This window comes from Aphelocoma coerulescens, chromosome 24 (genome assembly GCF_041296385.1).
Source record: "Aphelocoma coerulescens isolate FSJ_1873_10779 chromosome 24, UR_Acoe_1.0, whole genome shotgun sequence".
Classification (NCBI taxonomy): Eukaryota; Metazoa; Chordata; class Aves; order Passeriformes; family Corvidae; genus Aphelocoma; species Aphelocoma coerulescens.
The window spans coordinates 189,369-250,316 of record NC_091037.1 but is presented as its reverse complement, the minus strand read 5'-3'; the positions used below and the strand labels follow the sequence as shown (position 1 = coordinate 250,316).

Here is a 60,948-nt window from a genome sequence, read left to right as displayed (position 1 = left end):
CAAATAACACACAAATAACGAGTCATATCCTGCTGAGCTCACAGCAGATGTGCAGATTTCATTAGTTCTTATCCACATTTAAATGCCAAACCTCTTTGCATGTACTATTAAAGCCTTATGGGAGAGAGGCAAATTAAAAAGATTATGAATTCATTACTGTAATGCAGGAATGTTACTGTAAAATGACTCATTTACGGTTGTTGACACCGTTCTGAGTTTTAAATCCCTAGCAGGCTCTGGGATATCTTTTCAATACGTATGTTCAAAATTCAATCCTTAAAGTCAAATTTCTTGGCCTTGCGGCTGCCCCGCCGCGTGACCCGAGGGGCGGAGACTCAGGTCACGTGAGGGGCGGGCGCGCGGGGCCGGCCCCAGTATGGCTGCCTACCTGCAGTGGCGCCGGTTCGTCTTCTTTGACAGAGAGACGGTGAAGGAGCCGTCGGGGCCGGATGGGGCCGCTTCGAAGCCCTTCGCGCTGCCCCCGGGCATCGCAGTCTGCGACTCGGGTCGGGGAAGCCTCGTGTTCGGAGATATCCTGTGCGGGGCCAGGCGCTGTGGCCTGCGCGGGGTTCGGCCGAGCCGAGGCCGCGTTCGCAGGCGAGTCGTGGGCGCTGTCTGGCGCGGGCTGGAGGGTACTCCGGCCTTGGGAATGCGACAGCTTTCCGTTCTCGGCTGTGCTTTGTTTAAAAAAAAAACAAAAACCCAGACCGCCGCTGGATGCGTTGGTGCTCCGGGGTTGCTCTGCCAGGAGTCAGCAAAAAGCATGCAGATTCTTGTATGATCAGAGGTGTGGGTCTTTTTTTTTTTTTTTTTCCCCTTATGTGCCTTAACTGTGATCTAAATATGGAAGGTCAGATTTGGTTTTTGCCTCGCTCCCTTCAACTCAGCAGTTTCCAAGCTTACAAGCTAAGGGTCACACATCTGTACCAGCTGAAGCAGCACAGTATCCTGGTTTCTGTTGGTGAGGATGAAGAGGGTATCAATCCTTTGGTAAGTTAAATGACAAAGAGAGGAAAATGCATTTGTAATACGGGTCATGAAGACTATTGTGATGATCTCAGTTGCCCTTTCTTACCTTAGGTAGCTTGTTCATTCTGGGTGCTATAACATTTTGATGCCAGGTTGTGGCCTTCTAATACCCCATGTTTTACTTATGCCAGATCATCATTATTTGTAGGTGAAAGTCTGGAACCTGGAGAAACGAGATGGTGGTAATCCTCTTTGCACACGAATTTTTCCAGCAATACCAGGTAACAAGCCCACGGTTGTATCCTGCCTAACTGTCCACGAGAATCTTAATTTCATGGCTATCGGTAAGTAAAACTGAACTGTAATAGCTTAAGAAAAATATTGCAGTCCTTACTGAGAGGTAAGGAACATGAATAGTTAACACAAGAATCAGCATAGAGCGTTCTGATGATCTTTCTTCTCACTCAGTTGTTACATTATTCTCACAGAGATGTTGTGTATCTCATGCTATGGGAGAGCTCGAGAAGATAAATGCGTAAATTTAGCCTGAGTATATATTTTGCACTAATAACTCTGACATTTGGAAGCACATATTTTTAGTTGATGTCCTCTTTCCCTGCCAGTCGGTAAGGCTGCGTCTTTATTGAACTTAGTACTAAATTTAGCTTCTGTTGGTACAGGAAAAAACATGAGTTTTGTGATACCTAATGTTACAGAGATATTTTTTCAAGCATGTTATAGAAACCTTTTTTCAAAGAAAAAAAGCAAATTTCCCTTTTTGGATTTAACCGTTCCTTTGTAATGGTTCTTGCTTAACTTCTGACAGAATAACAGCAGTAATGTTGTGAGACTACAAGTGCTCTCAGCTGAGTTGGTCCCTGCACTGAAATCAAAAAGCTTTCCCTGTGTGTAGGGTGGCCTCCAACACTGGAACAACTTACAGGACTGGGGCTGTTGGCAAGCTGTGAAAACTGCATATTTTACTCTCTCTTAAAAAATCTCCCTCTGGTCTTTTTTACAGTGTGTAGTGCGTTTTGAATAAGCAAGGGACTTGAAGTTATAGTTACAGTTGCAGTACAGGAAGGCCATTCGTAAAACAGAATACAGACAGAGTCAAACAAAATTAATCTGCATGTGAAGTTTGTGTGTGGAAAGCAAGTTGACCCTTGCTGAACAGTGCTATCCTATGTGCATTTGTGTGACAGCTCTGAACTGTAACAAGTGTGGTGGGGGGTGATTTGGCGAAGATTGACTTGATATGAGAACCTGTGGCAATTCCCACTGCTTTATTCCATGCTGCTGAGCATGGTGTTGTTGCTGACTGGAGCTTCCCTAAATTATGCTGGATAAAATTTCAGGTGTGTTGTATAAGTAATAGTTTAGTCCATCTGCTTCACCAGGTTTTGCAGATGGAAGCGTTGTACTCACTAAAGGAGACATCACTCGAGATCGGCATAGTAAGACCCAGATCCTACATGAAGGCAGTTATCCGGTTACTGGCCTTGCTTTTCGACAGTCTGGAAAAACAACACATCTGTTTGTGGTGACCACTGAGAACATCCAGGTGAGAAGCTAGTCGAAAAAAATGCGACTCTGACTTGCAAATTCGGTTGGCTTCAGAGGCTAGTTCAGAGCGATCCCCAAACCCTTGAGTTTCCTCTGTAGTCTTATATGCTTTCAGTGAAAGACTATCCTCACCTGGAGCTGGACACTCACGGTTGTGGATTGCGCTGTTCATCTCTCAGTGACCCCTCCCAGGATCTCCAGTTCATTGTGGCAGGAAACGAATGTGTGTACCTTTATCAACCAGATGAACGTGGCCCCTGCTTTGCCTTCGAGGGACAAAAGCTGATTGTTCACTGGTATCGGGGGTACCTCATCATTGTCTCCAAGGAGCGAAAGACTTCCCCAAAGTAGGGCTCCTCAAAACAAATGAGTTCTTTTTGCTCGTGCAGCTTCATGCTTTTTCTCTTTGTCCTTCTTCCCGGTGAATCTTTGCTCTTGGGGGTGGATTGCAACTTCGTCAGACGCTGTTGAGTTCATCCAGACCCCTATATTGATTAACTTCCACTGCTAGAGTAGCACAGTTAAGCGTGCTGAATGAGTGGGACTTTTTTCCAGTCCTATGAATTTCTCAGTGTAACAGGATGATGGAGTTTGTGTATAAATACATGGTGGTTTCCCTCTGGGTCCACTTAGTTTAATTGCCTAAATGAACTCTGTTTGTCTGGCTTTCTATACATCCCTAGTTTGAACAGGTATCAAGATTTCAAGTTATGTTCTTTTTGTTTTCTAAAACTTCTGCTCTCCAGGTCAGAATTTGCTGGGAATGAGGCACAGAATTCAGACAAACAAGTCCTGAATATCTATGACTTGTGCAACAAATTCATTGCATACAGCTCAATCTTTGATGATATAGTGGATGTCTTGGCAGAGTGGGGTTCTTTGTATGTACTGACCAGAGATGGGAAGATCCATGTACTGCAGGAGAAGGATACACAAACCAAACTCGAGGCATGTAACTATGTTTTCTTATTAGTCTCTGCCTTATGTTTGTAAGTTTTTACTGGCTCTGCAGACTGAAAAATTGAACCATTCAGGTAAGTGAGTTACATAATGAGTGACCTAATAGCTTTTCAGCATAACCAGTGTTGTAAGAAAATTGGTGTGTAAAAGCCCAAGCACATGTGTGCACTATGAAGAAGAAACAGCTTGTTTCTCAGGTGCATTTTGAACTTGTTTTGTGGGGTAGTATTTCTCTCATACTGCTCTTACCATGTATTTAACAGATGCTGTTCAGAAAGAACTTATTTGAAATGGCCATTAACCTGGCCAAGAGCCACCACTTGGACAGCGATGGTTTGTCAGAGATTTTCCGGCACTATGGCGATCATCTCTATAACAAGGGAAACCACGATGGAGCCATCCAGCAGTATATCCGGTAGGTGGGGGGTCCTGTGGAGCTGTGATGTTGTAGTACAGATAGGAGCAACATAGGCCTTGATTTCTGTTTCAGCCCAGGAGTAAAAGCAGTCCAAAACAAAAAAACGTATGACTCGAGGTGAAAATTGTACCTGTACAGAGAAAGATGTCAGTGAGACTAAAAGTCTTTGAACAAGTTGCTTGAAAATCGCTCTTTAAGCCTTAGGATAAAGTTCTTCTCTTTGATCACATTTTAACATGAAAAATGTAGGCTCATCGGGATGGAGTGGGGCCTTGACATCATTATAAAGAAGGGATCACTCTGTGCAAGATAGATGATGCAATTTGACTATGTATGGCGGTCTTCTTGGAAAGTACTCAAACAGTTCAATGTCAGTTTTAAAACATCTTGGGTTTTTTAAAACTAGAGCTCAGAGCAGCCTTGTTTTGGGGCTTACTGAAAACTTCATGTTCGATTTTTAAAATGCCACCAAGTGTTACATTATTGTGGAGCTGAGGCTTCAGAGTCCCTGGCATCTAGTGAGAGTCAGCACATCTTTTTACCTTTGACTTGCTTTAACTGTCACAGTAACTGTGGCTAAACTGCGCCATGTGGGCATAAGCATTTAAAACTGAGTTATGTGACTGAAATGAAGGAAAATGTAGCTTTTGTTCCTCTTTCCCAGTTAGTTGTGCTCAGAGCCTAGTCTGTCTTCTCACTGCCACCTTAAAGGAAGATTAAGTCCTCGTATGCTATCATGGTCGTGCCAGTTGAGGCCTTTGTATCAGTGTATGTGCAGATGGGTGGGTGGTCTTACACTGTAACTAGTTGTTGCTTCTGATGCATAGCTGAGCGATGGTCCCAAGAGGGTTAGTGCCTGCTAAAGTTAAGGCTTCTCTCTGTTTTGTTGTTAAGTTCTCCATTTATTTTGACTTCATGAGTATACAATATCTTGTAACATGACTCTTCCCCTCACAGAACTATAGGGAAGCTAGAACCATCTTACGTTATTCGGAAATTCCTGGATGCTCAGCGTATCCACAACCTCACTGCTTATCTACAGATGCTCCATCTGCAGTCCCTGGCCAATGCAGATCATACTACACTTCTGCTGAATTGCTATACCAAACTCAAAGACAGCTCCAAACTGGAAGAGTTCATTAAGGTATTGGGGGCAGGTGGAATCATGCTACATTGTTATGTTATCATAATAATTTAAAAGGGGTAGTGGTGACATTTTAAGTTCCCTCCTGTAGGACTCTTAAGAGAGCAAATAATGAATTTACCACTCAGTACTGTGGTTTTTGCTCCTTTATTTCCAAGCTCTTGCTTACATTCTCAGTTTGGTTGGTTTGTCATCTGGGTCTGGTGTGTGCTTGCTTCTGCCAGTGCAACTGGCAAGCAAATGAGAAGTGGTTCGACTCCTTCCTTTCTCCATGGGTGATTTTTCCCTTGCGTGAGAGGTACCAAGTTGTGCCTGCTCATGTTTTCCTCCTCTTGTGTAAATGATTACTGCTTCTGGACTGTTGGAATTTTTCTGAGGGACCATCTTTCTGCTTTTGTTCTCGAAGACAAGTGAGAGTGAGGTCCACTTTGATGTGGAAACGGCTATCAAGGTGCTTCGCCAAGCCGGTTACTACTCCCACGCCGTGTACCTGGCAGAGAAGCATGAGCATCATGAATGGTACCTCAAAATCCAGTTAGAGGACATCAAGGTGAGGAGACATAATTGCACATGTTCTTATTTGGGACAATACCAATTCTCTAGCCTCCTCTTTAGTGAGAATACCATTTCACTGATTTCTTTGCTGAGGATAGCGTGCTGATGAGAGCAGCAGCAACAATATTTGTTGCTGTTGGTGTGTTGCCGTTCTGCTTTTGGCTTGTGTGTTAGACTAGGTGTGGAAATCACAAGGTCTTGTTTTCTTTCAGATGTGGCTTTTTTCAGTGCCATTTAAGAGGAGGGAGGGTGGTTAGTTGGGGATTTATCTAAACGTTTCCCCCAGGCTACATCCAGTCTTTTTCTCTGAGGAGGAAAATGAGCAGGAATAGTGAACTAGGTGATAACTCAAAGTAAACAGTATTTACTGCATACTCACAGCATGTCTTCAATGCTGTCTGGCCTAACATCAAGTTGAGAGCAGAAGCGAATGTCCTGTGATTATTTTGCTGTCTGTCTCCACAGAACTACCAAGAGGCTTTGCACTACATTGGAAAACTGCCCTTTGAACAGGCAGAGAGTAACATGAAGCGGTATGGTAAAATCCTGATGCACCATGTCCCTAATGAGACCACTGAATTGCTGAAGATCCTTTGCACTGATTACCGGCCCTCGGGAGGTAATGAAGGCCCTGGGATGCTGGAAGGAAAAAAGGTATGGTTTGTGTTGACTGAGAGTTGTTGCTCTCCAGTAGTAACTTTGCAATGAGTGCTTCTGCATGCCTTGTGTTGCCAGCCTGATGTTTTAGTTACAATGAAAGTTATACCTAAATATACTCTGCTCAGGTGAGACCCCACCTGTAGTAGTGTATCTAGCTCTGGAACCCTTAGTAAAGAAAAGACATGGACCTTTTGGAATGGGTCCAGAGGAGGACTACAAAAATAATCAGAGGGATGGAATACACCTGCTCTGAAGAAGGGCTGAGTGAGCTGGGGTTGGCCAGTGTGGAGAAGGGAAGGCTTCAGGGAGACCTCATTGCAGCCTTTCAGTACTCAAAAAAGTTTTATAAGAAAGATGACGGCAAACATTTTTATTGGGCCTGTTGTGATGATGCAAGAGGTAGTGGTTTTTAAGTAAAAGAGGGCAGATTTGGACTAGATAGAAGGAAGGAACTTTTCATAATGAAGGTGGTTGCCCAGAGAAGTGGTAGATGGCCCCATCCGTGGAAACAAATACTCAAGTCAGGTTGGATGAGGACCTGAGCAACCTGATAGAGTTGAAGATGTCCCAGCTCATTGCAGGGGTGTTGGACTAGAGGACCTTTAAAGTTCCCTTCCAACCCAAATTATTCAATGATTCTATGAGAAGCTCCATCCTGGTGTACTGGTAGTCCTAGACACAGGGAACCTATTAAAGCTATTGTTCCGGATTGATCCTTGATGTAGTCGGCATCCTGTATTGTGCTGTATCTATCCTGTCTGAGACTCTGGAAGTGAACATTCCTCATGGCAAGGAGGAAGCACCAGTATGGCTTAGACTGATGTGGGTGCTTGTCTTTTTCTGACTTTTTACAGGCTAATTCAGAGGAGTTCATCCCAGTCTTTGCAAACAACTCCCGAGAACTGAAAGCTTTTCTGGAGCACATGACTGAGGTGCAGGCTGACTCTCCACAGGGTGTCTATGACACTTTACTGGAACTTCGATTGCAGAACTGGGCACATGAACAAGATGAGCAGGTTTGAGCTTCTCCAGCATTGTGTTTTGAGGGAGAGATTTGTTGTTTATGAGTAATATTTGTGTTCCTGCAATGCCCTTTCCAGCTGGGCATTGACAACATGAGGCAATACATCTGCTGTGCTGGACAAATAGCACAGAAATGGGAAAGCAGTTTAGTAGCTGGGGGATTACTCTTTTCAGAATGGCTGAGCTTGTTTAGTTTGAATCTCATTTAAAAACAGATTCCAGACAATACAGCCTCTGTGAGCAGATGCCTTGCCCACGAAGCTATATCTACTTGTTTGCCTAGATCTGTAAGGATGTTGACTGTTTGGGCAAAGAAAATCATGTCCTGTTTGCTTAAAAGGGTTAAAGAACAAGTACCAAAACTGACCTCTGTGAAAGAGCTGCAAATTGTCAGGTCTTAGTGCAAAATAGTGTGTATGTGGGTGTGCCTGTGTTCCCCTTCTTGACCTCTCCCCTTTCTTTGTAGGTCAAGGAGAAGTTGCACAATGAAGCCCTCACCCTCCTGAAGAGCGGAAGGTTCAAAACAGTCTTTGATAAGGCCTTGGTCTTATGTCAGATGCACAGTTTCAAGGATGGTGTTCTGTACCTCTATGAGCAGGGCAAACTGTGAGTGTTACTCTTGTCTTTAGAGTCCTGTCCTTCCCCTCTTGCCCCCACTGGAGCGATTTCTGAGCCATAAATGTCTGTACCATCAACAGTAGTGACCTCTTTAGTGTCTCAAGATGGGAACGGTAGATGATTGCTCTGCAGAAATACCTCTGTTAAAGCAAGGCAGTTAGATAGAGTGAAAAAAAGACTTGTCTTTGACTTCTCTGTGAGTCTGGGGATTGCATGGCTGGGTGAAAACCCTGAGGTCCCTGTAACAATTCAAAGGGCGAGATGGATCGTTGCAGCTGATGAGTCTTTCTCTCAAAGTTTCCAACAGATCATGCACTACCACATGCAGAATGAGCAGTACAAGAAGGTGATCGAGGTGTGTGAGCTGTATGGAGACCAAGAGGCTTGTCTCTGGGAACAGGCTCTTGGCTACTTTGCGCGGAAGGAGGAGAACTGCAAAGAGTTTATTGCTGCAGTGCTGAAACACATTGAGAACAAGAATCTTATGCCTCCACTCCTTGGTAATGATATGTGACACCCAACCCCCAGCCTCCCCTGCAATAAAACCCCAACCCAAGCAAAAACCAGAAAAACAAACCGCAGAAGACTCCAACCCAGACTAGTTTGTAGTGCTTTCTGTAGATCAGACATTAGAGAGAAGAATCAATGAAATTGGAGCCTGCCATTTGAATAACCTGCTCTATAGGGAAAAGCGATGTCAGTCACAGCTCCCTAGTTAGGAAACAAGATCTGCGGTATCAGTGAGATGTCTCATACATGATGTTTGTTCTGTCAGTGTGGGGCAGTGCAGGGCTTGCTGAAACTCCTGTTGTGCCTTGGTGGAGAGCTAGAATCCAATCCACTACTAGATCCTTCCTTTGTCCCTTTTGGTCTGAGCTATCCAGACGTGCTCCCAGTTGCCCATTTCTGGAGGATGTCAAACTGAAAGAGAATCTTTTAAGTGAGCTCTTCCAGCTCCATGGGAATGCCAACTGTCTTTGCCTGTAAGTGGCCTTTCCCAGGAAAGCAGTCTGTCCTGGCAGTACAAACATAGCTGCAGTTTTTTTGCTTGTGTTAGTAAACTAACATCTCAGTTGTTCTCAGTTGTGCAGACGCTGGCTCATAACTCCACAGCCACCCTGTCTGTGATTAAGGATTATCTTGTCAACAAGCTGCAGAAGCAAAGCCGCCAGATAGAGCAGGATGAGCAGAGAATTCAGAAATATCGAGAAGAAACTATGAGGATCCGCCTGGAAATTGAAGAGCTAAAAGCAAGGTGCAGGACTGTGTGCTGTCTTGTCTAGTCCTATACAAGGACAGAACTGTTTTCTTTTAGTAAAGTGTTGTTTGTCTTTCTCATGCTTCTCCATCTCATCACTCTCTCAGTCCCAAGATTTTTCAGAAGACCAAGTGTAGCATTTGCACCAGTGCATTGGAGCTGCCTTCAGTCCACTTCCTGTGCGGTCATTCCTTTCACCAGCACTGCTTTGAAAGCTACTCTGAGAGTGATTCGGAATGTCCTACTTGCATGCCAGAAAATCGCAAGGTGATGGACATGATCCGAGCCCAGGAGCAGAAGAGAGATCTGCACGACCAGTTTCAGCATCAGGTAAGTTAACATTGCCTATCTTACCAAGCTGAAATTAATAGAGTTTAGATTAATTTACAGACCTGTGGAGGCTGGTAAAGATAGGCAAGGCTTGAAAGTATTTTGTAAACAAGGTTATGTTAACTGAATAATGAGGCATTAGACTCTAGGGTGACTGCGTTGTGTAAAGGGCAGGAAGAGTCATTGTTGCTCTGCAAAGATGAAAGAGAATCTATTCTCACCTGACCCTCAGATGGGTCGAGACCTACTGGTCAGTGTGACAGCTGGTCAACAATTGCATAGAACAAATTAGGAAGAAAGGGAAAAGAAGAGCGTGAATCAGAATGGGGACAGCACCAAAATGTTGCATCTACCTTGTGTTCCCCAAGGATGAAGTGATGAGTGTGAGAATGGGACATCAGCTGGAAAACGTTAACATATGCGGAAACTAGAGCAGTTGAAGCACTCACCTTCCTGCTTAATTCAGTTGCTCCTTACCTCCTTGGTGCATGGCTCAAATGTGGGGTTGAAACAGGAACTGGAATGGCCAGTGTCAGAAAATCTAGCAGGTTCTTCTGCTACACCCAGCCCTTGCATGGAATCAGCAAGGAGCCAGGGACTGACATGGGCTGCCTTGTCCTCTAAGCCAGAAGCTTGTAAGTGCAGGGGGAGAAAGGAAGGGGGCTAGAGGCAAGAGGCTCTGGAGGCTTTTGCTGATGCTGCCGCTTTGTGTCTGGCAGCTCAAGTGTTCAAACGATGGCTTCTCAGTCGTTGCTGACTACTTTGGTCGCGGCGTCTTCAATAAGCTCACCCTAATCACGGACTTGCCCTCGGGAAAGACAGCTACGACCATCGAGGCTGGCCTGCAGCGGGAGCTGCTCATCCACACCAAGCGCAGTACCTGACCCCAGGCCCTGTCTACACGTCCTCTCGTGTTGTACGGGGTCCCCCGCTGTGTCCTCGGCCACCTGTATTAGGCTTCACCCCTTGGCCCCCAATAAACCAGACTGGCCGGGCAGTGCCGCACCGCAGCCCTCATTGACCGACCCGGCCGGGCAGTGCTCCGGGAGCGTGGGGGGACGGCGGCGGGGCGGGGGCGGCGGGGGCGGCGGGGCGGGGGCGCGGGGGCGGCGGGGCGGGGGCGGCGGGGCGGGGGCGGGGGCGCGGGGGCGGCGGGGCGGGGGCGGCGGGGCGGGGGCGCGGGGGCGGCGGGGCGGGGCGGCGGGGGGCGGGGGCGGCGGGGGCGGCGGGGGCGGCGGGGCGGGGCGGCGGGGGCGGCGGGGGCGGAGCTTTTCCAGCGCCGCGGCTGCTGCGGGCGCGCCGGTCACGTGGTTGGGGCGGCGGGGGCGAGGCCGCCGGTCACGTGGTGGGTGCGGGGCTGCGCGGCGCTGAGGGCCGGTGGTCATGGCGGAGCCGGGGGCGGCAGCCGTGGGCCGGGGGCGAGCGGAGTCCGACGGGGCGGCCGACGGGGCGGGCGCTGACCCGCTGCTGCCGCGGGGAGAGAACGGCGTGGATGGCAGAGCGGTCCGCGTGGGCACCCGCCGGAGCCAGGTAGGCAGCGGCGGGGCTGGGGCGCGGGGAGTGCTCCCGCCCAGGCACCCGGTTCGTCCCGGCCAGCGCAGGGTCTGCTTGCTTCTCGGGGCTGAGCAAGGGGCTGAGCTTCCTGAGTTAGCGCGTTTCGACTCCTGCCTTGGAACTCCGGGAAGAAGTTTGGAAAGCGCTTCCTTCGGAACCTAGGGGACGATCAGTGCAGGGGCCGGGGGCGACGGCGCGGGTCTCTCCCGGGGCTGGCTGAGACTGTGCGACTTGCAAGGTCTGTGCAGCTCTTGGAGGGAAAACCCGCCAACGACTGACGGTTGCAGCCCGCTCAAAGGCCAGGGGAGAGACATATCCAGAGATAGAGGAGGTATCTCTTGCCAGCGGGCTACAGCAGGGAGGAAGGAGCAGCCTCGCAAAGAGAGATAAGCGACCCTCAGGCCTTTGCGCTGAGATAATCTCGTTCCTTTCGGTAGCACGTTTTAGGAAGAATTCCGTGCTGTCCCAAAGGCATTTTATATAGACATCAGGACAAGGGAGATAGCCGTGCATGTGTGCTACCTCATGTAGTAACCTGAGGCTTTTGGGGCACTTTACAAAGGGAGGCAGCTACTTACATTCATTATATTTGTAGGGAACCGCAGTACTGAGAACTACGTTAATTATCAAAGGGTCCTGAGTCCTTCGCAGGGAGACAAGCTGAAACTCATCTGTAGTTGCTCGAGTCTGCCGCTGCTTGCATGTGTGGAAAGATGATACACTAGGGATTGTATTTTACTTGCTTCTGGTTTTCTTATGCAATAGAATGTTCTTCATGCAGTTTACTGCTTTGAGATTTGGTTTTTGCTGTACACGATGATGTAAGCTGTTACTTGTGTGAGTGTGCGTTTGTAGAACCTCTAACTAGGTCTTTGTTCTTACAGAGGATAAGTAAGTTGTGTCCACACTAACTGTGGACTTTTCCACCAGTTCAGTGAAATCCTACTGGCTTCTCCCAAAGCTTGCAGTATTGGTAAAATTCATACTCTTAGAGAAAGCGGGAAGCTTTAGCCCTAACCTTAAGCCTAGCCCAGTGTGCAATATGACTTGTTCTTTCATCACTGAGCAACAGAATAATGGTTTTGTGTACTTTTCTGCCTACTTGCTGATGAGCGGTCCTTATTCAGCAGTCGTGTTCCACATACGTGAAACCAAGTGGAAGCATGTGAATCATGATCTGTAGGCTTCTGTTGTAGTCACTCTCCCTAACTGATAAATTCATTGCAGTGTTTCATCAGTGGTTGCATCACAGCAGCGCTGAACATGGGGAAAATGTTGTGGCACTTCAGGCAATTAAAGAAGTTCTTCAGTGAAGCGCTCTGGTCATTATAGGATTTCACACAGTTCAAGGAGTTTGTACCTATGAGTGATTTTACTTGAGGCAACCTGCTTCTAATGCTTTTGATTTAGAGAGAATGTATTGGTCATGCGTGCCTGGCTGTCAAAGAATGGCAAAGCCTCCTTAGCTACTGTACGGACAATGTGCTCTTTCTTTAGGACTTTGTTTTCTGCTTCCTTGTAGCTGGCCCGGATTCAGACTGATAGTGTAGTTATGATGCTCCGTGAGCTATACCCCGACCTCTGCTTTGAGATTGGTAAGTTTTTTTTTGGATGTTGCCCTGGGGTAGATGGCAGCAGGAGCCAGTGGGTTATCTTTGTGTGCAAGAGGTGTGTGTACCGTCAGGAGGAGGAGGTCTGTCTAAGTTTATCTAAGAGTGCCATCTGAATTCAGTTCAGCTGTGTGGCTGAGCAACTGCGGCTGCTGGTTTCTTCTAGGGGAGAAAGATGGATTTCATAAGCTCTTAAAGATTTAGGTGCTGAGTATGCAATGGAGTTGGTGTTGTGTTTGCTCCATTTGCAAACCTGGTATTTTGGCTGCACCGCACTGAGCATTAGGGGCATTTTCTGGTCGGGGGCTCAAGGCTTTCAACAGGAATAATGGAAGCTCAGCCTTGCACTGAAGAGAACTCCTTTATATGTGTTCACTGGCACTCCAGAGACAGACTGTGGCAGGTTCCATTGGGCCAGCTCTTCCCCAAACCTGCCCTCTTTCCCCTTGCTTTGTTTTTAAGGACAGTGAAAGAAGTCTCAATTTCACTTGTTTTCAGTGCAGTGAATTTCTAGAAGTGAGCTGCTCTTGTACTGAGCTTGAGTCAGTGTTCACGGAGTAGTGTGTGACTGCTCATGGCATTTTGCATAGCTATTTTCAGCCTAAGCCCAGTGCTTTTGTCAAGCCTCATGTTTTACCTGTACTGTCTCTGAGCAGTGGCCATGTCAACAACTGGGGACAAGATCTTGGATACAGCGCTTTCCAAGGTAAAGGATCTGTTCTTCCTTTATTCAAGAACTAATTGTATTTATGTTATATTGGCAGATGCTTCTTTTGTGATTCATGTTCTTCCATTTATGTGTAGATTGGAGAGAAGAGTCTCTTCACCAAAGAGTTGGAAAATGCACTTGAAAGAAATGAGTAAGAGCTTATTGTTTTGTCTTTCTGCTTGGCATTTGGTGCTTTTTGGATGTATGTAGCTTGCTGCATAGGTTATCTACTTTCCTTCAGTCCTGGTACCTCTCAGGCTAAAAAAATCCTTTGATTACTGTCTTTTTTTCCACATTTTTCTCTCTACCCTGGGCTTAGGCCATGTATTTTGAAGTGGAGTTGTTGCATCACTTGGTCTGCCCCAGTTGGGTTTTCTTCTGTGATTTGTGTATTACATGCTGTGATACACAGGGAGGATGTAATCTCATATGATTCCTGCTTATGAATATATATTTTTTTAAATACTTTGCTGGTTGGTGGTAATGTATTGCAAAACAGATTTATTGGCATCATGTTAACATTTAGAAACATATGCAAGCTAAATGTGCAGGAGAATTTGGCGTGGGCAAATTGTGCTGTGTTCTGTGCAACTTCTCCCTAAAAAAACCTTGGTTCAGGTGCCTGAGCAGAGAGAGATTAGTGCTGGTTTTGTGGGTTTGAGGTGTTGGGGAATCTTTGTTGTTACTTAATCTCTCTCTCTTTTCAATATTCTGAGGAGGGTTTCAGTGGTGCCTTAGTTAAAGTATGTTTAAAAACAAAGGTATTCTTCTGCATCTCTGCCACATAGCTAAATCATACAGCATTTTCAGTGAAGTTGGTGAAAAAATATTGGCGACTCAAGTGTTTACAGTTATGCTTGATTCCTGTGTGACAAAGCAAGGTAGCCTGTAGTTTGGCTCGCTGTTAGTTTAAGTTTGAAGCATAATACCAACCCACATACCAATGCATTTTGGTATGGTGAGTCTCTCTGTGTGAATATCTCCAGCATCTTCCCCTCATTCAAATTGATTGTTAAGTGCCTTTCGTCACTGGGTAGAGGGAAAAGAGAGATAGAGAAAGGTGAAGTAGCTTTTTTTGGAGTAACACGAAAACTCTATAGTAATCCTGTCTAAGAAATCCTGAAATTCTTCTCTCTTCTCCAAATGAATTCCCAGAATGGGTTCAAACTTTTCTGTAGGTGACCTGCAGGTCTCTGGTAGATCGCCACAGGAGCTCAACCACCTGTTCTCTCATTGCTGTCATCTAATTTTTAGAGTTGACCTTGTGGTTCACTCCTTGAAGGACCTGCCAACTTCTCTTCCTCCTGGTTTTACCATCGGCGCTGTCTGCAAGTAAGTGTGGACATGAGGCTTGGCTCTCTGAGGGTCTTGCATTTTATAGTGTTGATGAAGGAGAGCAAAGCCAGCATAGGTCCTTTTAGGTGTTCAAAGTTTCCTGTGATTAATCTCCAAAACAGCGAAGCTCTAGTGGAATACTAGAGCTGCCCTGGTGTTCCATAGCTAGCAGGTGTGCTGGAAATTCTTGCTCTTACAGTGATGATGGAGTGTTTTGGAGCCAGAGGCAGTTCTTCCGGGAAATAGTAGCAGAACTGTTGAGCTTAACAGCCTCGCTTTAAATGATGTGTCAGGCATTCTGCACTTGCATTGTTTTGCAGAAGGGAAAACCCACTTGACGCTGTTGTCTTTCATCCCAAAAACTGTGGAAAAACACTGAGCCTCCTTCCTGAAAAGAGGTGAGTGGGAGAAGAAGGGGAAGACAGGTGTAAAAACAGAAGGGGTCAGTTGGTTGATACTTTCAAGTCAGTCAGTTCCTTGCTTTATCCTGTAGTGGTTTTTACACTGCCTTTTGTGAGCATTTCACAGACATTAACATGGACCCACTTTCTGGAAAGAGTAACACTGTCTCAGGGGAGTGCTGCATGCTGAGTGAGGTTCATTTCTCAAGCCACCCTTGAGTGGCAGTGCTTTCTCAAGTTAGAACCTTTCTTGCCACGATCTCTTGAGTGAATTCCTTCTCCTTTGTATTGTGCCTACTGCTGGGGAATGCATACAATGCAGACAGGGTGTCTGGTGCAGGATTTTGGCTTTTGTGGACCTGAACTGTGCTTTTGTTCTCACTCAGCCAGTTCTGATTTCTTCCTTGTTGTTTGGCATTACTTTCTTGTGGTTTCTCTGTTTTTAATTACCTGTCTTTTCATAGAGGTTATTGGAATCTTTTGTCTGAGGCAGATGAGTGAAATTACTGAGATTAAGGTAGCTATTAGAAATTTTTTTTTTATATGTTAAAGAAATAAACTAGCTGTGACACAAAGACTTGCGCTTCTGTGCATCTGGATAGCAGGAAAATCACGTCTGGTGTAGGTTTCAGGTTATCAAAAGGAGGAAGCAGAAGGACACATACTGATTTTATCAGTCTCATGACCAGTGACAGGACTCAAGGAAACTGCATGAAGCTGCATCAGGGGAGGTTTAGGTTGGATATCAGGAAAAGGTTCATCACCCAGAGAGAGGTTCAGCACTGGAACAGGCTCCCAAGGGAAGTGGTCACGGCACCAAGCCTGACAGAGCTCAAGGAATGCTTGGAAAATGCTCTCAGGCACATGGTAGGATTCTTGGGTTGTCCTGCACAGGGCCAGGAGTTGGAACTCAATGATCCTGATGGGTCCCTTCCAAATCAGCGTACAATATAATTCTATGACGAGAAGTGAACAGCATATATCTCAAGAAAGGAAATGCTCACTGCCCAGACTCGCAGTTTTCTGTGGTTCCCAGTGATATACTCCAAGGTCTTCTGTTTACTGTATTTCTGTCTTTGATGAAGTTCCTCCATTTTAGTCACTTCATCACTTAGTTGTCTGGCTTTGTGTCTTGGGGTGATTTTATGGTGATGCTTTATTCCGTCTGCTTTATGCCCAGAAAACAGTTGCTGTAGCTTTAAGATGGACCTGGAGAGTGGGGCAGGGAGCCTTGGGCTCCTGCTCGGGCTCTGTTCAGTCTCTCTTTGGGTGCTCGGGACAGCATGGATCGGGACACTACATTGTTCCTTTTGTTGGATTGGTTTTTTTGGCTAGCGTGAAGCAAAAAGTTTTTTTCCCCCTCCCTTTCCCTAGCCTCGAGGCTGTACTGGTACTGGGACTCCTCTTGGCGGTTTGGTTTTTTTTTTTTTTGTTTTGTTTTTTTTTTTTTCCTTGAATTCTTTCGGCTTGGCTTGGTTTTTTTCTTTTCGGCCTGTTCGGGGAGCCGGTGGGACTGCCCCGAACCCGAGACCTTGGAGGAGGTCAACCAACATGAGAAAAGGACATTAAAATCCACCAACTTCGGCTGCTGCAAGGAGAAGACCCACACCAGAAATCCGGCAGGTTCCCAGCTGCTGTGAACTCTTTTCTCCTCCCGCCTCCAGAGCCAAAAGAAGGGCACTTGCCATCTTTGCCTCTTGGCCACGTGGCGAGGGGGCAGGGGTGTAAGGTTCAAATTTTTTTTGTTTTTTGTTTTTTTTTTTCTTTCGCTTTTAGAGGAAGCGCTTATTCCAGGGTGTTTTCTCCTGAAATTTGTCTCCAAAACCGAGACACTTTGTCCGGTTCATTTTGGTGCAGCTGAGTCTTTTTTTCTGTGATAAATACTGTCTTTCAATGAGGTTTCATCAATCCCTGACAGTGGCGAGGGACTGCTCTCCAGAAGCATATCCTCCTGTAAATTGGCTCCTTGGGGGTTGCTTCAGACACGCTTTATGCTAAACTGCACAGAGTGGTTTTCTTTCTGCTAAGGAGATACAAATCACTGATGGGTTTTTAGATCTTCATGTCAATTAAAAAAAAAAAGTTACCATTTGTTTCCTTGAGATTTCTGTCATGTACCTGGCTGGAGGTAATTGTTAGGAGCGTGCTGGATTTCAGTGATCATATTTTTCCCTGCAGTGTGATTGGAACCAGTTCACTTCGGAGAGCGGCTCAGCTCAAGAAGAAATTCCCTCATTTAGAGTTCAGGGATATTGTATCCTTTCCTAGCAAGCTGTAGGAGCTGGGTAAAGCTGCGAACAGGAAAGTATAACTTTGTGGAAAATCTAGATTCAAGGCTGTTTGTACCACCTGACTTACAAGAACAAACTGCTTCCTCAAAGGCTGCTCTCCTCTACCCTGTTCTGAGGGGTATGTACCACTGTAACCATCCTGTCCTCTGCTTCCTCTGAGGCTGTGAAGAAGCGGAGGGCCTCGGTCTAGCTAAGGTTCAGCATACTGATGAGTTATATGTTATGCAGTGTTTGAAAAACTGCATGACGGTGCTTCCCATGTGTTTGTCAAGGGCATGACCAAATGTTGTTGGGTTTCCAGTAACCCTGGGTGCGGTTTGGACCACTGCTTCCGATCTGGGTGGCTGAACTACTGAGAAAAGGCATTGTTACTTCAGTTGTAGGAGCAGAGTTCTTTGCAGTGCAGGAGGAGTTGGGTGCTAATAGTGTACTTAGATGGCGCACATATCTTTGTAGACTCAGTGCTTGAAGTAATATTCCATAATACTTGGCAAAATTCTGTCTTAGGGAGCAATTGTCCATATTTAACACTTCTTTCAGGATGGTACTGACATTCTCATTTGGAGACTGTTGGATTCTGTACAGTCTGTAAAGACTCAAGTGGTTGTAGGACTGTTTGCCTGCTGTTTCTATGCTTCCTTAATCATTTCTACAGAGAGGAAACTTAAATACCCGTTTAAAGAAGCTAGATGAGAAGGAAGACTTCAGTGCCATTGTCCTCGCTGCTGCTGGGCTGAAGAGGATGGGCTGGGAAAATCGCATTGGCCAGGTGAGGCGCAGCAAAGCCAAAAATACTGTTCTCTGCTGAGCTATCAACTGTTTGCCTTTCAGACCTTGTGGCTGTGTCCAAGATAAGCGTGCAGTCTGCTGACTCCATTGCCATGTTAGCTTTTATTTGAGGCACTTCAGGAAGGAGTGGTTGGGTTTTTTGGTTGCTTGCTTTTTTTCTTCATACAGAAATTTTTCATGTTCAGCTTTCCATGGTTCAGTAACAGTTTGTAATCTGACCAACACAGCACTTGTGTCTAGCAACGCAGCAGTGTTCAAGACTGAGATTTTAGCGATTAGCTAATTCACAAAGTGTTATACTCCAGTTGATGAAAAGTGCATTATCTCACTTTAGTGGTGGAAACACTGAGGCATGGGAAGGGAGAGGTGACATTTCTTTGGTCTGACAAGAAATCAGTTGGTATTAGAGATGGGAATCTGGCTCTTGTTTCCTATATTCTGGACAGTGCAACTTGAGTTAACTCTTGATTTTACTTTCTTCCAGCTCCTAGACCCTGAAGATTGTCTGTATGCTGTTGGACAGGTACTTTACAACTTTTGATCCTTAAGCCATGCCTAAAGGGCACTGAAAGCCAGCAGCAGTACGATATATCTGAGTAGTTAACTGTGCTGAAGATTTCTCATGTCTTGGTTACCAGAAAAGTACTTAGATCTCTTTTTGTCGGTTGTTACACTGTTTTAGGCACAGCTTGTTAGAATAATGGGAGTCTGCTCTTCTACCCAGTGTGGTAGGGGCTGATTTCTAACAGTAGTAGAAAAACAGTAAATGGGAAAGGTAATGCGTGCATAGCTACAGTGGGGAAACATGGCAGACATGGGGCAGGTTCTGGCAGGGTTGGTATTACACTGCACCAGGATAACTGCAAAGCCACTGCCATGTCTTTGCTGTGTGATGCTCCCTTCTTTGTGCACAGTGTCCTGACTCCTGCAGGGTGAAGCTGAAACACCTGTCTTGGAGCACATTCTTAGTGCTCCTGTTTTCAGGTGGGCAGTCTGTTCCAGTCCATGCTGGCTGCATGGCTGAGTTTATGCAGGATTGCTCTGCTAGTATCAAACTTACTAAACCAGAGCTAGTGATCTGTTAGTGTTTGCAAGTGATGAATCTGCACACTCAGTCTGAAAAAGTGATTTTGATCATGCACGTATCAGGGACCGTGCAGAGTTCTAGAATGGTTTGAGGTGGCAGCATGACCTTTAACACTTGGGCTGAGTAAGTCCTGATCTTCTGTTTATAGCAGCTACTGTAGGATGACTCTGCAGCCAGTGTAATTCATTTCTGTAAACATCGCTCCCTTAGTGAAAAGGGTCTGAGCCTCTGAGTTCTGTTTCAATGAAATCAGTCAATGCTGAGCGCACATGCAGATGCAGGAAGTTGAAAAATTGTTACATTTTGTTGTGTATTTCTTCTCCTAGGGTGCCTTAGCAGTGGAAGTTCGTGCCAAAGACCAAGAGATACTGAATATGGTATCTGCCCTGCATGATGCAGACACCGTGTTGTGCTGCATTGCTGAGAGAGCGTTTATGAAGCGTTTGGTAGGTCTGGCCTCCTTGCTCTGCCTGCAGCAGTAAATACTGATCTGCTAGTTGACTTGATGCCATAATACAGAAAATCTGTTACATTTCTCTAAAACTGCAAAGGAGAGTACTTCTGAATAGAAAAAGGCCTGAAGAGTGATGGGCAGGGTTGTGTGCAGCCTAAACTTTTCAGGGGCCTCTGCTTTGAATGTGTTGGGTAGGAGCCTCAGTGTCAGCTGCTTTGTGTTTTAGGAGGGTGGATGTAGCGTCCCTGTTGCTGTCAACACCCTGCTGAAGGATGGCCAGGTGAGGAGTACTTTGTATTTTTCATGGATTATTTCTGAAAACCTATTCCAGTGTGTGCATGTTCCCTGATATTTTCCTGAAGATAATTTCAGTAGGCATCTTTATAGCCAGTTTGGGCAGATAGTTTCCTGACTTGACCCTCCTGTGTTTGTGTCCAAAGCAGGAGTACAAGAATAGGTCTGGCTACTGAAGCTGTCTTTCAGAAAATTCCCTTATAATACATTCCAGATTCCTCCCTCCACCCTCGCTGCTTATTTAGTGTTGTCCTGAGATCTGAAAATATTGCTTCTGACCCTACCAAGCCTGTTTTTAGACAATGGAGTGTGATTAAGGAGGTGGAAAACTAGAAAAATGTTCAGCCTTTTCCTTGAAGAGACATCTTCCCTAACAGGGATTACTTATGCTTGTATTGTACTGGTATTCATCTGATCCCACTGCATAACAAAAGCCTTTCCCTCCAGACTCAGCTTTGTATATTGGGTAGGTTTTTTTAAAGAGGGGGTAGTTGGCTGTTTGTTTGTTTGTTTGTTAATGTGGTATTAATCCATTCTGTATATTTTTCCTAGTTGTATTTGACAGGAGCAGTCTACAGCTTGGATGGATCTGATAGCCTGAAGGAGACCATGCAGACCAGTGTTACTTATCCCCATCAGGTACGTGAACCGTGGTGGCTTCAAAATTCAAACCTGAAGCTAAATGACAAAATCCAGACCTTTAGAAATAGATTATGTTTGGTCTGGTTTCTTGTAACAGCACGCTGTTCTTGAGGCCTCAGACTAGATTTTACCCTGTTTCATGGGTGTCTTAATTCCTGGCTCACTATTTTCCTGATGCCTTACTTTGAGCTGTTTTTATTTGCAGAATGAAGATGGACCGAATGATGATGTGCAGCATGTCGGCATCACGGCCAAGAATGTTCCTGGTCAGGCCCAGGAAGCTGCAGAGAACCTGGGTGTTGAACTAGCTAGTTTACTTCTGAGCAAGGGAGCAAAGCATATCCTTAGTGTGGCAAGGCAGCTCAATGATGCCCGCTGAGCCTGGGGTGTGGCCAGCAGGAGAGCTACAACTTTAGCTACAAGTCTCTGCAGGTACATCACTATCCTCACGATCCTCTGGAGGGATTTATTTCAATATTCACACCAGTCTTACCTGACGTTTGGGTGCAATAAACCTGAAACATTAAGTCAACTAAGTTGAGTAGTTTCTGCTCTTCAGAGTTTTCATCCCTCTCCACATTTCTCTAAATTGTTAAGTGTCTCTTAGAAGTATTGTCAGCAATTTTTGCCATTCCCCTCCCCCCCCAGGCCAAGCCCCTTCTGTGGAGTCCCCCCCTCGGCAGTAGCTGTATATAAGGAAAAATTAAAAATAAAAGTCTTTAAGTGTTCAATTCCATTTAGGAGCAAAGTGCCTTGTAGAAACACCGAAGTGGCAACGTCTTGGGGTGCTGTTCTGTAAATAAAGCAGTTTTATTTTCTAGGCAACGTGCACTGAATGGAACAGAGGTAAAGTGAGAGGTAAATTACGGATCCTTATCGAGTAGCTCTCGCATTCAATTTTTGACCGGCCTTGGGCCGGTTCCTGTCCCCCCTCCCCCGCCGCAGCCACGGCCGCCGGCCACACCTCTCGTCCCCTTCCCTCCGCCTCCATGGATCGCAGTTCTCCGGCAGAGAGAGGGGCCAGTACTCCTGCGACGGCTTCCTGCGTCCCTTCTTGCCGCCGGCAGCGGTGTTCCTGACCAGCAGCACGGGCTGGGTGTGGGGCAGGCCGCCGCCCTGCGCGATGGTAACAGCGTTGAACAGCTTGTTTAGCTGCTCGTCGTTTGTATTGCTAGCATTACGGGACGGGGGTTGATGAGCGTTTTCTTGCTCTCGCGTGCCACGTCGCTAGCCAGGTCCAGGATCTCGGCTCTTAGGTACTCGAGCACGGCGGCCAGGTACGCGGGAGCAGTAGCCGCCACCCGCTCCGCACAATGCCCCCGCCTCAGTAGCCGGTGAACCCGCCCTACCGGGAACTGCAGCCTAGCCCGGGGCGAGCGAGACTTGGCCTTAGCACGGGCCTTACCACCGCTCTTGCCCCGGCCGGACATCGTTCCGCGGCAGAACTGGCACTTGCTATGGCCGCCGGGGGGAAGAGGGGCTGGGCATGCCGTCCTCGTAATTTTTTATAACCTCTCGCCACGTAGGCTTCAGCTCATTGCACGGCGTCACCGCCCCTAGCTCCTGGAAGGCGTCTGCCGGAAGAAGCTTTTTGCTGACTGGTTGCCAATCAGAAAGCGAGGAGCCAAATTTCAACAATGCCGAAGCTGTTGGTATGCTGTCGCTGTGTCGCCGGCCCTCGGCGAGCAAGCGCGACTGTGGCCTCGCCCCCGCCTTCCCCCGCCTTCCCCCCCCCCCCCTCCGCCGCCGCCTCCTCTCGTCCCGGCTCCTGGAGCTGGGCCTGCTTCCATCCAGAGTGAGGCAAAGGGGCTCTCGGGATACTTGAGAGGTATCCTTGTCTGTAGAGGCATTTGCCTTAGGGTGGCACATTTGGGGATGTGAAAACTTACCATGAGATCCTTTTTAGGGAATTGTGGGAATGTGTGATATATATTATGGGTTTATAATATGGGTATATTAAAAGAAGCACCAGAGGAGAGGAAGGAGTGAAAGTGAACTGGGAGGAAAAAACCATGGGAAGACTGAAGGAAAAATAAAAGCGAATGAAGTGATAGTGTTTTAACATGTTGCTGATCAGCAAGAATTATCTCTGCAGACTGTGCTGTCTTACTTAACCCAACTTGTACGTTTGTTTCCCAGAATGAGCAGACTGTCTACCCTGTGTGCCTATGTACATCTGGAAGTCTAAGTGCCAGCAACTGGCTTTAGGACACAGATCAGCGGAGCCAGGGGTTCCAGCAGATGGGAAGACCTCAGCACATGCAGGGAGGGCCCAGGGCTAGGTGGAATGCAAGTGTGTGTGATGGCTAGGGAAGGAACCAGACCAGAGAACAAGTAGGATAATGGGCTTTGGAGCCCAGGACCAGATATGGGAGAGATCAGGGTCAGCAGGATGCTCACCTGGAGGTAGGGCTAAGCTAGCTTACTGGGGAAAATGGGGTGGCTGCCAGAGAAGTGCCTATTGGAAGGCCACATTCCTAGATCAGCTAGCAGAGAGATTAATTTCTCTCTATTCATATGCCCAGATGCCAGGTAATCCAGCAGCTAGTTACTGGACAGACTGAGTGTTTTAAGCCAGGTACTGAAGGCTTTCATAATGTTCGTGTGTATGTGTTAACAAATATCCTCTACTAGTGTAGTACAAACTATACAAACTTTGTATACTTACAGACTGATTGGCTGGAGAGGAGGAAGAGGATTTGGCCATTCGTACCATTCACGCTTGAGTGCTGTGTGTTTTCTGTGTCGATTGGTGCTGCTGGACACAGGCATTTTCGCTTTCTGGAAATACATTCTGAGCCTTGTTACTAGCTGGACTTGGATGTGTGGAATTGTGGTGCCCTTGCACCTATTAGGGTACTGGACCTGGCAATTTCTACTCTCACTCACCTCAGCATCCCCGTTTTCTACTGTTGCATTATTTCACTTTTCACTACCATTAGTCTTAGAAAAACTCCTATAACTTGGTACTCCAGTGACTGTTCTGTGTTTTTCTGTCGGGTAGGTAGCAATTCTGTGTTGAACTATGGTGCTAGATACCGCTACCTAAATAATTATTTGTATTTGAGGAAAAGGTATTGGCAGTCTGCAGGGTCTTAGTTCCATGTTAATCTAAAGGTTTTACTGACGCCCTGTTACGGCAAGGACATGGTGATCCTTACTCTGCTAGCCTTTTCCAGATGTGTCCTCTTCCACGGAGGAAGGCAGACAGTAAAGATGTTCAGAATTAAGAGCTCATCCACAGGAACATTCCCAGTAGCCATAAAAAAGGAGGGAGTCTACTGTAGAAATGATCAGCTGCTTAACAGGGTAGAAAGCCAGAGATGGATCATATAACCTAGTTTCATTACATGTCAATACTGTTGAGGCAAAGCACTGCAGGGAAAAGGGTACCATGAATTATTTTATTCTTGGAGCACTCCAAGTTTTGAATATGGGTTATAACATGTCATTCTATGTCCATGGACCAAAAACAGGATTGGAGAAGCCAGGAGTGAAGTCTGGCTTACTTATTCTGCTCTACAGAGTCTCACTGAAGTTAAAGTTGCTGTTTTCTCTCTTGGTGAACAGTAATGTCTTTGTTAGAAATTCCATCTTTCTCACTTTCCCTAAGTGCTGTCATTTGCTTCCCCTCTCAAAGGTATTCCTAGTAACAATGATATCCAAGTAGCAGTGAATCTTTTCTATCAGCAGAATTGGACAAAAGCCTTTGGTGCACAAAAAAAACCCAAACAAAACCCGGTTCAAAACTAGCCCACGCAAAGCAGTTGCTTGCATTTTGACAGGTATTCTGAGATTCTCAGAGAGCTGGAGTAAGATCAGTTGAATCATTTGGTCAAGCAATTGGAGAAAATGGACTGGCAGGTAGAACTCTTTCCCTTGCTCCTGACAGTCCAGTCAGACATCGTAAAACAAGCGCACTAGTTGGTACCGGATCGAAAATGCAATCGTGCTGCCAAGGACCTAGGTAAAAATCAGACAGATAACAGAAACATTATACTGTCAAACCATTTACAGGCTATCAGATTCCTCCTTTCCAAATGGATTTGCTAAGCTTTCCAGCATGCCTCGTTTCACAAAACAGCAACAAAAAGGCTGTATTTTTTTAGGTGTAGGAAGATAAATGGCAGAAGTCTATCCAAAGACCTTGTTTCCTTCTCTGAGGATTTTAGGTATCAGTGGGGGATTTCTCCATGTGCCTGCACACAATCATATTCTGAGAACATGTGGATGAGATGAACGTTTGGGAATAACTCTTTCCCCCTTAAGCAGCCTATAGTATAACATAAACCCCATGGTTTGCAATGGAAAATACCTTATGTCAAAGCTGAAATTCAGCATCCTTACAATAAGGTGCTGTCAGGACTTCTCTGCTGTGACTGGGATCAAGGTAAGTGCTATGTACTTCCTGTCTTCTCCCATCCCTGATGTCATCTGCCTGAGCCCTGTTCAACAGGCTTTCGTTTAAAGTCCTTCCTCCCAAATTGGAATTTGGCTAAGTGTCTCTTTTCTAGTAAGAATCTTTTATCTTAAATCTGAAGATGACAGAAAGGATTTTTATTGTGGGCAGTTAACCAATGCAGGCCTTTCCAAAAATGGTGTTTCTACTACACTATGCTCAAGAATTCACATGCTCCATAGAGGTAGTGGCAGTATCTGTGAAGCATATCCTAGTGCTCCAAGTGGCTTCAAAACACTCCCGCACCCCACTCAGACTGAGGGATGGCTCAGCCACGTGCCATGCTTACACAAGTCCACTTGCCAGTGGTAACTGAGACTGTTACTTGGTATTACTGAAAACAGGAACGTACCAAAACGCTGTATTGGGTCAGTGACAAGGCAGTCTGCTGTCCTCATGTTTTTCTTGCTACCAGTGAGTCGTGCCTTGGGAATCTTCTTAAGCTAACCTATGGACTTTGTTTTTATAAGCTCTCAATGAACAGGGAGGTGTGTGTGAATTTGTTTCCTCCTTGAGGTGTGTAAGCCTCTTATTCTCCCCAAGTTCCACAGCTCAACTGCACCTTGTGTGAAGAGCATGATATTTTACTTTCCCCTTTCCCCTTAAAACTCTTGAGAGTGACTTGGATCTGTTTCTGTTGCAGAGTAAATCTTTCTACCAGAGGAACCCTTTGTCTGACCTGAATGAGTAGCAACAGGAGAGTGAGATTTCGCTCATGGGTGGGTCCGATCAGCTTTATGACAAAATTAATAAGTGTCATATTATTGCATTCAGTGTATTCGCCATCTTCATCCGTTCCACTCCTCACATCTACTACGTGCAAGATCTTGACTACCTGAGGAAAGAAATATCACACGCTATTTCACCAGGTATGTTTGATGCTCACTGGCTAGTCTTGCTCAAGAGCCCTTTTGCTGAGCCATCCCTGAAATCTGGCTTGTGCTCTTACTGAAAAGACATGACAGACTTATGATGGTCCTGGGGCATTTGTATGTGTGGTTATTCTGAAAGACTGATTATTAACACAATCAAGTGACTGTGAGGGATGGTAACAGACTTTCTTCTGGATTTGAGCCAGGCAGTAACTACTGAACCCAGAAGTTTTGCATTTTCTCCCATCCTGTTTCTCTTGCACTCGATGACTGCCTCAAAATGCATCTGAATTTTGAATGTTTTCCACATATTACCTTCAGAATGTTTGTTCCCAGGGCAGAGAGGCTCCTAGTTTTGAATTTGGAGTAGCTCATCTCCAGCTTCCCTGTACTAGGGTTAAGCCTAAAAGAAACATGTAAAATTTAGTCCAGATAAAACAAAGAGAAAGATCACTTTATAAGCAGACTTAGATCCATAGCTGAGAAGGAAATCCAGTGGTGGAAGAAACAGGAATAACCTGATGCACTTAACAAGAACTGCTGCTATCTAGCCCCTCAAATGGGGCAGAGGAGATTCCTTCCCATTGCATCCCCCCAATGCATGCATAATGCTGTGTAGTTTAAAGAATAAAGTAGAAGAATCTAACATCTACAGAGACAACTGCTGACATGGGATAGTGCTACAGAATGCTTGCTAATATGAAATCTCAGCAGATCCCACTGTCGCAACATTAAAAGCAGCCTATGTCAATTTCTCTCAGTTTTGTAGCGTTAGAATCATCAAGGTTAGAATTATCAAGGTTCTAACCTTGGTAAAAATAATTCTGTATCTGAGGGGTGGGCTGGTCAGAGAAGTTCACTTGTTTGAGAAACCTCTACTGCGTGACCTGACTGTAGCTGGCAGAGTGAGCTGCTATCTTATAAAGAGAAAACATACTTTGATGGCTTTTAAAAAGAGCGCCTTCCACCACCTTTACCAGCTGGTGTTGGAGACCAGCTAAGACACAACCTATAGTACCACTATAGGTCACTTGGTATATTACCTCGGTAGCCGGTGACGGGGACAAGGAATGACGTGGAAGAGTTGAGGCAATGAATAGAGGAAGTTGAGCACTTGTGGGATGAAAAAAAGCAGCATTGTTTTGCTGAAGTGTCCCAAGATCCCCACCACAGCAAAGGTCATGCCAGCAAAGTAGCAGAAGGTGTCCCCAACAAACACTCGCGATGGGTACCTGCAGTCCGTGGAGGAGAAAAGCAAAGATCTGTCATGATTGCTATTGCCATGAAAATGACTATTTATAACGACCGAATGTATGCCCGCAGCGCAGGTTAGGGGCCAATGGGGATTTGCTGCCGATCTACACAGTAAAAACAATTGTAGGTATTTATTCTAATAACTGCAGGACTGGGACCTGCCACCTGACTTGCAGAGAATATGGTAAGAAAAGACAGCCAGTGAGGCACGGGAGAGAGTGTATTCTGTGTGTTTGGGTGAGCTGGTGTGACTGCAATTGTTCTGATAAAAAGAAAAGCTACTGCTCCATCGATGTTTTGTGCTCTTGGTTCTGGCTGTCTACACTCCAGCGTCCCACTGCACGTTGTTAAGTGGTTTTGTTTATTCTCAGAGGGAGAAACTAGAGGGAAAGGATGCTTCCAAACAAAGTCTGAATGTCCATCCTCTTACCAGTTGTGGTAAAATAGGCCCAGCGTGGTAAAAAAAAAGGGAATCATGAAGTAGAGAGAAAAAATGTGATCATCTCGATAATCCCCTATAGAAAAAAGAAAAATATCTGTTTGTGATATGACAAGACTGGTTCATTTTTAGTAATACCAGCTATTGAAATCTAGGATTCAATCTCCCTTTGGTTTTTGTGCCCACAAATGTTCGTTATGTTCCTTACCATTTAACTCTACAATATTGAATATGATAATGGAAGCAGCTATCACCAGCGACTGTCCTGCTTCAATTCCATTAATTCCGGCGAGAATGTTGATGGCATTAGTGCAGAACACTGCCAGCATACCCATGTACACGTAGTAGAGAATACCTGCAGATCAGAGCAAGCCAAATGCTTTAGTATTTGGAGGCGAAGCAGGCCCTAGACCAATTCACTGAAGCTCTCACTTCCTGCTTTATACAACAACCCATTACCTAACAGTCTCAGTGAGTTTTGACAGTGGTAGCTTACAAAGAGATTGCTTCCTCTCTTTTGAGTTGGCCGTCATGCGTACATGTACGTACAGCACTGTGGCTGCAGCAAACTGCTGTGCCACGGCGGCCAGCTGTAGTGCTCTGTTTCTGTCTTTCTAACACGCTGGTGTTAGCAGCCATGTGCTGTGTGCATCTAGTACTCACCTTTATTACCAGGACCATGGGAAAATGACTGGTGCCTGTCTATGCACAGCTGAATGTGTGCTGGGTTTCTGGATGTTCTTTCCAGTCCAGTGTTTAGTGGGTGGAGTGCCACTCTCTTACACGGGTTACTTAAGCAAATCCTTAGTCTGCTCCCTCTGCAGCACGAAGTGCTTCAGGTGACCCCTTCCACTGATTGCTTGCCACGTGGATGATGGCTTCTGGTGATTCATAACTTACCCAGGTCCAAGTGCATGCCCAGCAGCACCCGGAACGGCTTAGGCACCACAATGGTCGTGTTCCCAAAGTTGGTGAAGTAAACCATGAGCAGTGGGAGGGAAGCCATGGTAGGAAGAAGCAACTTGTGGCGCCAGCGCAGGTTCAGAACATCATCTGCAAAGCCCAGGAAAATCATGCAGCAGATGGCAAGGAGCGAACCGATGAGCTCCACGAACTGCAGGACAGAGAACAGGACCCCGGTCACCGGTGGCCACTCCCTGCCCCTGTCTGTCATGCTTGCACCACTAGACGAGCCTCACCTCGTCGTGAGGAAAGGCCGCGCACTGCTTCTCCACAAAACATCTCAGGAAGGGCACGGGGATGAAGCAGAAGAGGATGATCAGGAACACGGCACCGCTGATCACGCCCTGTGCTTCGGGGCTGGAAGGAAGGTAGAGCGGGGAGTCAGCCGGCCCCGGGCCGGCCCCGCGGGGCAGCTCCGGGGGGCGGGCAGCGCTACTCACACGGGCCGCCGTGAGGTCTTGTTGAGGTCCTCCCCGAAGAGCCGGGCGGCGACGAAGCGGTCCGTGAAGGCCGGGATCAGCGTGACCGTGGCCACGAAGCCCAGCAGCGACCCGCCGAGGTTGATGAGGAGGGGCACGGCGGGCCAGGCCGCCATTGCCGCGGCGGGCGCTGCCCCTGCCAAGGGTGCGGAGGGAGGCCGGGCGGGGGCGCTGCCCACCGCCTTCCCGGCCGGGTGCTACAAGGGCGGCGCCGGATGCGTGAGGCCCTCGCAGCCGATCGGGGGTGGGGGCGCCATCTTTAGGCCCGGCATGAGCTTCCTGCTGGCACGGAGGCTCTGCTCGGATGACGGCCGGGATCGGTAGCGATTTCGGCCGCGCTGAGGGCGTGCGGACGCGCCTGTCCCCGGCCCTAAGGTCCGCGATGCTCCTCCTCCTTCGCGGGGCTCCTCCGCAACTCTGCGCCGGGAGCAGCGCTCGCCCAGGGGCGGCCCCGCCAGAGACTCCGCCCCTCAACGCCCGCAACCGCCATGGCCGCCTTGCTCCCCACACACCCCCCCCCGCCTCACGTGTCCGCCGCTTCCTCCCGTGCGGGGAGCGGGTGAGGCCGGGTGCAGGGCTTTTGCCTTTTGCCTTTTGCCTTTTGCCTTTTGCCTTTTGCCTTTTGCCTTTTGCCCAGGTCTGAGGAGTTGCCCTTGCGGGCCGTTGCAGGTTACCGGGGAGCAGAATGCGCGAGAGCAGGGAACGGAGTGTGGCCATCGGGTTCGTTTCCCCACGCGTTTCAGATGCTGGGAAAATTCAGTAAAACACCCGACTGGAGATTTTCGATTGTCGGGGAATCTGTAACACCTCTTGGGCCCCCGGGGTATTTTGGTGGGGGTGGGGAGGGGAAGGCAGAATCGGCTCAATGTCCGTGCACAGTTCTGTTCATTCAGGTATGAGTCGATGAGCAGAGGGGAGAGGCAGCAGAAAATCCGGTAGCAGCAAGAAGAACTTTTACGTGCCCTGCCACCTGCGTGGCAGCCTGAAATGGTTTCTGATGGCTTTATCTGATTTTTCTGATGGCCTTATGGCCACCTAGAGAGCTGCTGCTGTGTTGAGAGGCCACCTGTGTTCTGCTGTCTGTCGAACATATGCAAAAGTGATTTTGTAAACTTTAAATAAACTTTGAGGCGGGCACATGGTACTGCTGGGGAGCTTATCTGGCCAGAGACCCTGGAGCTCTAACACCAAGGAATCGCCACCAACCGGCCGCTGCTACTTTGGGTTGTGACTGTCGGGAGGTGATAAAAATTTGTGTTGCTTGCCCTCCACAGTGAGAGTGGCACAATCGGGAGCAGACGGACGGGAACGCTTCCGCCTCGGTGGTGTGTCCTTCGTGCCTGGTGGGAACGAGGCAGTGACTCCCAGCAGAAAAGAGCGTGACGCGAGGAGAAAAGCGTCGTTAATCGGAGCTCGGAAAGCCGGTGGGGAGCTGGGCTTTCAGATCGCGGCTGTGCTCCTATTTCAGTCCACCAGAAGAGAAGGGTCGCGGCAGCAGCCGTGAGGCTTCCCTGCCCTTCAGACCGAGTGGCACAGCCTGCCCGCAGGCACGGGGCGGAGCAGGGGGCGGTGGGTGCGGCGCGGATGGGGCGGCTCCGCCGGGCCGCGAGAGGCGCGCGCGCTCCGCCGCGCCGGAAGGAAAGCGGCGGCGGTGGGTGCGCGTGCGGTGCCGCGGGGCTGCGGCGGGGCCACGTGCACCCGGTGCCGCGAGCGGGGCGGCGCCGCAGCCTGCCCGCCATGCCCGCCGCGCCGCCGTGAGCCCCGCGCGCCGCGCCATGGGGCCGGACCTGGGCTGGGCCGCGCTGGTGCTGCTCTTCGCCGCCTCGCTGCTCACCGTGGCGGCCTGGCTGCTGCAATACTGGCGGTCCGCGGCCTTGCGAGCGCCACGGCGGCGCGGGGCGGCGGCGGAGGAGGCCGGGGCGCGGGCGCTGCTCGCGGCGCTTCTCGCCCTCAGGTCCCTACGGGAGCAGTGGCAGCGAGCTTGGGTGCGAGCTCTCAACAGCCAGGCGCGCCGGCACGGGGTACGGCGGGGCCCGAGCGGGGGAGCGGCAGCGAGGTGAGGCGGGCCCGCCCGCCTGCTCTTTGTTCGCGGGTGCCGGAACAGCCCTTTCCCGCAGGGCGCTCCGGCCGGAGGAGCCGTTAGGCACCGGGAGCCTTGCGGACGGCTCAGTTCGGCCCGCGCGGGAGTGCGCTGCGGTGTGCGAGCGCGGAAAGGGCGGAGTGGGTTGCCGCGCGTTATTTAACGCGGGTTGGAGCAATGCTGTAGTCACTCTGATGTTTCCACAGCAATCTCTTCGAATTTTTCTGGTATTTATTTTCTTTAATCTCCCAGTACTACCGTTGTACTATCTGTAGTTTTGAAGTTCACGAAGGAGAATATGCCTTGATGCTTCCATACGGAAATAATTGCATTTAGCTTGCGTTGCCTGCAAGGCAGGGACTTAATGCCCACAGAAACTGTGGTCCAAAGCAGTCCAAAGTCTGTTGCAATCTCCTTTTTTTTCTGTCGTGTGAGTGGGAAGGCGTTGCCTTCCTGTTAAGTTGTATAGGAAAATCAAGAGCTAAAAAAGGTTAGCATGAAGCTAACGTATTTGAAGAAAAGACAGTTAAAGTCTCGAAGAACATGATGCAAACTTGAGTTTTCCAGCAAGATAGGAAAAGTATCTCCCCTTTTGACAAAGTGACAAATTCTAGGCTAGATTCAGTGTGAAGTGCCTTCCCCCGACGGGAATAGTGCTTCCCCGCTTCCCCTGTAGAAACTCAGCCTCTGCTTCCATGCCCCTCTTACCACAATGCAGTGTCATCGTGGTCAAAGTGTCGCTAGTTTCCCATATCTGATACGCCGTGCTTTTCTGTCATATGTTGAATTACTCAGATTCTCATCAAATGACCTGAATTTATAAGTTGCAGAATTTAGGACTCTTGTAAAGGGAAGATGAGCCATTGGCTGAAATGGCATGGTGGCCCCTGGAGGGCTACACTTCAGTTTCTGCTGCAGCTGCTCCTTGTCTGGAGCATATCTATTCAGAAAGCAGCATTGCCTCATTGAGTTGCTGGGTCTAAAAGCTGTTCTCTGAAGCAGGGTCTGGGAGTTGTCCTGGAGGACTTCGCCTTACGTGAGATTCTGGATGAGATTGGGACTTACCTGGAGGTGCTTGTATCTGTTTAACTGGGAAATGATTAAACTGCTTATATGTGTTTAACTGTGGAAAAAACTCCATCTTAGACTGTTCTCCTGCCTTCAGGAGAATGGCAGCCCATTCCTGCCAATGCCTTGCCTTTGAGCTATAGAATTCCAGCATTCAGCTTCCCAGTGCTCATGAAATGGGCTTAAGCAATTGATTGAGTCTAACTGAGAGAGAACAGTTATGTTTTCACTAGTGTTTCCTCCTTGGAATTAAGAGGTGTAAATTCCTTTGGACATGTAGGAGAAATGGCACAAACTTCAGTGGAGGATGGAGATGGAAGACTTAGCGTGGTCTTTGAATCCGAGTAACGCAAAGCCACGGAAACGCGCTCAAGGTGGTGTTAAAATAATTATGTAAGGTTTTCGGTCACGTCTGAACTTTGAGATCTATATAGAAAGCTACTGCTTTGCAACATTAGGCTTAGACTCACAACTGTATTTTATAACACAGTTGTTTTTGAGGCATCTCTTAGACAGATAAGGCAATTAAGCAATTGAAAATGAGCCTTTTGTCTTTTAGTCAGCACTTTGACACGGAATTTTTGTGAGATGCATTCTGCCAAGGAACTCTACCACGAGAGCTCCACCTTGCTTTACACCCTGTAGCATCAATAGAAGAAGCAAAACTGTTTTAGTCTCAGTCGTTGCAACTTTGCTAACATGTTGCACGGCTGAGTAACTTTTCCTTGTCCGGACAAATTACCCCCTCAAGTGAACTAGCTGGCTGCCAAATAGTAACAGAGTAGGGACTTAATAATGTTAAAGTCCTAATTGCACTTGAGATTTTTTTAAAAGACGGTACCCTCCCTGGTCCTGTAAAAGCTCAGTACAGTTAGGGGAAGTCAGCCTCATGTTGGCTACAGTCTTCCGTGTGTATTTCATGTGTACCTTTCAAAGACCACAGAGCAGGAGACTTGTTCTGGGCTGGGTGTGTGTTAGGGGTTTCTTTGTTTTGTTTTTGTAATGAAGTTGTATAAAGGATAGTCCTGCCATCCGCTGAGGTCTTGATGGAGAAGCTGCATGTTTTTTTGCAGTGCAGTGTAGTTTTCAGGTAAACCTCAGTTTAGAACTGATAGCAATTCTGTCATTGCAAATATGCTAGCGTTGTCATAAAAAGCTTTGCCCTGTGGCCCCCTCACCTCCAGTCCCTGCCTTCTACAAATTTATTCTTGTGTCTGGTCAAGGGATGGGACGTAAGGCCTGATGGCGCTCATTGCAACTGATGGCTGCTCTTTCCCTGCTCCCAGTCTGACTCTACCCCGTGTCCCCTTTTAAGTCCCAACGGGAGTCTGGGATAGATGTGTGCTTAGAAGCTAGCAATTTCACTTTCTCCCAGAGATACTTCTTCTGTCTATCTCAGTGAATGCGAGTACATAACATATGTGGTAGGAGATTTATAGGAGTGGATTGGTGGTTGGAGCATGCCAGCATGTGAATTTGAGTGGACTGTGCTAGGAGCGTGGTCTGAGGGGGCCAGGAGTGGACAGCTGAGGGTCAGTCCGCTTTCTAGCCGCGTCTCATTCTCATCCCTGGTACTTGAGAGAGCAGCTTCACGAGGTGCCACATTTTTTGTAGATCTTGAAATAACAGCTGCTAACATTTAGTATTTCCTGTTGGGATTACAATTCTCTTGCCCTAAAATGGAGCAAAGACTTGAAAGGAGTTGTGTTGCCTCTGAAGTGCATGCTGCCCTTCTCATTTTATTTTTTCTGCTACGTTTTCTCCACGCCTTGGAGGATATATAGATTCATGCTACCTTGTGCCTTGGAGGATGTATAGATTCATGCTACCCTGTGCATGTGGTTCATTCCGAGCAGGCTGAGCAGCGAGATGTTTTGAAGTTGACCAGTGCCTCCCAGTTTGGTGAGACTGTGAGGTGTTGGGAAGAACCTGGGGTAGCTTGCTGCTGCTGCTGAAATACTTGAGTCATTGGGCAGAGATTCTGGTCACAGAGAGAAAAAGGTGATTTGCTATTTTGGACTGACCCACGTGAGCGAATACATGGCTCCAGTGGAGGAGGCTTGTAAGATAAAGAAACAGCAGGCATTACTCATATGAAACAGCAGGGAGTGATCCAATACTGGTTATCCATTCTCAGTTTCATCACTGAGAGAGCTGCTTTGTGTCTGTTAGAAGGAGGGCATGCATCTGGACTAGTTTTTGGTGGGCAAGCAGTTCTTCAGGTTGAAGTGTTTATGCCTGTCAGATTGGTGTCCCAGAGCCTTTTCTGCCCCTCACTTGAGTCTGTCTGTAGCACAGAGGTGGCAGTGCAGAGTCTCATTTGCTTGAGAGGAATGTGGCTTGCTGCAGCTCTGTCATCTCTTCTGATTGTTCTGGCCCTAAAATGCAATCAGCTTGGCAAATGGTTGTGTCATAGTGCCCAGATTCCCTGCTTTCTCTATCTCTCTCTTTTTGTCCCTCGTGAGCAGACGGAATCTTTGAGGGCTTGGTTTTGTGGAGGGATGCTCTCAAACTCTTTATCTTGGTCTTATATTTCTTAAGAAGGGTTCTCTGTACAGGACTGGTCTTGAAATACAGGGAGATCCTCAAATGAAGAGGACAGTGGAGATTGTAATCTAAGAAACCAGAAGAGGATGGAAAAAAAGGAACAAGTTGAGCACAGGAGCTGATGTACCATATGCTGAGGATGTGGATTTTGTTAATTGTTTATTTAGTGGGGGGGGGGGTGTGTGTGTGTGTGTGTGTGTTTGGTTTTGGTGGCGGTGGTTTGGTATTCTTTTTCCTTGGAGCAGGAGCAGCGTACAGAGGGGGGAGAGAGAGAGAGAGCGCGTGTGAAGAAACAGCAAAGCTTCTGCAATGAGGAAGGGATAATGCACTCGATCTATGGTTGACTGTTATCCAGATCAATTTTCCATCCTCATTTGGGTTTACCTGTCTGAAATTAACATAGTGTTTGTGAATTCAAGCCTTAATCGGACACCTTGTTTCCTTTCTCTGTATGGACAAGCCAAGGTGGGTAGGATTACAGTATGTGATGGTTCTGGGTGCCGACTGGATTTGTGGAAACAGGCCAGAGTGTCTCTGGGGCCCCACATCATTCATCCTCTTTGAAACTATCTGGGCTGCTCTGACTACGGGAACTGACAGAGTTTTCTCTTTGTAGAGTTCAGTGCAGATCACATTTGAAGAGGGTCCTCAGTTACCACAAGCTGCAAATATAAGTTGTGTGACATGCAAGGGACAGTCGGACCACAGCATGGTAAGGCTTTGCTTCTTCTGAACTGTACAGTGTGGGGTTTCTCCATTGATGGTGTGTTCGACAGACTGCTGAGGCCTGTGATTTGTGATTGAGATGGTGGAACCAGGGAGGTTTTGGGTGAGGTCTGTTTGGAGGAGTTTGGAGGTCTGTCTCCTGTTTGGAGGCTCTGGAGCTGCACATCGGTGAGCTCTGCGAGGGAAGATGTGTTGGTGGAGCCGGGGTGTATGAATGCTGAACCCAAACATCAGGGTCCTACAGTGGAGAGCAGAAGAGAGCTCTTGTCACTGTACAGGGTCTGATGCGGCAGGTTTGCAGTGCGGAACTTGGTGAGAATAACACGGCTGCCTCTTGCTGAGATGTAGACTCGTCTTTTCTTTTTAGGTGCTGTGCTGCCATCTGTCAGCTGAAGCTGTGAAATTTCCTGTCTCTGTTACTCAGCAGTCCCCAGTTGCTGTTTCTGTGGACTCCTATCATGTCACTTTGGCTGTGCTGCAGGCTCAGGTAAGGTTTATAAGAAATTAGACGTTGACCTTACTCCTTCATCTAGTCCCACACTGATCGAGGAAGGAGGATCTGATTCAGTGCAAATAAAGGCCTCGTTGGGCTGGAAGAAGCAGTGTGCGGTCACTAACATTTGTTGAGGTGGCAGATATTCCCCATCTGCATGCTGAGTCTTGTTTTCCGAGTCTTCATCTGCAGATTTCGGCTATAGCTATGTTTCGGAAACATAGCTTTAAGAAATTCCAGAGAGTTCTGAGAATTCAGTGGCAGCATTCTGTACTGTGTTTTTAAGTGGGTATTTAAGAAGTGAGAAGTCCAGAGAATTCATTTCCCTTCATGGCACAATGGAAAGGGGAAGGTACGTCCTGTGGATATGTAGAAGTATGGTGTCCTGTTAGTGGGTGCGAAGAAAAAATCTGTGGTGAGGAGTAGCTTGCTTTTCCATTCCCCTTGTCACATTCTCAAGAGCATGATACAGCTTTTTCTGCATGTCGAATATCGGAGATGCTTCTTCCAGCAAAGAAGCTCTGAAATCACAGTGGGTGGTAACTCCATAGTTGCTTTCTGACTGGATTTGATTCTTTTGAACGTGGTTTTGTTTCCATCGTGATGAAGGACGTGACGCCGGAGATGGTATCTTGCTCGGAGGCAGTGCGCTCATATGTGCACCCAAAAAAAATTAAAAAATAGACATGGCAAAATTAGAAGTAATTCAGTGGTAGCAGAAGCCAATCCCATGCTGTCGCAGGTGTTGCAGTTTGAAGGTTGTCCTGGAAGCTTTTGCTCTCAGAGGCTTTATTACAATTTTCAGCCTACTTTTATCAGGTCGTTCCAGTTTGATTTTATACTTCTGTTCTGTGGTCATTTAAACAGCTCCCCTCTCTCTTTAGCATGTAGTGTGCCTGCTGCCAATCTAGTTATGGGCGTCAACTGCAGTTGCTTTTCATCTCTGAAAGGTGCCCTTTCTCACATCTCATCCAATTGCTCCCCTACTCACTGGCATTATCTGGGTCTCCTTGTCTGCACCTGCTGAAGTTTTAGGTTGATTGTTCATGTAAGGAATTACACGTGGTATTCTAATTGAGGTCTTGCTGCTGCTGCTGCTTTATGAAATGCTGGTTAGATTACCACATGCCTGTCTGCATTTTGGAATTCTTCAAATTCCATTCTACTGTGTTCCCGATTGTGCCCTGTCTATTCTGCAGACCTCTTGTTGGTTACTTACTTGGCTACTGTCTCACGTCTGTTGCTTTTGTCCGATGACCTTCTGTGTTGTCGGTAAATGTCAACCTGTCAATTGAGAACTAGGTTGAATTTCATTACCCAGTTTTTACAAGAGTTCTCAGGTCGGGGGGTCTTCCTATGTAGTTCTGCCTCTGTCTGTCACATTAATGATGCTTTTATGGGTACATGGGTGTGCAACTTTTCAACTTCAGCTAAACTTCAGGATGCTGTACGGTCTGGTTTGTTGTTGCAGACTGTTGGTGCAACCTGAGGATCATCTCCTAGAGATGCATTGCTAACTTATAAATGGTTGTGGTTACATTTGGCAAGGGTTAATTGATGTAGCTCAGTAAATATCCTATGTGTTGGGGCCCAGTTGGGCACTTTTCGATTGTACTGCAGGCTTTTTCTTCAGTAAAAGAAATAATGAATCATTTTTCCCTCTGATGGTGCCTGGGCATCCAACAGCAGTGAGGAAGCCGGATCTCACTATGGAGCAATGAGGCTTCTGCAGCTGCTTTATCCCATAGGCCAGGGAGCACTTGCGTTCTTATGTTCCATGTTTTACTGTTGCACTGGTGTGAGGGCCTTTAAACTGCTGAATTTGGAACGGAGCAAAAATCACCTAATGTAAACAGAAACAGTTCCTGACTGTGGTTATTTGTTCTGGGCCAGGTGGAGATCCACTTGGAGGAGATACAGAATGAGGGTCTCCTGGTGTCATGGACATTCAAGGACAGACCAAACTTGGACCTTTTGGTTCTTCCACGACTTGAACTTCCTGAGGTGAGTGGCTAACAGTGGGAGGCTGACTTTGAGTGGAGAAAGGGAGGAAGGAGCAGAAACACCTAGAAGGCAGGCTGCTGTGAAGGAGGAAGGTTGGCAACTCACTGTCATGGCCCTTTAGGGCAGTGGAGGGATTCTTTCACCCTGGAATCAATACTAGCTCAGCTGTGTCACAACAGCGTCCTCGAGGGCCGAAGTGGTACCTATTGAAGGCTTTCTGTCTATGTAGGTTCCTCCTGCTGTTGTCAGATGTAGAGCTGCAAAACGAGCTGGGTTGCCACTCTTTCTTTGTGTGAGGTGGTGTTTGTTGTTGTGTTGGTCTGGTTTTGTTGGTTATGTTTGGCGGGGCTTTTTTAAGAAATTAGTTAAGATTTAAGAGATTAATGTGGGGAACCCACAGGTTAGAATTTTAATGAACAGAATGTGGGCGTGCTTGCGCTTCCATGATCCAAATAGGTTGGTTGATTTGTTGTTTTATTGACACCTTTGTTACTTTATCCAGAGTAGATGTAGGGATTTGGCTGTTTTCCCAAAAGCGTGGTAGCACCGTCTCCTGAGGTGGTGAGCATGTGACAAACTGTAAAAGCTGTATTGTAAAAAGACTACTATACTGTATTGTATAGACTACAGATGTAGAGGCTTAGTTTATCACATTTAGAAAGCTTGCATTTGCCTGCAGCTGCTACACAGAAGCTTTAAGCACTGAGGAGAGCGAGTATGGGACATGGGAAAAGTATCTGGGAGGTTATTACTGAGAGAATGACTGTGTAGCGTATTAGAGGCTCGAGAGGCAGGTGGAGCTGTAACTGTGTCCTTTTTTTTATGACTTTGCTGCATTTCCTCTTGATTTGCGGAGGGAAGGATGAAGGGAGAGCGGATCTGTCCACTATAAAGGATCTGATCGAGGATACCATTGTCAGCACGAAGCCAGCCATGACAGTGAATTTGATGGCCATTACTGCTGGAGCCAGTGCGGTAAGTCTCTCTCCTCGTGTCGTTCTTGTGCCTCAAACACAGGCCCCGAGACACTTCTGAGGGCTGAGGCTCAGGCAGGAATCCAAGGGTTGAGTCTCGCTTCTGGGCGGCAGCCGAATCCTGGCCTGCACTGTCACAGGAGTTTGGGTACTGCGACATGGTGCATAGGGATGAATAGAAATTGCTCCCAAGGGCAGTTCCTTCCACCTTTTTTCTTGAATGCTGATTGTCGGTCATGTACTTGTGGAGCTGGACTGCCTGAGGTACATCTTTGTTTTGGCAGTCTCCCTTGCTCAGAACACCAAGGCTCTGTCCAGGGCAGCCTTTGCAGGCATGGAATGGTCTGTGGTTTGTCACTGTCGGTTGACCATCTGGTAGCCAGCAAGCTTGTTCTTGTCTGTCTCCTTCTCAATCTGCCTTAAACTTCCCATCTTAAATAACACGAGGGCCCACTGAAGGTCAATAGCTCGGGAAACCTGCAGCATCATCTCTTGATGGACGGCTTTGCGGGTATTCCCCTGTGTTGGTGTAAGGAGCTAGTTAATAGATACAAGGACAATGAATCTTGCTGCTGTCTGCTGGCGAGTGAACGATAAAGGTATCGGTCTCGCTCTTGCTATTCCTCAGGTACCCAGCAATAAGTTGACTCAAGAGTCCCCGTCCGGAGTAGCAGCAGTCCCTCTGGGTTCTAAGCTGTTGCTCCGGAATCTTCGTGTGCTGAACTTGGGCTGCCAGGGGAAGGGAGGTAAGCGTGAAAACACTGCTGATCCACAGGGGCAAGCATGCAGGCGGTGAGATTGGAGCGAGTGGATGTTTTGGGTGGGTTTGAATGGAAAAGAGGGACATGTGCCTGACGAACCACTGCCTCTTGTTGACGAGTGCACACGTGCCCTCTGTCTCTCTGTTGCAGGAGTTGGGGAGATACGCTGTGTGGCAGAGCTAGACAGCCCCCCGCAGCAGAAGTGGACGAGGCCGATGCCAAGTGGCAGTGTCGGTGCTGCAGGAGAGATGGAGTGGACTGACGAGTTCTTTCTGTAAGTGTCTGCTCCCTTTCTGGCCTACCCACAGTGTGGGTGGACCGGCACAGTCTCTGGGTATCTTTACCGCGCTGCAGTAACTGATGTGCATGGTGCAGTGGTGAAGTCTGTACCACGGGGCGATGTCCGTTTGTGCTGCCCCCATGCTAGACTACTGATTCCGGCAATTGGTCCAAGCTCGTGTATGTATTTCTCACTTCCCTGGACACTTTGTGTTTTAACTGGGTGGACAGAAACGCTGACTGTAGGAGCAGCAGGGGCAGTAGGGCCGTAGCATAAACAGCCTTCCAGAGAGATTGCCCTCTCAACTTCCACTGGCAGCCTACACAGCTCTGCAGGGCACATGAACCAGAGTTATCATTTCTGTAGTTTGGTGCTCTAGTCGTGTCCTCCACAGCAGTGCATGCTACTGAAACTTTGGAGAGGGTGATGAGGCATGTGAGATTTGAGGGAGGGAAGATACAGAATGAGGTTGTTTGCTTCATGGCCACTTAGAAAAGAGTGCCTAACACCAGCCCATCTTCGATTTCAACAGGGAGTTGGGACCTAGAAGCAAAGAACTGAAACTACAGGTGCTGGGGAACAGCGACGGAGGGGGAAGTGAGTATGGGCAGCCATAAGATGGGTCATAAGACGGGGAGGCAAAAGTGTCTAAGGGACTTACTGCACTTTAGGCCGTGGTAGTTCAATGTCGGTACAACGTGTGATGAATTCTGCAAAGGACTTTTCATATTTAGCTTTATGTGAGCTTCTGACTGTGTGAAGTAACTCTGGGTTCTGTTCTTCTTACCAAAATGGTCTGGATCTGACCTTGAATCAGGAGGTTCCTGTGGCCTGCCCGTCTCCATTCTGAAGCAGGGAGGGGCATGTGGGATTTTCCCTCCTGTATTAGGAGAGCTTTGCGTACGGCTCTTAACTGTTCGTTTGTACTCAGTCAGGGACTAACTGCAGTATCTATTTTTGATGGAGGCCACACAATGGTCATCTTTTCAAGGCAGCTGATTCCTGGATTGTTGAAGAGGAGCGGAGGAGCGCTGCCTGCCTCTTCTCCCTCTTGAACCTGGGAGTTAGCGGAGTTGTGGGGATCTGCTGTGTTGGCCCATGGGGCTGCTTCACAAAAGTAGGAGTTACCTTGGAGGTGTCTGAGGTGCTGAGGTCCTGTGAAGGGTTTCATTTTTACTCTCCCTTCTTGCAGATGTGCTGCTGGCATATGCCACACTTTTGATTGATTCTTCGGGCAAACAACCATCTGGGAGACAGGTCTGCTCACTGGCCCCGGGAGCTGGACAGTCACTGATAGCTGAAGCTACCATTACATTGGAGGTGAGCTCATGATCCCCCAAGCTCTGCACGCACGCACGCTCTGGAAGCATTCGTGATGCGAGCCTCTAGCTGGAGACACGCATGTTTGGACCTGAGCTTGGTGCAGAGGACTAGCAGACCCTTATGCTATGGAAGGGTGGCTGTCACCGGACCCTCGGTCCCTGAGCCTCCGGCTGTTGAACTGATACCATATTGGGGATGGCTCCTTGATGCCCAGAGCTCTAGCTTTTGTTGCCCAAACATGCCGGCCTTTCCATCTGGGAGGAAGAGAACCTCTCTGAGCAGTGCTTTACTCTTTATAGCTGCTGTTCCAGGAGGCTCCTGCATCTTTGAATGCTCATCATGCCGCATCTCTGCGAACCAGCATCACCCCCACTAAGAAGGTGGAGATGGACCGGACCATCATGCCCGATGGCACCATCGTGACTACTGTCACCACAATTCAGTCCCGGCCCAAGGCAGACTGCAAACTGGGTGAGGCTGCGCAGCAGCAGGTGTACTGTACAGGTGGCTGCTATGGCAGCACAAACTTAGCTGCGATATTCCCATGGCTGCTCACGAAGGCAGTAGCAAAACTGTTTAGCCATCACATCTGGTCATTGCAGGCTCACGCTTTACGTACCACTTCTGGTGTGCAGGTCGGAACACAGGCATCCTTGTTGTATCCCTAGCGTCTTTGTGGCTGGCTGGAAACCCTTGTGTAGCCCTAGGGGAGAGAATTGATGCAGCTCTGTGTCTAGAGGGAAGGTGAGGTAGGGATGAGCCTCTCTCACACTCTTTTGGCAGTGGGAGGTCTAATGCGTATGCCACCGCATAACCTCTGCATGATGTCAGGCTAAGTGTTTAGCCGTGCTTTCTCTAGTTTCTTCATTGCTAAAGAAGTTACGCTGAACATGCTGAATGTGGAGCCAAAAGCATATTGACCTTGCTTACTAGGGGTTGTTGCTGCTTGCGCTCTGGTGTCCTGGTGAATGTGGTGCTGGATATTCCAAGAGGTGGGGCTTGACATGAATGAGGTATTGCTATGCATCTGCTTCACAGGACTGCAGCCCAGAAAGGCAACCATATCCTGGGCTGCATCAAAAGAAGCATGGCCAGCAGGTCGAGAGAGGTGATTCTCCCCCTCTGCTCTGCTCTTTTGAGACTCCACCTTGAGTACTGTGTCCAGCCTTGCAGCCCCCCAACACGTGAAAGACACGGACCTGTTGGAGTGAGTCCAGAGGAAGGCCACTAAGTTGGTCATGTACCTGGAACACTTCCCTGTGAAGAAAGGCTCCCCAGAGAAGAGAAAGCTCTGGGGAGACATTATAGCAAGCATCCTTCCAGTACCTAAAAGGGGGCTTACAAGAAGGCTGAAGAGGGATTTTTTACAAGGGCACGCAGTGATAAGAGAAGGGGGAATGGCTTTAAGCTGAAGTAGGGTAGATTTATATTAGCCATAAGGAAGAAATTTTTCCCCCTGAGGGTGGTGAGGCACTGGCACAGGTTGCCCAGGGAAGCTGTAGCTGCCCTGTCCCTGGAAGCATTCAAGACCAGGATGAATGGGGCCCTGAGCAGCCTGGTCTAGTAGTAGGCTGGTTGGAGCTAAGTGGTCTTTAAGGTCCCTTCCAACCCAAACCATTCTGTGATTCTGAGTTTTTGCCAGTAGGCTTCTTACTGCGTTGTTGCCACAAAGCCTTACAGAACCAGCCTTGCAGGCTCTCCGAATGTTCACTTGAGGCTTTCTGGGGTTGTGTGTAGGGGGCACAATATGAGAGCATAATAAGCTATATGCGTAAGCTTCATCTCCACTTACTGGGATCTCTGTGTCTCTTTTGCTGTGAAGATTCACCATCGAGGTCACCTTCCAAGGTGGAAGTGACTGAGAAGAAGACAACAGTGCTTTTGGAGACCGGCTGTCCTCATGGCCACTTGCCCAGCGGTAGCCGTAAGTGCTTGGAAATTTGAGGCTCTTACTGAAGTAACTGTTCCTTAGCCTGTTTCGGAAAGCGGCAGTCTGAGTGCGGTTCCCTGAGCTCATTTACATTTTCTGCTTCAGAGAATGTCCAAGCGCCTGAGTGAAGGTGGGGGCAGAAGGCTGGTGGTGGGGTGTGGGCAGGTAAAAGACATTCCCATTTGACTATCCAGTCAGTGACTATGAGTGTTTCCTTGCTTGGCAAGAACTTTCCAGTCTATCTGGACCCAAAGAACTTTGCTCACCCTGCACTTGGGGCTCTGATTGTGTCTGGAACAGAGCACTGCCGCCGTTTTGACAGTTCGCCGCCAAAGCAAACTATTGGGAGTGTTTGGAAGTCTTCACTGAGCGGGGGTGGGGGGGCGCATTTTAATGATATGCCTGGTGGGAAATGAAACTTTTCAGCTACCTAAAAAAGCCAAGAGCTAGCTATACAGACCTCCCTTTGTTTGGTTTATTTGGACAAGTCTGTAATAAACTCTGGGTGGGGAAACTACGTTCGTGTGCATGTAAATTGCCTATTACAAGCATCGCGGTCGGCAAGCGACCTTCTGCTTCTGCTGAAGGTTGCTACTCCAAGCATTGGTATTTTTCTTGTGCTCAGGGGATAGCCATATGCCCAATGGCTTGGATCCAGTGGCCGAGACGGCAATCAGGCAGCTAACTGAGACGAATAACAAGACCATCAAGAAGACGCCAACAAAACGTAGTACACTGATCATCTCAGGAGTGTCCAAGGTCTCTGGTAGTTAGGAGCTGCATTTCCAGTCTGGGAGGTCGTTTTTAGGGATGCGTGCATGAAACTAACCTGTCCTGTAGGGACCAGTGTGGGAAGGTTCCAGCACAGATAACTGGCTCATCAGAAGCCTTTCGCTTCTTCCCAGTGAGCATTAAAAGGTACCTTGCCAGTCTGCTGGGTAGCCACTGGTGGGAGTTCACAGCAGGTAGCTGCAGAAAGGGAGGTGGCTGCCATAGCTGGTTTTGAACCTTGTGGAGAATATAAGGCGTTCTCCTTGAAATTGGCTATGGGAGTGAGGGACATGCAGCAGAATGCTTTGTAATCGGCCACGTTACAGTATATTTCAGCCAAAGAGGGATAATTGCACATCGGTGCTATCTAGCACTGATGATCTGAACTGGGCCATCCACATGTAGGTGTAGATGGAAGTAGGGAGATGAATGCAATTCTTTTGATCCTGTCTTCATGTCTGTCTGCCCTTCTAACCTCCCTTCAGGTACCTATTGCTCAAGATGAAATGGCACTTTCTCTGGGTTACACTGCATCCCTGGAGGCCACAGCATATGGGGACTCTGAGGCAGAGGGCACAGCTGAGCGGATGCACGATTCTACGGAATTGTCACAGCCACTGGAAGCGTCGCCATTGGGACAAAGGGACAGTCAGGAGCTGGACGAGACAACGCGATCAGACATCTCTGAAAGACCGTCAGTGGAAGATGTTGAGTCCGAAACTGGTTCCACGGGAGCCCTTGAGACCAGGAGCTTGAAAGATCACAAAGGTAAGGATGAACTGTTAGATGGTAGCTAACATGAGCCTGTAAGATTAGCTGTACATGAGGATAAAGTGGCATCCAAGTTCCCCACCCAAGCATGGGGTCTGCAGCCACCTTTCAGCATAGCAAAGAGCAGCTTCTGACAGAGCCTGGAAGAGCCTGCCTTCCTCTTGTGGTTTTTCCACTGGAATGATTCCAAATGCCGCCATTTGTAGGTGTCTGATTCCTGTAGCCTTTTGAGTTTCTATGCTCCCTTGGATGGGAACCCTGCGCAGCCTGTGTATTCTGGAGACCCCCTTTTCTCTCCCTGGCCTCCAGGTCCACAGATCAGGCGCATGTCCGTAAATAATGATTCCTTCTCTGAATGTGGCCGCCCGTGGTGTGGAAGTGCAGGCCGTCCAGCAATGTGGATTGTATGGGCCTCGATTGCCCTCCTTCTTTCTCTATTAGTATCGAAGCAGCTAGTGCCTCTGACCTGTCGTACTGTAAGATGTCCCCACAAACTCACTTCTTTTAAATGATGGAGTGGGCCCGCCCCAACCTAGCTGCTGTCCTCGCCATTCCGCACATTTGTCAGTTAGGTGGATGGCGCATCTTGGATTTTTCTGCTACCGACTTACATAAAGAAATGCAAATCGAATTCTTGGTTACTCGGAGTATGAGAGTGGGACAAATTTTGGGGGGTTGTACCCTGTTACAAACAGGTACGGGTTGAGCTGCGGAGGCCCCTTTCTTGCACGTCAGTGGGTAGAAGGGTGTGTGACCCAGATTCTTGAGAGACTTGGCAGGTGGGGAAGAGAGGGAATATGGAAAACAAACACCCTCCACAGGAAATACCCTAGGAGTGTTACATGGCGTGCAGGTTTTGGATGTGTCTTTCTGATCCATTTGAGGTTGAGAGCAATCAGCGTCTCCATCTTCTCCTGCTGGAGTGAGTCATAAGGAGCCATTGGCATTATTTGCCTCCAGACCGGGCGTGTCACAGAAACGCAGGCAGTTGTTCCAGGCAATCGATGACAAAGTTAATCCATGTGCCCTTGAGACAGGCTGGTCTGAGAGGCCTTTTCCCTCTTGTATATTCCTCTCAGGGTCTTCAGATCCACATGTTCTCGCTTGTTTTCCATTCATATGAGTCTTGGCTTTCATTTAAAATTCTGCACTCTTCCACTAAGGGGAGGACGTTGTTTATGCAGAGGGGACACGGGGCGGAATGTTTAGTGGGGTGGCTTGTTGATGTTGCAGTCTGTCATGAACTGAGACTTTGTCTTGCATTTGGAAGCTGAGATTAGTTGACCTGCCACGTACTTCTGCCGCTCGGCGTGGAAGCGGACGGCTGCATGTGTGAGAATGGCTGGGTGCGTCACTGTCCCCGAAACTCGCCATTGCAGGATGCTATCATGGTTTCTGTCTCCTTCCTGTCTCTGCAGTTAGCTTTCTTCGGAGCGGTACCAAGCTCATCTTCCGGAGAAGGAGCAAGCAGAAGGAAGCGGGCCTGAGTCAGTCACACGATGACTTGTCCAATGTCACTGCCAACTCCGCCACCAGAAAGAAAACTGGTAGCTTCTCTCACCGCCTCATCAAACGCTTCTCCTTCAAGTCTAAATCCAAACCCAAAGGTAGTGACAACACGTCAGCAGGTGAGAACTGAAGGAGGGAGAAGCCCATCGGAAAGATTTCTCAGAGATTGTTTTCTAGTCTCTTGTCTTCCCACTCCATGGTATCTGTGACTTGCAGTCCAGTTCTTTCCAACCTTGGCTGAGGGAAGACATCCCAGTGCTTTACACCATTTGGGGAGCAGAAGTGGCAAACCCAGGACTCAGGCTGTTTGGCTGCCTTGGCTTAGCCTTCTCTGATTGTTGCACCCCACTGTGCTCTCCCAGAAAATCCAGGTGGCACGCTAATCCCCCGGGGGTCCCAGGAGCTGCAGAAGTGACTCCATCTCTGTAGCCATCTGGCATCGTCAGGTGCCTCACGGAAACGGGGGGCAGGTCTCTCAAGTGGCAGCCTTCAGAGTTAAAATCAAGAAACTACTGGGTTAGCTGGTTAGCTACATTGCCGAGAAGTGTGGGATGTAGCCTCACTCGGCTCTTCTAGTGAGAGATGCAGTCACTGATGATCTAAATGCTATTATTGCTTGTGCTTGGTGCAGAGGCCGTAACCTGAGGCGCGCTGCAGGGTGATGTGCTCCTGGGCTGTGAGCTGTCGGAAGACAGCTGTCGGAGTTGTGGTCCTCCATCTGGCTCTGCCATTGGAACAGTCTCTGGTTCAGACAGCACTGAGGAGCCCCTGTTTTCTGTGCTGTGTTGGGGAAGGAAGAAGTCTCTAAGAAGGAAGTTTTAACCACTGCACAAGTTTTCGTAGAAGCCTGAGCCCTCTCAAGAACGCCTGGTCAGTGCTGTCAGTTCTGCCACCCTGTGCAGCCACCTTGTGACACAGCACTCCTTCCACATCTGTGTTCTTGAACAGGGAAGGGCCTGTACTGAATGCACACACCAGCTATTGCATGAGCAGATCCCTTACTCTTGGGGATGTTGCCGAAGGGCTGCCAGGCTGTCTTCCGGTCCTGCAGAGCGTCCAGTCTCGTGGTTCTCGTGCCAAGGACTGGCACCATGCTGGGGATGGATGGCAAGGAAAAAGGCAAGGAATGTGGTGAAAGGCAGTCTGATGGGGAGCCTGAAGGCACATGCCAGAAAGAGGCGAGAGTTTACGTGTTTTCACTGATGAGTTTCCTCTAGTAGAAGGAATCTTTCTGGTTTGCATTTCCTTTTTTCCTGCAAACACGATCCACCCCATTCAAACAGAGGGCATTTCTGCAGTGGGTATTTGCAGAGGGAGAGGCGTGCAGGGGAAAATAGAATCCTCGTGCGGGAGGAGGCTGTTCTTCTAGAGGAACAGTTGTCTGGTCTCCTGGCCCATGCACATTTTGTCTATAATATCCCCAGAAGTTCCCTTCAGATAGCACATAACAATGCTCTCGGGAGAAACACTCATGCTGTCAGTGTGCCTGGTTTGAGAGGAAACTCCTGCTCTCCTGTGGGCTGTCGAGTTAAGGAGGTGGGACAGAGGGGAGGAAAAACCTCACAGAAGAGCTGTTTCCCAGGCCTGACTGGATTCTCTAGCTCTGCTCTTCCATTAGAGTACCTCCTGTGGTGGTGTCTGTTGCCCTTCCTTATGCAGGATGCTACCAGCTGAAAAAGCAGTTCTCTTGGTGGTGTGCGTAAAACGCGTTTCTCAGAAGGACAAACCTTGGCTTGCCGATACTGCTGCTGTGTGCTGTTTCCAAAGACCAGAATGCGTTCGGTATGCTGCTGCAAAAGGATTTACGGGCGGCTATTTCTTGCATGTTTGTGCAGGTAGGGAAGGCCAGAGTTACCAAGGGCTGTAATTGAAAGTGCCAGTGTGTGCTAGCAGGAGGGACTCTGCTGTTTTTCCTGCCGACTCCTCACATGATTGGGCATGTATGAATCCGAAGAATCGTATTGGTCCAGCTGGCTGACCAGGAACTTCTACATCTGTTTTGGTCTGGGAGTCCTTGTCGTCCCCAAGCTCTGTCATGTCTTTTATCTTTTGTTTCGTTCCTTGTCCACATGGCACTGTGGCTTTGTTTGCACTTCCGTGCGCCGTGGATGTCAGAGAGCTCACTGTTTCTCGCTGAGGATCATTTTCCTTGATGCGAATGACTGTGGTTTGCACTTACAGTGCTGTTGGAACTTGAGCAGATCCCATCTGTGGCTTGCCTGTAGCAATTCAGCCACCAGTTTGACATAGCCTTCTTTTGCTGGGTTGGTGCGGCGCTGTCATGTGCGGTGCTGTCCTTCTCAGGCACACCCTTGTTCCCAAAGTCTCGGAGTTTGGTTTCAGTTTGGCGTTCTCCCTTGCACCATCCCCTCTACGACTTGCAGCTACGACACTACTTTGTATTCCATTTTTGGATTTTATTTATTTGTTTTAACACCATTTCAAGGTATTAAACCTTGAAAGTTTGAACCCAGACAGCACCACTTCTCTAGTGGGATGCTGTGAAGCTTTGCATTAGAAATGCCAGCGGAAGAGCCCACAGCTCTTCAGTTGTGGGTTAATCGAGGACCTGCTTCGAGTCCCGTTTTTTGATAGTTCTGTGTTCTTTTCTTTAAACTGTAAGAGTGTCTTGAGCTGTCTTGGTGCGGAGTGGCTGGAGGTGAACACCGAGGGTCACCACTGTTCTTGGGAATTGGGGATCTGAGGCTCATGTACACAAGGAGGGCTGTGAGGGCTAGCCAGTGTTGTCATTGTCACTGTAGACCGGAGGGAGGAAAGGCAAGGTTTGTGTCTGACAAACACATACCTAGGTTCTTGACCCAGCATATTTTGGTCTGGCTTGGATGAGGAGGTGATAGGAAAGGGAGTAAAAACGGAAGCTTGAGTTCCTCACCGGCCATGGGGTCCCTTTCTAGCCATGTTAAATGGGCAGTTCCTGTCATATGTCTCTGGCTTTCCTGTTTTGTTCTCGGTTTGTTTGCTTCAGGCTATGCCTGCCAATGACTTGCAGTGGAGGTACCGTTTTTGGTTTTGAACTTGATGCAGCAGAAGACACCTGCACTGTGCTCGGCAGAATGAATGGCACGCAGGAAGCATGCCAGTAGGGGCATACCTTCCCTCGAATTTTTAGCAGTGTTTTTTACCACGGGCAGTAACTTGTGCTGCAAATCTGTATCTGGTTAGACAGCTTGCAAAGGGAATGGATGTTGTCTAGTGCTGGCAGAATGCATCCCCCGACATTAAGTCCTACATCTGCTTGTGTTTCCTAGAGGAGATGTATTTTCTGACATTTTGTTGCTTCTCAGAGTTGTACAGCATAAGACCAATATTGTAACCTTTTATCTTCTTCTGAATGTTCTCCATAAGTGCAGATGGTTTTTCAGGGTGTTTGGCTGAAGTGCTGTTTGAGGAACAGAGGGATAGCAGGGCATGGCTCTGCTGTGTGCGTTGGAAATTTTCTGGTTCCGATATGTTCCTTATTAACTGTGTTGATCCTTCCTCTTCTTATCTGAACAAGGCTTTCTTTCTGGCCCGCAGAGATGTTTTCATCCCCCAAGCAGTAGGTGCCCGTTTTGTTAGTCCTGACTGTGAGCACAGGTGAATCTCCTGGTTTCTTAAAGGCACGAATGGTAATGAATCTGCTTCGTGGTGGAGGTGTGATTATTGGTGTGAGAAACAATTCTTCTATCCTAATCTTCTCAGATGGAAAGGGAAGGTCACATAGGGTTTCGTTCTCCAGAAGCTGCAAAGACTAAGTCCCTGGGAATTTCCCCCCATAGAATTGCTGCTTTGAGAAACCTCTTTTGTATTAAATCCCCACTTATGTTTCTGGCTTTAGGTCAGAAGAAATGCTATTTGAAATCTACTTTCCCTGTTTAACTTCTTCCAGATGCCTGTGCCCTCACCTTGGTGCTGCTGTGGGCTCTGTGGCATTTCATAATGCCTGGGACCACAGAGCAACCCCATGAATGGCACATGCCACCATCAAACTTTTTAAGCTCAAATGATCTGCAGTTGGCAGATTGTTGTCTCAGGGTAGGCTCGCTATTTGCACCTTGTGAAATTGGTCCTTGACCAAATATATGGTGAAAGAGGAACAGCAGAGCAGCGGGCTTGAATGCACGGAAGCTTCTGAAGGAGTTCAGCCTGCATATGAGGGCCTGCGTTCCAAATGCCATGTTTTGCTACTGGCTGCACAAGCAGGAACAGTGACTTGTAAATGAAGCCAAAGTAGGCATTTTGTTGGGATTGTTTTAGTTTTTTGGGGGTTTTTTTGGGTTTTATTTTTGTTGTTGTTGTTTGCTTGGAGGGTTTTTTGGTTTGTTGGGGTTTTTTTGCTTGTTTGTGGGTTTTGTGGGGGTTTTTTTTGTTGGTTTGGTCGGTTTGTTTTGTTTGTTTGTTTTTTATTTTGGCTGAACAGATTTACTAGAATTTACCTGTGGCTGTGTATTTTTGCTTCTCTGAAGAAAATAGATTTACGGTAGCTGTAAGCTGTAAGTATGCTTATATTTCTGTCTGGATACATCTTCTCCCTATGCTTAGGAAAGGCTTTTTAAGAGTCTCGTCATCAAAAAAAGCCCTTGATGTTGGCCCATGAGAGATATCCTCTTGAGTCAGTGGAAAATGGACACAGGAAAAAATGAAGGGAACCGCAAAACCTCAGTGTTCTGACGGTGCCATAGGATTTAGCGTGATGGATGTCTGAGGCCAGAGGGATTGGGTGCATAGATGTGTATTTGCACACACTTATAATTAGAGCACGCTCTGCAAATGCCTATACCGGTAACGGTGCAAAGTTACTGCGGGTGACAGTGCCAATAGGGGCACAGGAGAGTGGCCCTACCAGCTTCTTCGGTGTTCATATCCATTCCTTGCGCAGACCTCTGCAGGGGCAGACCTGAGCAAGCAAATCAAACTCCTGCCCCTGCAAGCACCCCCATGCTGCTTATGCAGTTGAGGGTGGGGTTTTTAGGCAGCTTGACTGAAATGGGGAAGAGCGAGGGCAGACTATTTGGGTGGAGAGCAAGTTCAGTGGAGGGGAATGTAACAAAAACTTCTTCAAACTGATAGAAGAGCACCACGGGCATGTGCCGTTTCTAGACTAGAACTGGGTGCATGGCACGTGGTGTTGTTACGTTCTTTGGCTTTAGCGATGCGATAGCTTCTCTTGGGTCATTGTTTGCTAAACCTACAGAGAAGTCATTTCTGGGTAGCTGTGGAGATGCTTGAGTGTGTGGAGGGTTGTCATTTGTGGTCTTTTTGCATTGTTCTCTCCACCCCGCCTTCCCTACTGCAAGGTCACGGCGAGTCTCAGGGTAGGGTAACAGTCCCAGTGGTGGTCAAACTTCCGGCAAAGGTGTACTTGTTATATCGCAGCTCCTTCTATAAGGCACGACCGGTCCACATCACCTTTCCTTGCTTGTAAGGTACTGGACCAAATGCGTACATGGAATTTGAATTAGCCCCCCTCCTTGTGTGTGCTCTTTTGTGCTTTGATGCTTTCTGTCTGGGTGGATTAAAAATTTTGACCCCAGGTTGTTCAGGTGGGAAAGAATTGGAACTGTGTAGCTAATAATGAAAATTAAACTACTTACGACTAAATGAAGTTCTTGCACCTTTGTAAATCTTGAAGAAGAGTTCTATTGCTGTGTAATGGCTGAATCTGTTAACTTATTAAACCACATGAACATCAAAACCTGATGTAGCGCCGTGAGTTTCCCTCCAACCTGTGCCTGTCTCACCTAAATTCTCCCACTCAGATAATGGCAAACTGTATAGACCCGTGCAAGGGTCTGTAACACCCCAAAACATTTAAATGTAAGGGGGTAAACCGAGGTTCCTTTACTCTGGGTTGGCACATAGGAGAAATACCTGCAGTCGAGGAGAAGGTGAGTAGGGTATGAGAGGGGTTAGGCGTGGTCCTTCTAAAAAACGGAGGTTACAGACCAAAAATGCTTGGAAGTTTAGCGGGTGTGTTTCTGCAAAACATATTAAAAACTGTAGCTTTTCTTATCTGTATGTATATATAAGTAATTTTATTTTATTATTGAAATTGATTTCAAAATACAACCCCATATCTGCTGTATTATATACAGCATCATGGAGGATAAGAAATTCTAAATAAAGATATATAGGGTTTAAAAATGCAAATGTAACTTTTGTATATGTAAATTAAACAAGAAAGGACTTGAAAATGGAAGAAAATAGGGTATCTAAGAAGGCAATAGAAATAGCTTAGTGTATTTAGAGGGTTTTTTTTCCTCTCTGTGTAGCACAGGCTGAGATTGTGTCTGGTACTCAAGTTCAGCTTAGAAAGCTGCACAGGTGAAATCCCATGGATGTTCCTGGAGCATGGCCCTCCCCAGCAGCTTTTCTTACAGTTAAAATCTTAAAAAAGCTAAAAGGTGATGCTCAGTACTTTGGGATCTGGCTCAAAACTGCGGAGAGGATAAACTCCCTTACTGGAACTCAGGCAGTGGAGTGCCCACAAGCCAGCAGCCAGATTGCTTCTTGTTCAGCTTCAATTCAACGTTGTTTTTTTGTTGTTGTTTTGGTTGGTTGGCTGGTTTTAAAGTATTCTTAGAGATGCTACAAGTGGAAGAAGAGAACAGAAACAGAGTGGAGCACCACTGGCACATTAACTGATATTTTACTGTTCCTCTTTTTCTTTTAAAAATATATGTAGATAACATGAACTTTTAAACTCTGTGATTTGGGAGAAACACTCTTTTTTCTCCCTCTCTTTGGAAGAGATATGCAAGTCCTGAGCCGTTGGGCCAATGCTTGCTGCATTTTGATTACGTTTTTAACAATCAAACAAGGGGGCTGATAAGATTGACAAGGAAGATACAACTCGGGAGCTCACTAGGCAGCAGCCTCCAGACTCTTTGGGTGATGCAGTAGGGTATGAAGACTGTTCTCCAGTGCGAGATTAATCCATAATAACATGCTCACTGACATAAAAGTCACTTTTTATAAGCCACTTCTTATTCCCTGAAGTGCAGGAGCTGAGGTGTTTGACAAAGCCTTGGCAGAATGATGAAGTAGATCCCTGTCAGATTTCTCCTTCTTGTGCTAGCGAGAGCAATCCATCTTCTTTAAGGGTTTTGTTCCTTTGGGATTGTGTGTAGTTTAGAGGGAGAATAGTACCCAGAAGCATTAATTATTTAATCTGCACTGCTTTTTTCCTCGACGTGTGAGGCCTGAGTATTGTGCTGGGAAGCGGGGCCAATAAAATTTCTGGGAGTCAGACTTGGAGCTTGAAAGTTTTAGAATTAACTCTGGAGACTCAGCTCCCTCTATGGTCAGAAGAGGGGGAGACACCTTCCTTCAGGATGTCTCTCCAGGGAATGCTTTTGCAAAGTTTTCTCTCGTAACGGCTCAAGTCCTGCCTCTTCCTGAAATTGCGGTGTAGATCCCACTGGAGGCAGTAAATCTCTCAAACGTATGAGCTTGGGCCTACACACCTGCTAAGGTGTGACTAGAGGTGTGAGAGCTTTTGCAAATGAATTTGGAATAATGAGAATCACAGAACCACTGAGGTTGGAAAAGCCCTCTAAGGTCATCGAGTCCAACGTGTGCCCAATCCCTACCTTGTCACCCAGCCCAGAGCACTGAGTGCCATGTCCAGGTGTTCCTCGGACACCTCCAGGAACGGGGACTCCAAACCTCCCTGGGCAGCCCCTGCCAAGGCCTGACCACCCTTTCCAGGAAGAAAGTCCTCTTGATGCCCAACCCTGGTGCGGCTTGAGGCCATTTCCTCTTGTCCTGTTACTGGTTGCCTGGGCGAAGCAGCCAGTCCTCACCTGGCTACACCCTCCTGTCAGGGAGTTGTAGAGAGCAAGGTCTTCTCTGGGCCTGTTCTTCTTAGGACTGGTATGGAATCACTATTTTGCATTAAAGGACAATAAGCAGATGTTTTGAAAAAATATTTTGAAATGTTTTTGCATTGCCCTGGAAATCTGCCAAGAATTGGAGTTGCTTACCAGGTTAGGTGTTCTTGCCTGCAACTTCCCAGGGGCTGCTGGAGGTGGGATGAGGCTATTGCAGAGGAACTACAAGTATGTGGTTTCTCACTCAGGAGACTCTGGGTTTACTGTAGTTATGGGACTGGTTTTCCAGATTAGAGGAACTAGTTTTCCAGACTAAAGGACTGCAGAGGGAGGCGGAGATGGGATTTGGGGTTTGCATCCCCACCTCCTGAGCACACATGGGGTTAGATGCCCCTTGGCAGAGCTGTAAGGTGTAATGTGGGCAGCAGCTCCTCCTCTCTGGGGGCCTAAATTGAAACGCTCAGGAGCCAAATCACCTCTGAGCTGCTCTCTTGTGAGCAGGAGAGGAAGGGACACCTCCAAAGGCCACATAGCTCACTCATAGTCAGAAAAATCCTACTGCTGAATCTGGAACCCCACCAAGGACGCCTGGGACCCCCTGGGTCCCTCTGTGATCCTCGACAATGCACCCCTCCATCATCAGACCATGCAGTGCCCCCCAGTGTTTTGCCAGTGGGAGCACTGGAAGAGATACTGGGAACGCTGGGAGGGAACTGGGAGGAAACTTCCCACCACTCTCCAACGTGCAGCAGCCCCAAGTGCGACCAGTGAGGAGGAGGAAATGCTCCCAGTGCCTCGCCCCCACCCCCTCCCCCCCCAAAAAAGGGGGGGGGGGGTACGAGAAGAAAAAGGATTTAAATTGAGGGGAAAACACTCCATTTCTGTAATTGTGTTTGAACTTAGGAGGATCCCACTTCATCTACGATTTGGAGGGTCTCAATTGAAGGAACACACAACGTTTTCATGATTTTGTATCTCAGTTGGCAGGGAATCACTGTTTTCCATTATTTTTGTATCTAAATGGAAGAAGAAAGCCTTTATGGTGCTGTTTGATGGATTTGAATTGAGGGAAACCGCCCCATTTTCATCATCTTAAGGTTAAAATTGAGGGCAAAACACCACCGTCCCTGGTTTTAAAGGGCTTCCCTTGAGAAGAACCTCTTTATGTGCCATTATAAGAGTTCCATCGAGGGGGACCCTCATTTGAAGGGACTTTCATAGAGGAAAAATGTGTCCAAAAGCCCCCAAAATGGTGTTTCTTGAGGGAAATTGAAGAGGAAACTGCATTTCCCCTCATTTTAGGAGGCTAATTTGAGCAAAACTCCCCCTTGATTCACTTTTTCTTTGGGTTTAAATTTAGGGGAGACCCTCCTTATGCATCAATTACGGGTCTAAATTGAGAGGGAACCTCCGTTTTCCCCTTGATTAAAGGCTTTGAAATGGTGACTAAAGGGAGTTTTCCCTTAATTCATTAAGAAATTGAAAAAGAACAGTAAAGATGAGCCGGCGCTGCCGGTTTGGACTCAATTTATCTGTCGGGATTGCAAACGCCAACAGACACCGAGCGCTGACGGACGCCCAGCAGTGACTGTGTCACACCCCGACGGATCCAACGGGGGCTGTAAGCTCCATGGAGCAGCTCAGCGCCTGCTGCACTCTTGCCCCCCAAAGCCCGGGATGGACCGGCGGATCTGGACACATCCCCATTGAGGGGGGGCAGAGCCGCTGCTCGGGGGCCCCGGGGGATCCTTTATCCCCCTCGTGCAGCTGCGAGCTGCCGAGGAAAAAGTCCTCGTTCCTAGGCTTGAACCCCTGCAGGTTTACCTCTCATTCTCTTACTCTGATTTGTTTGACAATAAATTCAATTTATTCCCCCCAGTCGTGTCTCTTATTCCAGTGACCGGTGAGTGATCTCTCTGTGCCCTTCTCCCCATCCTCAGGTCTTTCCTGATGTGTTCTGTTCCCTGCCCAGGGTGAGGAGGAGAGGGACAGAGTGGTTTTGCTGGCACCAGGCACATGGCCAGGCCCAGCCCACCCCAATAATCCCTGCGATAATTCACGCCACCATTACCCAGGCGCACGGCGGGTCCGGCTCCGCGGGCAGGCGGCTCCAGTAGTTCAAAGTGGGCAAACTGGGACGGAGTGAGAGGAAGCAGCTGGTGCCGGTGGGTGAAATGTCTCTGCTGCGAGTTGCCTGGGAAAGGAGGAGGGAGAACCTAGTGCAAAGGAAAGGGGGGAGAAAGAGGGACAAGGCTGGAGCTGTGGAAGGAAGCGGAGATGGCCAAGGGGCACCTCAGCATTTTGCTTTCCAACTCTGTGGGGGGAAAGAAGGCGCTGTCAAATCCATCCAGGAAAACAGAGGAGAAACAGCAGGTGGAGGAAATCGCCGGCAATTTGGATTCAATTTGTCTGTCTGAACTGCAAACGCCGACAGACACGGAGCACCGCTGGACGCCTGCTGGCGCTGCGCTGTGTCCTGCTCTGGCTGCAGCCCGCCTGGCGAGACCCCCAGCAGCAGCGGCCCGGGGGCGGCGGGTCGGGCAGCAGCCAATCGGAAGCGTCGCAGCGTGCGGCAGCCAATAGGAGCCCTGGCTACTCCGGCAGCCAATGGAAAGCGCCGTTACCTGAGGGACCAGGCTCACCACGAAGCCCCTCACAGCGGCTTCGATTTTTGGGACATTTCTGTAAAGATCGGAGTTCAATTTTTTTTTCTTTACCGCACCTTTTCCAGTACAGGAGGGATTCCACTGCAGGGGATATCCCGCCTCGGGCGCTTCTGAGCGGTTTTGAGGCGGGGGGAGCCCAGCGCGGCAGTGGCGGGAAAAGGGGGGTGCGGAGTATAAAAGGGGGCGCCGGCGTCGCGGCCCCTCAGTCGGGGGGCGGCGGCGGCAGCGGCAGGAGCTCCGCGGGCTGGCCCGGATGCGGGGACGCCGCCCTGTGGGGCCGAAGCCGCCGGCCCTGAGGCGCGGGGAAAGCGGCGTGGCAGCCGCGCATCGGCTCCGTCATCGGCAGCGCCGCTTCGTGTGCCGGTAGGCAGCGGGAGAACGCGGCGGCGGGCGGCGGGTGGCCAGTGCCGTCGGCGGGACGGGGCTTGGGCCGCCTGTGGGGTGCGATCTCCCGAGAGCAGCGGGGAGGGCACCGGGGAGCGGCGGCGGGCGGGGCGCTGTGGGAGCCGGTGCATGTCCCCGAATGAGCCGCCCGGCGCAACGCGCGAGGTGAAAATAAAATAAAATAGAAATGAAAATGAAATAAAACAGAACAAGGAAAGCGCCACAGAGGAGCCGCACCTAGAGGACTCTCCGCCCCTGCCCCGTGTCACTAAGAGAGCTGCACCGAGGGACCCACGGCGGGGCGGTGCTGGTAAAAAGAGTCACGAGAAAGGCTGGGGAACTGTGAGCGGAACAAAATGTTGACAATGGTCTAAGAAATATTCAAAAGGTACTGCAGCAGGAGTGGCTGCTGCCCCGTGTCACTAAAAGAGCTGCACCGAGGGACCTTCGGGGCAGCGCTGCTGGGTAAAAAGAGCAGCACGGGAAAGGCTGGGAAGTGTGAGGGGAATAAAATATTGACAATGCTCAAAGAAATATTCAAAAGGTACTGCAGCAGGAGTGGCCGCTGCCCCGTGTCACTAAAAGAGCTGCACCGCGGGACCTTCGAGGCAGCGCTGCTGGGTAAAAAGAGCAGCACGGGAAAGGCTGAGAGGTGTATAGGGAATAAAATGCTGAGCATGGTAATAGAGGTACAATAAAGGTACTGCAGCAGGTGTGGCCGCTGCCCCGTGTCACTAAAAGAGCTGCACCGCGGGACCTTCGGGGCAGCGCTGCTGGGTAAAAAGAGCCGCACGGGAAAGGCTGGGAAGTGTGAGCGGAATGAAATATTGACAAAGGGAAGTGTGAGGGAAATAAAATGTTGACACTGGTCTAAGAAATATCCAAAAGGTAATGCAGCAGGTATGGCCGCTGCCCCGTGTCACTAAAAGAGCTGCACCGTGGGACCGGCGGGGCAGCGCTGCTGGGTAGAAAGCTCAGCACGGGAAAGGCTGAGAGGTGTATAGGGAATAAAATGCTGAGCATGGTAAAAGAGGTACAATAAAGGTACTGCAGGAGGGGTGGCCGCTGCCCCGTGCCGCTAAAAGAGCTTCTCTGAGGCACCGTCGCGGCTGCGCCGTTCCCGCCTCGGGCGCTTCTGGGCGGTTTTGAGGTGGGGGGAGCCCAGCGCGGCAGTGGCGGGAAAAGGGGGGTGCGGAGTATAAAAGGGGGCGCCGGCGTCGCGGCCCCTCAGTCGGGGGGCGGCGGCGGCAGCGGCAGGAGCTCCGCGGGCTGGCCCGGATGCGGGGACGCCGCCCTGTGGGGCCGAAGCCGCCGGCCCTGAGGCGCGGGGAAAGCGGCGTGGCAGCCGCGCATCGGCTCCGTCATCGGCAGCGCCGCTTCGTGTGCCGGTAGGCAGCGGGAGAACGCGGCGGCGGGCGGCGGGTGGCGAGTGCCGTCGGCGGGACGGGGCTTGGGCCGCCTGCGGTGTGCGATCTCCCGAGAGCAGCGGGGAGGGCCCCGGGGAGCGGCGGCGGGCGGGGCGCTGTGGGAGCCGGTACATGTCTCCGAATGAGCCGCCCGGCGCAACGCGCGAGGTGCCAATGAAATAAAATAGAACACGGTAAAGTGGCACCGAGGAGCCGCACCTAGAGGGCTCTCCGCCCCTGCCCCGTGTCACTAAGAGAGCTGCACCGAGGGACCTTCGGGGCAGCGCTGCTGGGTAAAAAGTTCAGCACGGGAAAGGCTGGGGAAATGTGAGCGGAATAAAATATTGACAAAGGGAAGTATGAGGGAAATAAAATATTGACAATGGTCGAAGAAATATTCAAAAGGTACTGCAGCAGGAGTGGCCGCTGCCCCGTGTCACTAAAAGAGCTGCACCGCGGGACCTTCGGGGCAGCGCCGCTGGGTAAAAAGAGCAGCACGGGAAAGGCTGAGAGGTATATAGGGAATAAAATGCTGAGGATGGTAATAGAGGTACAATAAAGGTACTGCAGCAGGAGTGGCCGCTGCCCCGTGTCACTAAAAGAGCTGCACCGCGGGACCTTTGGGGCAGCGCTGCTGAGTAAAAAGCGCAGCACGGGGAAGGCTGAGAAGTGTTAGCAGAATAAAATATTGACAAGGGGAAGTGTGACGGGAATAAAATATGGACAATGGTCGAAGAAATATTCAAAAGGTACTGCAGCAGGAGTGGCCGCTGCCCCGTGTCACTAAAAGAGCTGCACCGCGGGACCTTCGGGGCAGCGCCGCTGGGTAAAAAGAGCAGCACGGGAAAGGCTGGGAATGTGTGCGGAATAAAATATTGACAAAGGGAAGTGTGAGGGGAATAAAATAGTGACAATGGTCGAAGAAATATTCAAAAGGTACTGCAGCAGGAGTGGCCGCTGCCCCGTGTCACTAAACGAGCTGCACCGCGGGACCTTCGGGGCAGCGCCGCTGGGTAAAAAGAGCAGCACGGGAAAGGCTGAGAGGTGTATAGGGAATAAAATATTGAGCATGGTAAAAGAGGTACAATAAAGGTACTGCAGCAGGTGTGGCCGCTGCCCCGTGTCACTAAAAGAGCTGCACCGCGGGACCTTTGGGGCAGCGCTGCTGGGTAAAAAGAGCAGCACGGGAAAGGCTGAGAAGTGTGAGGGGAATAAAATGTTGACAAGGGGAAGTGTGACGGGAATAAAATATTGACAATGGTCTCAGAAATATTCAAAAGGTACTGCAGCAGGAGTGGCCGCTGCCCCGTGTCACTAAAAGAGCTGCACCGCGGGACCTTTGGGGCAGCGCTGCTGGGTAAAAAGCGCCGCACGGGAAATGCTGGGAAATGTGAGCGGAATAAAATATTGACAAAGGGAAGTGTGAGGGGAATAAAATGTTGACAATGGTCGAAGAAATATTCAAAAGATACTGCAGCCGGTGTGGCCCCTGCCCCGTGTCACTAAAAGAGCTGCACCGAGGGACCTTCGGGGCAGCGCCGCTGGGTAAAAAGAGTAGCACGGGAAAGGTTGAGAGGTGTAAAGGAAATAAAATATTGAGCATGGTAAAAGAGGTACAATAAAGGTACTGCAGCAGCTGTGGCCGCTGCCCCGTGTCACTAAAAGAGCTGCACCGCGGGACCTTTGGGGCAGCGCTGCTGGGTAAAAAGAGCCGCACGGGAAATGCTGGGAAGTGTGAGGGGAACAAAATGTTGACAATGGTCTAAGAAATATTCAAAAGGTACTGCAGCAGCTGTGGCCGCTGCCCCGTGTCACTAAAAGAGCTGCACCGAGGGACCTTTGGGGCAGCGCTGCTGGGTAAAAAGAGCCGCACGGGAAATGCTGGGAAATGTGAGCGGAATAAAATATTGACAAAGGGAAGTGTGAGGGGAATAAAATATTGACAATGGTCGAAGAAATATTCAAAAGATACTGCAGCAGGTGTGGCCCCTGCCCCGTGTCACTAAAAGAGCTGCACCGCGGGACCTTCGGGGCAGCGCCGCTGGGTAAAAAGAGCAGCACGGGAAAGGCTGAGAGGTGTAAAGGGAATAAAATATTGAGCATGGTAAAAGAGGTACAATAAAGGTACTGCAGCAGCTGTGGCCGCTGCCCCGTGTCACTAAAAGAGCTGCACCGCGGGACCTTTGGGGCAGCGCTGCTGGGTAAAAAGAGCCGCACGGGAAATGCTAGGAAGTGTGAGCGGAATAAAATATTGACAATGGTCTCAGAAATATTCAAAAGGTACTGCAGC

At 48.6% G+C, this 60,948-nt stretch overlaps 5 protein-coding genes across 7 annotated transcripts; 3 read left to right on the top strand and 2 right to left on the bottom strand.

The window, feature by feature from the left end:
* Window positions 1-340: 340 nt before the first annotated feature.
* On the top strand, window positions 341-10,498 carry VPS11 (VPS11 core subunit of CORVET and HOPS complexes). Its single transcript, XM_068994912.1, has 16 exons — window positions 341-534; window positions 846-990; window positions 1,178-1,313; window positions 2,370-2,533; window positions 2,635-2,882; window positions 3,282-3,483; window positions 3,759-3,910; window positions 4,871-5,057; window positions 5,464-5,607; window positions 6,078-6,266; window positions 7,127-7,288; window positions 7,762-7,901; window positions 8,211-8,413; window positions 8,997-9,168; window positions 9,279-9,501; window positions 10,221-10,498. The coding sequence occupies exons 1-16, from the start codon at window positions 377-379 to the stop codon at window positions 10,383-10,385; spliced, it is 2,790 nt and encodes a 929-aa protein (XP_068851013.1). The 5' UTR covers window positions 341-376; the 3' UTR covers window positions 10,386-10,498.
* A 349-nt stretch (window positions 10,499-10,847) lies between these two features.
* HMBS (hydroxymethylbilane synthase) lies at window positions 10,848-21,203 on the top strand. Of its 3 annotated transcripts, XM_068994916.1 has the most exons (13): window positions 10,852-11,031; window positions 12,578-12,650; window positions 13,322-13,371; window positions 13,470-13,525; window positions 14,629-14,706; window positions 15,030-15,107; window positions 17,289-17,364; window positions 18,057-18,170; window positions 18,675-18,713; window positions 19,604-19,723; window positions 19,958-20,011; window positions 20,578-20,664; window positions 20,873-21,203. In XM_068994916.1, exons 1-13 carry the CDS (start codon window positions 10,885-10,887, stop codon window positions 21,044-21,046), a joined length of 1,146 nt encoding a protein of 381 aa, XP_068851017.1. In that variant the 5' UTR covers window positions 10,852-10,884; the 3' UTR covers window positions 21,047-21,203. The 3 variants fall into 3 exon arrangements, with proteins under 3 accessions (XP_068851018.1, XP_068851019.1, XP_068851017.1); XM_068994917.1 differs by lacking the exon at window positions 19,958-20,011 and having other exon boundaries at window positions 10,848-11,031; XM_068994918.1 differs by lacking the exons at window positions 14,629-14,706; window positions 15,030-15,107 and having other exon boundaries at window positions 10,850-11,031.
* Window positions 21,204-21,292: 89 nt separating this feature from the next.
* On the bottom strand, window positions 21,293-22,362 carry H2AX (H2A.X variant histone). The gene is given in 2 exon segments (XM_068994919.1): window positions 21,293-21,833; window positions 21,836-22,362. Coding segments are annotated over 2 exon segments (555 nt in total). The 5' UTR covers window positions 22,098-22,362; the 3' UTR covers window positions 21,293-21,540.
* A 1,690-nt stretch (window positions 22,363-24,052) lies between these two features.
* Window positions 24,053-29,747, bottom strand: DPAGT1 (dolichyl-phosphate N-acetylglucosaminephosphotransferase 1). The gene is made up of 9 exons (XM_068994914.1): window positions 29,095-29,747; window positions 28,891-29,011; window positions 28,592-28,805; window positions 27,900-28,046; window positions 27,683-27,767; window positions 27,042-27,230; window positions 26,314-26,401; window positions 25,806-25,961; window positions 24,053-24,630 (listed from the first exon to the last, which is right to left on the bottom strand). The coding sequence occupies exons 1-9, from the start codon at window positions 29,247-29,249 to the stop codon at window positions 24,565-24,567; spliced, it is 1,221 nt and encodes a 406-aa protein (XP_068851015.1). The 5' UTR covers window positions 29,250-29,747; the 3' UTR covers window positions 24,053-24,564.
* Window positions 29,748-30,815: 1,068 nt separating this feature from the next.
* C2CD2L (C2CD2 like) lies at window positions 30,816-52,065 on the top strand. The gene is made up of 14 exons (XM_068994913.1): window positions 30,816-31,154; window positions 35,445-35,540; window positions 35,922-36,041; window positions 37,941-38,051; window positions 38,913-39,026; window positions 39,654-39,771; window positions 39,937-40,060; window positions 40,599-40,663; window positions 41,259-41,386; window positions 41,689-41,860; window positions 43,212-43,313; window positions 43,945-44,078; window positions 44,576-44,858; window positions 46,280-52,065. The coding sequence occupies exons 1-14, from the start codon at window positions 30,909-30,911 to the stop codon at window positions 46,498-46,500; spliced, it is 2,034 nt and encodes a 677-aa protein (XP_068851014.1). The 5' UTR covers window positions 30,816-30,908; the 3' UTR covers window positions 46,501-52,065.
* Window positions 52,066-60,948: the final 8,883 nt, after the last annotated feature.

Coding starts and splice junctions, on each gene's coding strand:
- DPAGT1 (XM_068994914.1), bottom strand. CDS start 29,249: ATGGCGGCCTGGCCCGCCGTGCCCCTCCTCATCAACCTCGGCGGGTCG. Junction 29,012..29,094: donor AAGACCTCACGGCGGCCCGT/GTGAGTAGCGCT, acceptor CCTTCCTTCCAG/CCCCGAAGCACAGGGCGTGA. Junction 24,631..25,805: donor TCCTGTTGCTACTCATTCAG/GTCAGACAAAGG, acceptor ATTTTTACCTAG/GTCCTTGGCAGCACGATTGC.
- VPS11 (XM_068994912.1), top strand. CDS start 377: ATGGCTGCCTACCTGCAGTGGCGCCGGTTCGTCTTCTTTGACAGAGAG. Junction 3,484..3,758: donor ATACACAAACCAAACTCGAG/GCATGTAACTAT, acceptor TGTATTTAACAG/ATGCTGTTCAGAAAGAACTT. Junction 7,902..8,210: donor CTCTATGAGCAGGGCAAACT/GTGAGTGTTACT, acceptor TTTCTCTCAAAG/TTTCCAACAGATCATGCACT.
- C2CD2L (XM_068994913.1), top strand. CDS start 30,909: ATGGGGCCGGACCTGGGCTGGGCCGCGCTGGTGCTGCTCTTCGCCGCC. Junction 43,314..43,944: donor CCACTTGCCCAGCGGTAGCC/GTAAGTGCTTGG, acceptor TCTTGTGCTCAG/GGGATAGCCATATGCCCAAT. Junction 44,079..44,575: donor TCATCTCAGGAGTGTCCAAG/GTCTCTGGTAGT, acceptor ACCTCCCTTCAG/GTACCTATTGCTCAAGATGA.
- HMBS (XM_068994916.1), top strand. CDS start 10,885: ATGGCGGAGCCGGGGGCGGCAGCCGTGGGCCGGGGGCGAGCGGAGTCC. Junction 12,651..13,321: donor CGACCTCTGCTTTGAGATTG/GTAAGTTTTTTT, acceptor GTCTCTGAGCAG/TGGCCATGTCAACAACTGGG. Junction 19,724..19,957: donor GAGCGTTTATGAAGCGTTTG/GTAGGTCTGGCC, acceptor TTTGTGTTTTAG/GAGGGTGGATGTAGCGTCCC.